At 40.2% G+C, this 72089-nt stretch overlaps 2 protein-coding genes across 5 annotated transcripts; both read left to right on the top strand.

Moving 5' to 3' along the window:
* Nucleotides 1-19878: 19878 nt before the first annotated feature.
* fam219ab (family with sequence similarity 219 member Ab) lies at nt 19879-41138 on the top strand. 4 transcript variants are annotated; one of them, XM_018760111.2, is made up of 6 exons: nt 19879-20185; nt 34489-34588; nt 38615-38717; nt 39142-39222; nt 39881-39935; nt 40807-41138. In XM_018760111.2, exons 1-6 carry the CDS (start codon nt 20126-20128, stop codon nt 40963-40965), a joined length of 558 nt encoding a protein of 185 aa, XP_018615627.1. In that variant the 5' UTR covers nt 19879-20125; the 3' UTR covers nt 40966-41138. The 4 variants fall into 4 exon arrangements, with proteins under 4 accessions (XP_018615627.1, XP_018615626.1, XP_018615623.1 ...); XM_018760110.2 differs by having other exon boundaries at nt 39881-39956; XM_018760107.2 differs by lacking the exon at nt 19879-20185 and adding an exon at nt 20460-20689 and having other exon boundaries at nt 39881-39956.
* Nucleotides 41139-46923: 5785 nt separating this feature from the next.
* LOC108938976 (myogenesis-regulating glycosidase-like) lies at nt 46924-54263 on the top strand. The gene is made up of 4 exons (XM_018760011.2): nt 46924-47163; nt 49509-49571; nt 50081-50457; nt 50962-54263. The coding sequence occupies exons 3-4, from the start codon at nt 50180-50182 to the stop codon at nt 52751-52753; spliced, it is 2070 nt and encodes a 689-aa protein (XP_018615527.1). The 5' UTR covers nt 46924-47163; nt 49509-49571; nt 50081-50179; the 3' UTR covers nt 52754-54263.
* The last annotated feature ends 17826 nt before the right edge of the window (nt 54264-72089 follow it).

Below are 72089 nucleotides of genomic sequence, written 5' to 3'. Positions count from 1 at the left end.
AAACTTGACCAGTTACAGTATTTTTGAAGATTAAGCATTGCGGAAAATTGAGACTGTATACGTTGAACTGATCTGAGCACTTAGTCTTTTTACTGTCACTTTTACAGTTATTTTGCCTCTCTTTTTAGTAAAGACATTTTAGTAAAGGTGCTAATGAAGAACCGACGGTTAAAGGATAAAGGAATGCATTTCATTTCCAAAATATGGTTTGCGTTAATGCAGATACTATTTTCTGTGTCCTTTCTTTTTCCAGGGACACAGAAAAATCACTTTCCAGTAGAAGAACAAGGGAGACAAGCTTCACAACATCCAGTTTGCATAGACTTACCAGGCAGTCTGCCATTTGGCCAAAGCAGAGATTATTTCATGGCCTTTGCAAGTACTGGATTTTTTAAGAAGAAGAAAACAAATAAATAATAATGGAGCGGACTTGAAAATTAAAAATCAGCATCCTGCAGACTGGTGATGTAAATTCTGAACTACCTCTGCAACACATCATATAATTGCCAATAATGAAGAAACAGGAGGCAGTACGTCGCTGTGTTGTGAGGATATTTAAAATCACATAACGCATTTCAGAGAAGAGAAGAATATTGTGCACATCTGCTGTCTCGTCTCTGCGCATCTGTCAGCCCTGAAACTCACTGCATTTCATAATCACGCTCCAGATCAATCCATTATTGTTCCTTCTAGTTGGAAGGGTTGAGACGCCAAACCTGTCTCTGCTGGCAGTTGGAAACAAAGGCCCTGTCAACATCATGGAATCTGGGGAAAATGCAGGTCTGTCTCCGGCTGCTATCGTGGCCATTGTGTGCAACTCTGTGGTGGGGGTCCTCATTTTTATCCTGTTTGTGATCCTGTACAAGGCCTGCCAGGTGCCCTCTCGCCAGGAGAAAACAACCCCGGTGGCCAAAGAGCCAGAGCAGCAGGCAACTGAACACAAATACCTGCTGACTAAACTCTAATGGGACACCTCCCCGGCTGCCATATGTCGACCGAGAGATATTATCTGAGAGGATTCCAGCGTGCGGGACCTGGTCGTAGAGTCATTTGGTTCGTTTGTTTTCCTTATCAAGTCATCCCGATTTTACTTTCGCTGGATATGCAAGCTGAGGCCTCCTTTTCAATAAGACTGCTTGGTGGTAGAATATATGCACATCACAGACATGCCAAACACAGTAATCAAATCAGTTTAATTCAGTACTAATTGAGCTCTCTTTAGTTCATGCCAAAACTTTGTCCGTTTTGGATTAAAAAAAGATTTGGCTTGGATTCCAACAAAATGAATATTAAGTGAAGAAGAAGAAAACCAGCAAGTTGTTTGATCCTCAGAAATGATTTTTTTACATTTATCTGACACTTCTCCTAAGCAACTTACAATATTAAGCTACTTACATTTATTTACCCATTTATACAGCTGGGTAATGTTTATTGGCGCAAATTTAGGGTAAGTACCTTGTTCAAGGGTACTACAGCTGGAGGTGGAATTCAAACCTGCAACCTTTGGGTCCAAAGGCAGCAGCTCTACACTGCTACATACAATGACAGTGAGTATGTTTCTCTGGTCTGTTACTTTCAAATCAAGCAATTTTACGAGTTTAGCTATGTGAAATATCGGTTTTGGCAGGAATCTACGTATGTTAGTATGCGAACCAGGTGTGCAGTCCCAGTGTTTATTTTTTTTTTGTATGTGATCAACCCAATAGTCCACATCACACTTTGATCGAGAAACACAATGCAATAACCATAGAGACATTTTAACACAAAATATGAATGTATATGTAATAATTAGACAAAATATCTGATGTGAACATTACATGGATCATTCCATCTGACGTCATTCATTGTCAGGCTTACAGAGGATTTTCGCCATTACAGTCCAGCACTGAATAAGGTGAATGTTATGTAATAGAAAAAGCTGCTTAACTCTCATTGCTTTGCCTGAAGATAGCCCATCTGCTCGTCTGTTTAGCGCTCTCAGTGAGCGATAATCTCTTCAGCGCAGCAGAACATGTGATACACATTGTTGAGTTCATACGCAACTGCAAAAAGTCATCTACAATAAAATGTCCAAAGTGTTTACATAGGATGTAGTGGAGGGGAAAAAAAAGGAAAAAAAAACATTTCTCTGAGCAATATTAGGGCTGTTCAGCTCATTAGGTCCGATATCATGATTTATAGCAGCTATTGTAAAACAGCTGGCGACAAACTGACATTTTAGGGTGAATATGCAATAATGTTACTTACAGATGGGCTTAGACATTATTAAAATAAACCACAATGGTACCTTACTGTTTTACGGCGCTATTAGCAGGCACTGTAACAACCCTCTAAGGCTTAACTCCAGATAAGTTTCTTAACATAATTTTGTAGCTGTAAAAAATAGTAATTGAACAGTGATTTATGATATGACTGATGTATGGAGACATTAGGGGAGTTTTCTCCCACACTTTCCCGAAGATTGATTCAATCTCTGATTTATTTTGTTGTTTTGATTGCTGCTGTGTGTTTCCCCCTTCATTGCCAAGAGCATAACTGTTTTTATTTGTGCTGATTGTAGCAATATTTTTACAATAAACCTTTTAATTGTCCTAGACCTTGTTTAAAAACAGTCTAGATAAAGTGCCAAAACATCTACAACAATAATGTAGTTTACATGAACATTATATTATATTTGTTTAGCTTTGTGTTGAATGCAACAGAACTTGGCTGCGTTGTAAATTGTCAATGTGAATTAAAAAAGCTTTAATTTAATTTTTATTTTGCATGTGCTTATTTTTTCCAATATTTTCTACCTAATTGAATCCATGTAAACTGTATTATAGCACTTTTTGTGGATTTACAGTTTTGTTTTGATAGTATTATTGCAGTCCACAAGACAGAACTTACACTTTCTGCACGGGACTCTCTCCCTGGACTCGCTTGTTTCGGTTTAAAATGTGTTTCAGTGTAAATGTAAGGAAGCTTTTCATTAAAAATGCTTTTCAGGTCACACCTGCCCCAGTGTGCATGAACAGAACCTCACTAGGAAAAACGTTCAGCAAACAGTCTCTTAGAAATTTACCTCTTGCCTGATGCTAAAAGTGAATGTATAAATTTATTTTGCAAACATTATTTCCCTCTATTTTAGGTTTAGGTTGTTCAAAGCCCCAAATAGTCTCAGAGAAAAGCAAATTGGAGCTTTATTGTAAGAAAACTAGTAAAACTATCCATCCGTTTTCACTAACCACTTATTCTGAGGAGGGTCGTTGTGGTCTGGAGCCTATCCCGGAATCACTGAGCACAAGGCTGAGAGGGGTTACACCCTGGATGTGCTGCCAGTCCATTGCAAGGTAGTCACGCACACTGTGGCAATTTAGCATCACAAATGCACCTGAAGTGCAAGAGGAAAGCAAAGTACCCAGGAGGTTCTCTGAGACAACATCACAACTTGCTGCACCACAATGCCACCCACACTAGTAGAACGTGTGCAAAAGTATTAGAATCAAAGTGCCTTTCTGTGACTTTTAAGTCCCAAGAGATGCCCTACTGTGATGCCACTAGGCTACGTATATAACCTGAATTGCTACTCAAAAATATCCAGCTCTACAATTGGTTAAAATGTCAATTTGGTTAAAAGCATTGCCTTTTATAAATATAAAGGTAAATAAAATTGTCCAATTTTAGCTCTTAAAAGTAAATGTAACAATAAGACAGGTTTTAGTTGAAGGCTTATTACTGTTTATTCACGTCTTATTAGCCTCTCCAAAGTTAATACCTGAGAACGGTGTGTAACTCTTTAAGACGACCTGTATAAAAAGTGCAAGAACAGCAATACCTTTAGTCAGTCTGATTCTGATGAGACCTTTCATACTAAAACCTAGAGAGCATTAAATAAATTTGCAGTATGAGATCCATTGAGAATGATCTGAATGTTCTCCTAAAAAAACAAGTGAAATGATCCTTGGTCATTTTTTTTTTTTATTTAACTTGTACGTATCCAGAGATTTCCTGCACTGAATAAATTATTAGTGCAGAGAAGTTGGTCAATTAAATAATCCGCCGCTCCATCTGTAGCCCTGTAGGAGTTTTCTAATGCTAATCCTGTTTGGATTTTTAAACCGCATCACCGAAAATCTGTTTTGTTGTTAAAGATACCAAGAAATCTGTGATCTCCTGTATTGTAGCAATGTTCCAGTTTCATCATAATGCATATAGTTTAATATAGTACAATAATCTCTGTAGAATTTGTGAGATCCTATGAATTGGAACCGAGAATGTCTGTACAGTATTACTTTTTTGCTTGTGACGTAGGACTGTCAAAGGTGCCGCTGTTTTCTATTAAGAAGGTGATCATAAATGGCTGAAATTGTCAATACCTGTGAAGAGAACTTGCAACTGGAACAAATGTGGCAATAATGAGTCTCCCCTAAACAAATGATGACAAGTTTGAGTGATTGTTGGAATAACACCCCTCAAAATAATGTTGATTTTTCATTCATTCATTCATTCATTCATTCATTCATTCATTCATTTTTTCTATAGAGCGCTCTTCTCACGCAGTGACACAGCGCTTTAATACAGGCATAAAGCAAGAAAAATTGATACAAACAAAGAAGACAGTAAGCTAATGGCTACTAGCATAATGAAGAACTTATTATAGAGCTATAAGTATACCTACTGGCCACCGGGGAAAGGAACAAAAACTCCCAACTGATGGTTGAGGGAGAAAAAAACCTCTGGGGATCCAAGGGCCAGTGGTTGCCCACCCCTCCTGGGCATTCTAGAAAATAACAATTTGTAAGCCAGTGTTTAACAAGTAATTATAATGTTGGTGAATGGCATCTTGGATCCCCGACTCGGCATGGAACATCTCGATTGTCACGACAGATGGACATCATCCTCTGTCAGCATGGGATTCGTCTGTCACCACTGGCCAGCCTCCTCAGGTCTTATGTAGAGAGGCAGTGCTCAACGAAAAGATAGGACAGAGTTAGTAATTTGTTACTTAAGTAAATTTAAAATGCATTTTTGTAAAGGTGATAAAATAAATAACCAAGGCAGGTCGAATTACATTACGAGGTGGAATGCCTGAGTGAACATATAAGTCTTAAGTCGGGATTTGAAAACAGAAATAGATGGGGCATTTCTGACAGTAACTGGTAGACTATTCCACAGTTTAGGTGCTCTATAACTAAAGGCGCGACCTCCTACTGAAGTCTTATCGATCACAGGTACTTTAAGGTAACCTGCATCTAATGAACGGAGAAATCGTCCTGGGATATAAAAATTAATGATCTCACAAAGGTAAGCTGGAGCAATGCCTGTATTGCCTTACAGGTCAGAAGTAGGATTTTATAATCAACTCTATAAGAGAGACCAGGAGCCAATGCAAGGATTTAAGTACCGGTGTTATATGGTTGTACTTCCTAGTTCTAGTAATTCATTCATTCATTCATTCATTTTCTCTAATTAGTTATGCTAATGCAGAGTTGTAGTGATCCAGAGCCTGTCCTGGAAGCACAGGGCAAGAGGCAGGGTGCACTATGGATGAAGCAGCTTTCCATCCTAGTAATGTAGATTTTATTCCTTCATAATTAATGTAAATGGATGTGGACCATTGTAGATGTATATACAGGTTGATTTTAATATAGGAAAATCAGATTTGATACACACACACACATTGACTAAAACCGCTTGTCCCAAGCAGGGTGGCGGCGAACCAGAGTCTAACCCAGCAACACAGGGCACAAGACTGGAGGGGGAGGGGACACACCCAGGACAGGACGCCAGTCCATCACAAAGCACCCCAAGTGGGAGTCGAACCCCAGACCTGTCAGAGGTCGGACCCTGCCAAATCCACCGCACCCCCACACCCCCTAATATAGGAAATTTAATGTAGAATTTAATACATAGGATTTAATGTAGGAAAATGATTTTAATATAGAAAAATAATAAGGGGTGGCACAGTGGCACAGCAAGTAGAGCTGCTGTCTCACGGCACCTGGGTGGTGTGAGAGGATGTGGGTTCGATCCCTGCTCAGTCTGTGTGGAGTTTGCATGTTCTCCCTGTGCCTGAGTGGGTTTTCCTCCTGGTGCTCTGGTTTCCTCCCACAGTCTGCAGACATGCTGTTCAGGTTCCCCCATAGTGTGTGAGTGACAGAGAGAGTGTGTTCCACTGATATATGGGTGAGTGACCCATTGTAAGTAGTGTATCTAGCAGTGTAAGTTACCTTGGTGAATAAGGTGTGTGGGCTGATAACACTACATAGAGTTCATAAGAAGTTGATCTGGAGAAAAGTGTTGGATAAATAAATAAATGTAAATGTAGGAGTAAAGTCATACAACCAGTAGATGATCAGAAAAGTTCCCGCTCTCCCCAAATGACTCGGAAGTCGCAACAAAACTAAGCTAAGAGTCCCCGGAGTATGAATGACTGGCCCCTGTACATCTCTACTGTCCCATTGATATTCTTGCCTGAAATGTTTCCCATACACCGTAACATGGTGCTCAGCCAAAGTCAAAGTCATGACGAACATGCAAGAATGCTTTTCCTTGATGTCTTTGTTGCAAATAAATTTTAAGTAGTTTTCCATAAGCACTTTGAGAAGTGAGAACAAATAGTCACATTACACAAGTTCAGGTTTAGGATTATTTGCTAATGAAATGAACTGTTCATCCATTGTGAAGTTCACTTTGTCAAACAATAAACAATGAAGTGGTGTTCAATCAAAACGAATAAGAAGTTTCAACTTTTTGGGGCAGGGGTGCGGTGGGTTGGACCGCAGTCCTGCTCTGTGGTGGGTTTGGGGTTCGAGTCCCGCTTGGGGTGCCTTGCGGCGGACTGGCGTCCCGTCCTGGGTGTGTCCCCTCCCCCTCCAGCCTTATGCCCTGTGTTGCCGGGTTGGCTCCGTGACCCCGTATGGGACGAGCGGTTCTGAAAACTTTTCGGGTCAAGTGTTTCCATCACTGAGACAGAAGTGATTTCGGGGATTAGGAGGAGAATGATGATGATGTCCTCATACTGCTTCTCCACATCATCGCTCTCCTCCACTGACTCTAAAAGGCGGTAATTGCCCTGCATTGTCAAGTTCCTGCTCTCTGCAAAGTGGTGAAGCAGAATCCAAAAAGACTTCCCACTCATCAGCAAGCAGTACATTGGTGTCCTTGCCGTCTATATGAGCAAAAGCAAACTCAGAAGAGATCTTAGGTCATTTTCTTGTCTACCAGTAAAACAGTGAACATGTCTATGCAAACCCTGAATTTCATTAGTGCTTCAGCCAAAACTGAATGAATAAAGCAAATTTTATTTTTACCGATACAGGGAATACTGTAGCTGCTCACAGCGGCAGATGCGAAAGCGGAAACTGGATCCACACAAACGCAAAGATAAATGTAATATCATATTGGGAAACACGCAGTGCAGCAGGTAGGGCTGGTGTCTCACAGCTCCTAGGCTGTTGGTTCAGACCTGAGTTCAAATTCCGCTCAGTCGGTGTGGAGTTTGCATGCTCTCCTGATGTTTGTGTGGGTTTCCAGGTGCTCTGGTTTCCTCCCACAGTCCATAGAGAGGCTTCAGGTGAACTGGTGACTCTAAACTGCCCCTAGTGTGAGTGAGTGGATGAGTGTGTGATTGCTGCGCCATAGACTTGAGTCCCATGTAGAGTGTACCCTGCTTTACTTCTTATCTTTCAGACCACCACAACCTTGGGCTGGACAGGCGTTTGTTGATGACGATGGATGGATGGATGGATGGATGGATGGATGGATGGACAACAGGGTAGACTTTGATTAACAAAGACAATCAGAAAAACTAATATTTAATAGCTATAATAAATATAAATAATAATAATAATTATGAACAATAATACAAATTTAAATTATTTTTTTCCATGGGGGATGTGGTGGTGCAATGGGTTTGACTGGGTTCTGCTCTCCGGTGGGTCTGGGGTTCGAGTCCTGCTTGGGGTGCCTTGTGATGGACTGACGTCCCACCCTGGGTGTGTCCCCTTTCCCTCCAGCCTTATGCCCTGTGTTGCTGGGTTAGGCTCCAGCTCCCCGCAACCCCGCATGGGACAAGTGGTTTCAGACTGTGTGTGTGTGTGTGTGTGTGTGTGTGTATTTTTTCCATAATTTCCTTTCCCTGATATTTTGTTTTTGAGCAAACTCAATTTTCAGCCATGAATACTGATTAGCAGGAGGTGATATTCATACCACCAGAGACATGGGCTTTTCTTAAAATACAATTTCCTTAGAGTGATCATTAGATTTTAATTTAGCGCAATACCACAGCTACAAAATCTTTGCTTCCCAGCAAGCCAGAGTATAATCCTTGCAATAAATTCTGCTGAGAAATGCCATTTGGATGTTATTAGCAACAAAATGGGGTAGATAAACAAATCCTTGGGAAATAAACAATGAAAAAAGTCTGCAACACCAGAAACGGAGTTATACTGCAGACATATTGGGCAATAAAATTCCTAAATCAGTAAGGCCATAACGGTGTCTCCTCTTCGTCTGAGAGACAATTATTCTTCAGTGGCCTTTTTATATGCTGAGCACTCCAACTTTCTTGTCTGATCAAAATACCTTATGTTACATTTAGGGCAGCATCAAAACATCTATACTTGTCAGTAAGAAAACTCCTCAGTGCCTTTACTAAGGGAATTAATATATCTCTTCAACAGCTGAATGACATTCATTCACTTTAGCAGTTCATCTTGCATTTAAGGTGACCTCAGATTGAGTTGCAGCATCCATGAAAGTGTTGTGTTCCATACAGCTCTTCATCTATGTTTACATCCACACACTGCTTGTCTCAAGGCGAACTGGAGCCTAACCCAGCAACACAGGGTGCAAGGCTGGAGGGGGAGGGGACACACCCAGGACGGGACGCCAGTCCATCACAAGGCACCCTTGGCAGGACTCGAACCCTAGACCCACCACCGAGCAGGACCCAGTCAAGCCCACTGCACCACCGCACCCCTATTTACATTTATATTTACATTTTTTCATTTAACAGATGCTTTTTTTAAAGTGACGTACATCTCATAGAAAATACAATGTGTTCATTACATTAACAGAAAGAGACACTTAGATGCAGACGTGTGATTCTTAAATAAAGTTTGTTTCTTTCTTTCCACCATATCAACCAATGTTCATCACGAGTAGCTGCATAAAACTTTATCCGAATCGACGAGTCCTGATCACCTTCTTAGTTATTTTTTTAAAGATACACACACACACACACACTTTCAGAACCGCTTGTCCCATACGGGGTCACGGGGAACCATTACACTCTAATATTTTCCAAACTGGACTGGATATTGGAAATTTAATCTCATGGTGCTAAGTATACTGTTTATTATAGTAAGGCCTCTTAAAATACATACATACATACAGTTTCAGAACCGCTTGTCCCATACGGGGTCGCGGGGAACCGGAGCCTACCCGGTAACACAGGGCGTAAGGCCAGAGGGGAAGGGGACACACCCAGGACGGGACGCCAGTCCGTCGCAAGGCACCCCAAGCGGGACTCAAACCCCAGACCCACTGGAGAGCAGGACTGGGGTCCAACCCACTGCGCCACCACACCCCCCAAGATACATATAAACATTAACATTACGTTACAGGAGTAGCTGTGTAAAGGTTTATTCAGGCATCATCTTAAAGTTATAGTGCATGAACATTTACACACTACATGAACTTAAGAGATCATGGGTGAAGTGAGTCTGGAAGAAGTGAGTTTTAAGACCTTTTTTAAATGTGGACAGAGATTCAGCAGTTCTGAGTGAGAGGGGGAGGTCGTTCCACCACAACGGAGTCAGAACCGAGAACCTTCATGTTTTACCTTCCGTACGTGGGACCACCAAGCAGATGCGGAAGAGCGTAGCAGTCTGGTTGGGGTGTAGCGGATGATCAAGTCTTGTAGATATTTAGGAGAAGTTCTATTGATGCTTTTGTAGGCCATAACCAGGGTCATACATTTGATCTGGGCAGCTATAGGAAGCCAGTGCAGAGAAACCAGTAAAGGAGATACATGGGATTGTCTAACCCTAACCCTAATATGCACATATCCTATAAGGAAACGTCACATATCGGTTACCCAGTTTCTTTTAAGGATTGATTTGGAAACAAATCACTCTGTTTGAATCTGAAATATTTTCTATGTTTGTTAAATGTTAGGGGGAGATGATGGTGCGGTGGTGCAGCGGGTTTGGCCAGCGCCTCTTCTCTGGTGGCCCTGGGGTTCAAGTCCTGCTTGGGTTGCCTTGTGATGGAGTGGTGTCACGTCCTGGGTGTTTCCCCTCCCCCTCCAGCCTTGCGCCCGGTGTTGCTGTATTAGGATCTGGGACAAGAGGCTTCTGTGTGTGTTAAATGTTACTGATTAGCCTTCATACATCGTTCATTTACAGTATTCATTAAACACTGTACAGAGAAATAGTACCACACAGTTCACATGCTTCAGCTGCTGTAAATGTTTGTTGATAATTCTTTAATAATAATAACTGATAGTCCTCTGTGACTAACAACTTTGAAATGTGGCAAATTTGAATCTCGGCCATAATTTTCAGTTTCGCTTCGGTGAAGTACTGCATGTGTCTAAGGGAGAACGCTGGAGTGGTGGTTCATACAGTAATATAGTGTATTTTAGATGGCAAAGGTGTGTATAGAGTATTTCATGAAGTCAGTCAAGGACAGCAGTGTTAAAGACTCTACTGTTTACTCTGTCGGCGTAAATAAGATTTCAGTCCCTCCCTGAAGGGTGATCTGTTTCTAAGGAGCTTGTCTAAGGATGATTTATTTACTGTCCTTCCGTCTAAGTGAGGACTGAATGGAGATGACACACTCCGCTAACACAGTAAGGCACAATGTTTGGTACCATTTCTAACTTCCAACAATTGCTGCCACATGTTTACCGCCCTCTACAATGAAAAAAAAACTGCAGTGTAAAAGCAATAAGCTTATAATTACTGGTTAGCGTGTGGGCTTTATGATTTGATTTTATTTTAAAATCATTATACCTATGACCAATTTTTCGTTTATGCTTTTTAATTTTAGTATTTCAGTTTCTTGTCATATTCGCAAAATATGCTGTGAAGGTAAGGAAGTATCTGTGCTCCAGATCAAGGATGCCTCACTTTAATATGTGATGCCAGCTTCTCAGTGAGGGAGCGATGAAGACACACACACACACACACACACACACACACACACACACACACACAGCCTCTGGCTCCCATCCTGCGCCTCTGATGACTACAGCAGTGCTCAGTGCTCTCGACCTACATCAACAGATCAGATCATCATGCATTATTGCTGGGCGCTCCTAAATATGCACAGAAGAAAACACAGAACAAAAAAGAGACAACTGGTGCTGAGATTAATGTGTTTGAAAACAGGTTATATTTTTGTTCTGATTTTTTTTTCCACTTGAAATTTTGAGTTGTTGATTGTACATGAATGCAGTCAAACTGAAGCGTTTACTCATAAGTTATGAAACCCTGGTTGTTTTTTCACCATAAACCTTTGTTTAAACTGCGTGGCCAAAGTGAGTCAGTTGTTTAGGAAAGTCAGGTAGTTTTCGGGAAATTTGTAACATCTGAATGTCATTGAATTAGTTCCCTGGCTAATCGCTGTCAGCAGCTGACAGACTGGCAATAAAAGACATGTGACTGTGTGCGGTAAACGTTCCTGTTTACTCTTTGCTTTTCAGCATGATTCCTATATAAACTGATTCACTGTCTTACCATAGTAAGTCTGTGAAATAAGTTACATATTTAGCCGATGCTTTCCTCCAAAGTAACTTACAGTGTTAAGATTACAGTTGTTATAAGCTTACAATTACTTACCCATTTACACAGCTGGGTGATTTTACTGGAGCAATTTACGGTAATTACTTTGCTCAAGGGTAGTACAGCTGGAGGTGGGGATCAAACCTGCGACCTTTGGATTCCAACCACTATGTTACCAGATACCCCTGTTATTAGTGGATAATATTTTTAATATAAGCATATACTGTATAAATATATTAAATATAAAATATTAAAATATATTATTATTCTTATTATTATTGTTGTTATTGCTGTTAGACATTTTAAACATTTTTCCTCAATGCTCAACATTTTTCTTTAAATCGCTGGCTAGCTGCATGTAGTCAGTTTTTTTGTGACAAATATAGTTGTGCCACTTTTCTGAAAGGTATTTATATGTGGGGAAAATAACAGTGTAGCAGCAATTGGATGTCTTTGATTCACAGGGTGAAGCTGGAACCTCAACACTTTCTCATTCCGTTTATGTGGACATTTGCGCCACCTGGTGGCCAGTGGCGATATAACATAATAACATGAATAACTGGACAAGATGCTGTATTTCACTGAGCTGTTTTTATATAAGCATATACTGTATAAATATATTAAATATAAAATATTAAAATATATTATTATTCTTATTATTATTGTTGTTATTGCTGTTAGACATTTTAAACATTTTTCCTCAATGCTCAACATAACACTAAAATTGCCAGCTGTGTCCAATAATCCCAGTCTAATTTAATACTTTAGATTATTGGACACAGCTGGCAATTTTAGTGTTATGCACAGTACTATAGGAAATCCGAGTTCCCACTTGAATTGGGTATTTTTTTTTGTGCTAATCACTGTGAAGCAGTTCAATACATTCAACCTGTTATCAATGTATGGTATATTCTCATTTTGCCATCTCAGTCTTTTACCCTGCACAAGAAGTACAAAGCTATATTGTTAAGGCCAACAATAGCATTAAATGCAGTTTTTTTTTTTTTTTAATGATCCTGCTAGGTCTTCACTGCTAATGTCTTGTGTCTTATTTGTTGCATCTGATTTCTAAAGTTTAATTTCAGAAATAAATGTTGTATAAATGTTGCTTAAAACAATGTAAGCTATCCGCCTCTTTACAGAGATAATGCCTTCTGAGAAAAACATTCATGCAGTGAATTTTCCTAACGTGAAGATGTATTTGCGATTAGTTTCAATAGTAAACATTTTTATGGATTCCCAAGTCACAAATCTGACACCTATTTATGCTACATCACTAAATTCTGTTGAAATGGTCACAATTACCTCACTAATAAACACTAGTTATCACAACACAGCAGTTTCCTTTCATTTTTTCTATTTACTTAGCTGATGCTTTTCTCCCAAGTGCCTTTCAATGTTAAGGTCACAATTATAAGCTTACAGTTATTCACACAGCTGAGTAATTTTACTGGAGCAATTTTTCAGGATACATACATTGCTCAATTGTACTACAGTTGAAGGTGAGCTTGAACCTCTGAGCTCTACAGCCAAAGGCAGCAGGTCTAACCACTCCACCACCAGATAGCTTTATGAATTTAACTAATTTCTCTAATATGTGCACATACCAGAATTTCCTTTGGTTCCACAGATTTATATTTCAGGTGAATTGGTGACTCTCATTTGCGTGTGTGTGTGTGTGTGTAATGATACCCAGCTCTTCCTCTCCTTTCCACCTGCTGCGTCAGACATTTCCGCACGCATTGCTGCCTGCCTGTCGGACATCTCTTCATGGATGTATGATCACCACCACCAACTCAACCTCTCCAAAACAGAGATTCTTTACCTCCCAGCTGGCCTGTCCTCCTGTCACGATCTGTGGATCAAACTGGACAACTCACTTATTTCGCCTACCTCCTTGGCTAAGAGTCTGGGAGTAACGATTGATGAGAGTCTGTCATTCTCTCAACATATCGAAGCCACAACCCGGTCCTGCAGATACATCCTGCATAATATTCGTAGAATCCGTCCCGATCTCACTACTGACTCTGCTCAGCTACTTGTCCAGGCCACGGTGACTTCCCGTCTGGACTACTGCAACTCTGTCCTGTGTGGCCTTTCTGCTACTGCCATCAAACCTCTGCAGCTTCTACAGAATGCTGCTGCATGAGTTGTTTGATTTGCCAAAGCGTTCCCATGTATCTCTTCTACTCATTTCTCTCCACTGGCTTCCTATAGCTGCCAGAATCAAATTCAGCACCCTGGTTACTGTCTACAAATGCATCAGTAGAACTGCTCCCAGCTATTTACAAGAATTAATCAACCGCTACACCCCAGCCAGACCCCTTCGTTCGTCTGCTTCAACTCGCTTGGCGGTCCCTTGCGCGAAAAGTAAAGCTCGGAGGTTTTCGGTTCTGGCTCCGTTGTGGTGAAATGACCTTCCCCTGTCACTCAGAACTACAGAAACTGTCTATATCAAGAAGGGGTCTGAAAACTCACCTTTTCCGGATCCACTTCGCCCAAGATCTCTCCAGCTCATTTATGGTGTAATTGTTCACGCATCGTAACTTCATGAGCATCCCCTGATACAACTTTTTTTCAGCCACTACGCCGGCATTGTACTTGCTTATTTGTGTATCTTAGAATATTTAAAAAAAAAAAAACAAAGGAATTGGTGGGAGGTTATCAGGATTTCTATATCCTGTGTTTTATGCATATACTCGAACGATGAACCTCGGTGCAGCAAGTGGTAGGTAACAGACTAGGTTTACTTGAGACTTTCATATCTGCAGCTATGTCTCTTTCTCTTAATGTAATGCTTAAATTGTACTTTTGCTGAGATGTACATCGCTTTGGACAAAGCGTCTGCTAAATGAATAAATGTAAATGTAAATGTGTGTGTGTGTGTGTGTGTGTGTGTGTGTTACATTGTTCCACTGAAACCAGACATAAAGCCAAAAACAGTGCCTAACCTTACAGGGTATTCTACACTAAACTTGTGCTTTACACATTTACATTTACATTTATTCATTTAGCTGATGCTTTTCTCCAAAGCGACTTACAATGTTAAGGTTACAATTATTTACCCATTGAAACAGCTGGGTAATTTTTACTGGAGCAATTCAAGGTAAGTACCTTGCTCAAGGGTACTACAGCCAGAGGTGAGGCTCGAACCTGCGACACAAAAATGTTACAATGTTAAAAATATATAATTATAAATATGTTCATAAGAAGATACTGTAATTTGCTTAGATCAAATATGCCTAAAAATGCCACAAATAAATCCCCAGATCTCCCTGTGTTTGTGTGGGCTTCCTCTAAGAGTCTGAAATCATATGCTTTGGGTTAATTGGTCGCTATTAATGCCTGGTACTCTGTGTGTGTGTGTGTGTGTGTGTGTGTGTGTGTGTGTGTGTGTGTGTGTGAGTGACATTGCTCTGCTGTACACACTGAATGATAGTGGGTACTGAAGGGTGTGTAACAGTATAAGTCACCTTGGATAAGGGTGTCAGCTAAGTACTAGTTAATAATTACTGTAATTTACTCTAGCAAATGAATAAATGTAAATGTGTCATACTGCCATGTTGTCAAAAGGCACAAGAAATCTAAATTCATGCCTCATACATGTGAAGAAGTGTCATGTAAGCAGCACAGTGGTACATTGAGTACCGCTGCTGTCTCACAGTGCCTTGGTGGTGTAAGAGGATGTGGGTTTGATCCCCACTCAGTCTGTGTGGAGTCTGCATGTTCTCCCCATGTCTGTGTGGGTTTCCTCCGGGTGCTCTGGTTTCCTCCCACAGTCCAAAGACATGTTGTTCAGGTTCCCCCATAGTGTGTGAGTGACAGAGAGAGTGTGTGTGTGTTCCACTGATGTATGGATGAGTGGCTCATTGTAAGTAGTGTATCTAGCAGTGTAAGTCACCACGGTGACTAAGGTGTGTGGGCTGGTAACACTACATAGAGTTCATTGGAAGTCGCTTTGGAAAAAAGCATCTGCTAAATAAATGTAAATGTAGGCTGAAGTAGCAGTACTAAATGAAACTCCTCTTAAAGCTGAAATATCGTAAATAGAATGGGCGTCTCTCAGCTGATCAGTGACAGTCTTGCCGTGGTATTAAAGTCATGAAAAATGACAACGGTGTTAAATGACATAAAATCACAGCGCAGTGGAATAATTGTACTGAAAAATGCTGAATACAGCAACTTCCTTTAATGAATGTCAGATGAGCTTTGTCTGCATTCAAACTTTATTTTTAACAGGACAGCTGGTTTTGATGATTTAACGTGAAGAAATAACATAGAGAAGATAGGAATGTTCTTAAAATATATTCAATACTTTGAGTTTAGCGAGGCTGTTTTCTCAGCTAGTACTAGCTGACATTTTTACACATTCATACAAACAGACAATGAACAATATTTTATTGGAGCAGTTCAAGGAAAACTCTCAGGTGTGGGTTACAACATCAAGTCCAAGTCCAGTGAAACACTAAAACACCTACTACCAATGATCATTAATTATAAACAATATTCACATTAAGTAAAGGACCCCCAAAGTCGTTTCTTAAAAAAGTAGAACAACGTACCCCATAAAAACCCTAATAACAAATACTGATCATAGTTCAAAATGAGATCTTCCAGGAAGGGAAACAAATGCAGTTTGGTTTTCTTGCTTACGTGGATAACGTCACAGGAATATAAGGATTTACACCAGACAGAGAGAAGCAGATGACAAAAAAATCTTAAAAGCGCTTCCTAATATTAAAGTTCAAGGCTCTTGGTTCCTAAAAAAAAAAAAACAAATACAACGGAGACTTTCATCATTATTTTACATTTAATTACTAAGACATAATCTCAGCAAAAAAAAAAAAAAGAAATCTCAGCACCCTAAAGAAATTTTGTGACTATTTTATGATGTCAAGCTGATTTTGTAAGAAGAAAAAATGGTATTTACTTATATATACTGTAACTTGTTTAAATATCCTGATGCCATTTAGCTGAAGCATCTTTGAAAGCATTTACGCTGTCAAGGAGTTTATATGTAAGACTACGAGCTCTGCACATTTTGGTGATGCAAAGATATTTCAAAGAATGTTACAGTTTTGCTCACTTTTCTTGGAAGATTTGCTGAAAGTCTTTCAGCGTTCTGGGAGATCACTTTTGGACAGCTTTAGATATCAATGGCATAATAAGGTTTTTAAAAGTTGCAGGGGATATTTATTGCCTTGGGGAGTGCGGTGGTCTACAAAGTGGTGGGAGAAAAATCTCATTAAAATGATGGAGACATTTTTCTACTAGTGATTCAGGAAACTGGGGCCATGTTACTTTCAGGATGCTACTGTCAGATTGACTGGATTTTGAAACCAGCCTTCTCCTTCTTAAGCTAAATAACAGCATTTTCATCTTGCACAGCAGTTACAGCTGCTGTCTCACAGCGCCTGGGTGGTGTGAGAGGACGTGGGTTCGATCCCCGCTCAGTCTGCATGGAGTTTGCATGTTCTGTATATGTGGGTTTCCTCTGGGTGCTCTGGTTTCCTCCCACAGTCCAAAGAGATGTTGTTCAGGTTCCCCCATAGTGTGTGAGTGACAGAGAGAGTGTGTTCCACTGATGCATGGATGAGTGACCCTTGGTGAATAAGGTGTGTGGGCTGATAACACTACATAGAGTTGGTTGGAAGTTGCTTTGGAGAAAATTCTCTGCTAAATAAATGTAAAGAGGCATTGAATTTTTTTGCAGCGATTACTATAACTGAGTCAGAGAAGACTGTAGTCAGAAAGCGCAGTGTGAAAGTTGAACCTCTCACCCTGAAATGGTCATGGAAAAGAACTAACAATAACTCTCAGCTGCTCTTTCAGACAGTCAACCTGCAGCACTTTGTTACACTCGATGTAAAGACTTTAATGTAAATTTTAGGTGATGTACAACAACGAGTGTCCAAAAGTGTATTTGAAAGCAGACAAAGTGGTTCAAATACAGACATTCAGTTATTACACTTATTTATTAATTGATTAACGAGACTTCTAATCAACTCTACATAGTGTTATGAGGCCACATGCCTTATTCACCACGGTGACTTACACTGCTAGATACTCTACTTACACTGGGTCACTCATCCATACATCAGTGGAACACACACACTCTCTCTCTCTGTCACTCACACACTATGGGGAACCTGAACAGTATGTCTTTGGACTGTGAGAGGAAACCATAGCACCCAGAGTAAACCCACACAGACGCAAGGCAAACATGCAAACTCCACACAGACTAAGCGGGGATCAAACCCATATCCTCTTACACCACCCAGGCACTGTGAGACAGCGGCACTACTTGCTGTGCCACCATGCCTCTCACAATTATTAAAGTGTATCTTCCATCCACCCTTCCACTGAGTAACCATTTCTCCAATAAGGGTCATGGTGGTCTGTCGTGGAAGCATAGGACGCCAGGCAGGATGCAACCGACACCGAACCCAAGTCCATCCCAGAACAATTGCACACACTCATTCACTCACACGTATACACACTAACGGCAGTTCAGAATAACCAATACACCCGAAACACACCGCACTATTACAGGAAGCCCAAAAGAATACAGGAAGAAAATGCTCCACATGGACTGAGCGGGATTTCAACCCACATCTGAATCCTCAGCCCACGAGCACCAGTGTTACCCACTGCGCAACTGTACAGTACGTTTTGTCTAAGAAAACCACCATTTTGCTGATACACATTCCTCAAGCAGCTTCCTTTTCAACTCAGAATTGCATAGCAAATATATACAGTAGATTATCACTCCGAATGTTGCTGGGCAAATTTATGTAGCTGTCAGGAGAGAAACAGGTCCGAAAGTGATAGAAAGAACTCCCTCTGTCCCTCAGAACTGCTGAATGCTGATAACCATTCAGCAGTTCTGAAGGATAGAAGTTCTTTCCACTACATGGGTGCCAAAACCGAACACGTACGAACCTTCGGTTTTGAACCCCAGCCAGAGGTGGAGAAGCGAAGTGATCTTGCTGAGACGTCGTAGGGATTAAACATGTCTTGTAGGTATCTGGGTGGTGGAGTTGATGCGGGCAGATTCATAAAGCCGGTGGACGGAGACCAGTGTAGGGACACATGAGAATATTCAGGGAGGTCAAACACAATTCACACAGTGGCATTTTTGATTGGTTAAAAGAAACTTGATGGCAGAGGTCAGATGACCAGAGTGGACCGGACCAGGAGCTGGGAAGAGAGCAATGTGAGTTATAGGTGGACGCTACAAATATATTATAGGCAACCTGAAACTTTGCGATGTATATTCTTTACGTGCGGCTATTGTTATATTGTTATTCTTTTTGAAGATGCCATTGTCAAAGGCTAACTAACAAACTAGCAATGTCACCATCAGACATACTGTCTTATAACTGAACTTGATGGCACATTTAAATGTGTGAACACAGTGAATTTGACAGAAATGCATGTAAAGACAATTAATATTAAAAATGAGAAAAAAATCTGACTATCATTTGTCTTGTTTCTCTGCATCAACTATTAAAACCTGGTACTATTTAATATTTAGTATTTAATATTGAATCACATTGTGAAGGCAAATTGAACAATATGCTTATAACAAAACTTATAATAACTGGACATTGAAAAGTTCAAATACGGGAAAAAAATAGTTGAGAACAATGTATTCAGTTGAGTGACACAATAATATTTTGTTGTGGTTATTGTATTTTTTGTGCAAAATAAGGAGCGGTGGTACCTTAAATCTGTTAAATTATGATTTATTTTTAAATTACGAATCATTATTAGTAACTGTTTGGTTTTCTATGCAGCTGCATTCAGTCGTACTATAATTACTTATATTATTACTTATGGTTGCGTGTTTCCATTTGATTTGACGGATGCTGTAGGAGAATTACACGTGCAAGGCAACAAACTGAAATATTACAAGTAAGAGTAATGGGTGAAAATGATAGGTGGTATTATAAACTGAAATGTGAATTGCTGTTAGTAACAGCACGGTTTTGGTTGCGATGTTTCCGCGAATAATAACAGTAGCGGCGTCGCGCGGGCCGGATGTTCAGATGGGAACTGCGATTCGCGACAGTAGTGTCTTTGTGCGGTGGAAGGAGCGGCTCGCGCGGGCTGCGCTCGAGATCCCGGACCCGGAAGTGGGACATTGACTCACTGCTGGCGAGCCGCTGCCTCCCGCGGTAGAATGAAGCAGAAAACAGTCGGGAATTAGACACACAACAGCTGCACCTATATGTAACTCCCGTATGTGGTGACCGGGTGAGTGTGTGAACACAGCTGCTGAGCGAAAAGCGCAGTCCTCAAGTAACTCGTGGAAGACGAAGGAAGACGCGAAGGAAGGAGCCGCCAGAATGATGGAGGAAATGGACAGGTTCCAGGTGCCGACGGTCCACCCGGAGATGCAGCCCTTGGTGAGTGTGGGACACCGGCGCTCCACCATGATGATGCGCGCCGCGATGAAAGATACACACACACGGCATCGCGTTTTTCCACAGCGTAGATTATCATAATGCTTGTTCGTCTGTACGCGACGTGCGTTTGTTTGTAGACGCGACACACAGGAGGAGAAGTGCCCCCCTCAGGAAAATCATGTCACTCACTGGCTGTTTTCATACAGCGACAAATAAAAAACAATAGCTGCGACGAGACGTTGTTGTAATGACAGAATTCGTTGTCGTTGCTCATGAACAGCCGTGTCGTCGTGTGCTCGTCGATGTGCACGCACGGTAAAATGCCGAATGTAATAGTGGAAAGAGCATCGAAATCCCCCCCCCGGTGATGTAAGATAACTGCGCGCGGACGTGAACTTCATGTCTCCCGGATTAGTGCGCAGCCCGGTGCCGCCGCCGCCGACTGCAGCATTTCACACAGAGCATTTCAGCGGAGAACGGCCCGTCTGCCTTTCCACACCTCCCGTACGTGTTTTCGTGTCATTTTATTTGCGACAGCTAAGCTGCGGGGCCGCGTGTGTCAGTGTGTTGCACTGGGCGGCGGCGAACCCGCTCGCTGCGTTCGCTGTCCGTACTGACGCGGTTGCTCGTTGGCGTCCGCGCGCCGCTTCTCGAAAGGACGGCGGGGCCGCGGCCTGCTGGAGCGCGTGCTGGAGCGCGAGCGCACTCAGCTCTGATCGGCGCAGCGGGGAGGGGCGGGGGGCTTCGCCGGCCTCGCGATCTCGCCTCTGCCGCTGGATATTCATATTGTACTTCATTCATGGTGCGGAGGGAAGCGCTCCAGTCTTCCTTCCTCTTCACGTTCTGTTTTTCCTCGGGCGCACAGCGTCGGTCCGAGCCGAACGCACCCGATTTCATCATCTCCAGTGAAATTCGCTGTGTCGCGTGTTGCTGTGTGTGAATCAATGTGGTGGCCGCCTGGTCCTGTGGATCATGTGCTGAGTGAGTGTTGGTGGCTGTGGGTTCGACCCGTTTTAGGCCTGGATTCCTGCCCGTTATCGTCATACAGCTGGAAGAAGGAGGCCTCCGCCACCCTTTTTATTCGCTGTCATCGAAATCGGGGCCGCTGCTCGTCGTGTAGCCTTGTGGTCAGTGTAATCTGAAGGTTGTGGCTTCGAATCCCGCTTCTGCTTTAGTGCCATCGACCACCCTGTTTACCCTGCTTTGCCACGGTAAGGATACCCCGATATAAAGAGGTCAATCATTCTGGATTGTCAATTGTAAGTCGCCGTGGACGAAGCTAAATTGCAGTAACTCGTTGCTCCATGTCATGCAGCCATTCATGCTTATTTTGCTGTTACTTGGTCATGTTGATCCACATAGATATATTTATTTAAAACATTAAAATAGGCCCTTCCATTGATGAGTGTGGTTGGTACTGAGGAACAATTACAATAAGCACTTGCTTTTAAAATAAGATTCTTTCAAAAATAGAGGTGATCTAAGAAAAATGAGTATTACCACATACAGTACACATATAAAAACAACTCTTTCTCTTGACTAAGTACTTGTGAAGGGTAACTACAACAAATCTCAGATGGACACATTGTATGCTTTTATGAAGGTCACTTTCCGTTTATTCATTTAGCTGACACCTCCATAGCGATTTAGGATTTTAAGCCTTTAAATCTTAAATTTGAAGCTTTTTAAAGCTTTCCTACAATCGTGTATCTGTTTGTACAGCTGGGCACTTTTACTGCAGTAGTTTAGGGTAAGTACCTTGCTCAAGGTTACTAGAGCTGGAGGTGAGATTTAAACCTGTGGGTTCAAAGGCAGCAGCTACCACTAGCTGCCCCTTTGGTGTTTATTATGTGAATTAGGTTGTGTGTGTGTGTGTGTGTGTGTGTGTGTGTGTGTTTCTGTCAATTTTTTTTTGTGCACTTTTTTAATTTTCCACCCTGCATGTGGTTAACTTGTAAGGGAGGTTATTTGATTCATTGTAATCTCCTGCTTGAATCTCATTAGTCTTTACAGGGAGGTGCCAAAAGTCTGGTCGTGCGCTATAGGCAATAACGGTTCAATTCCACATGAAACATCATTCCAAAAGGCACTAAATTTTGGGCTGATTTGATTTGCATTTTGCATGTATGATTACCTCTAATTTTTCACAATCTACTGTACCTGAGCAGTTTGCCTGAAGTTCTTTTGTACCTTCTTATGAATACACTGATTAAGCATTATTGTCTTATTTATACTCACCCTATTAATAATAAATGAGCTTTCCAGTATCTTTGAGTTGATAGATTCCCTTCTAGTATTGGAAGCGGAATATATCTGAAATCTAAAAACTGAATCTGAGCACCTGTCTCACCCAACTAATATTTACTGAATGTGCTGTTATGCATGAAACTTGGTTTTTTTTTTTTTTTTTTAAAAAAATCTCCCTTTTGGTGTATGTATATCCTGGTGCAGAGCTTTTCACATGGTGTGTAATATGTTCAAATGTACATGGTTTTAATATTACGGTAGGCTTCACCCTGTATATTAAATCTTGACGAGAAATTTCCTTTGCTTGTAAAGCTTCCTATGTGGACATCCTATAATTGTAATATTTTGTTCCTTTCATTTATGCATGAATGGAGTGCAAAGAATGTATAGTTACATAATTAACAACAAATTATGGGTGTGGTTTTTTTTTTAAATATTTAAGGCTTACACTCAATACTGCTAATGAATATAACATTCTGTACCTCAGAGCAGGATTTCTTTACTATAAATGCTGTGAGAGTTGACCCAGACACTTGTCTTGCCATACTGGACTCTCTTGCTGCAAGAAATCCTTTCTATAACACTGGTACATTTCTTGACATTATTACCATAGAAAACAATGCAGTTGTGTTAACTAATTTAATGCCGTTTCATTCTTCACCAGAAGATACCGAATAAAAGTTATATAAATTCTGGTTAGAAGATGAAATGTAATGAGTGCCCAGAGACTTATTTTGTCTTCTATTAATATATTTTTCTGCACGTACTTTGAAATTTTTCAACAAGCACAACGTATACTATTAATAAAACTTGGCAAATAACAATAGCAAACCTGCTCTAAATAGATAAAGCCTAAAAACATGTCAACAGTGTCCAGAGGTTTTTTTAATGTGTTCAACAAAACCAGTGTTTATAAAGCATTCCACATGTTTGAGATTAGCTGTGTTACTTCTAGTACATACATGTAGATGAAGCTGTATCAAATAAAAATTCTCACTGAGACTTCTATGGATCTGTCTGTTAAAAACTGCTTGTGCAATTGTAGGGTTTCCAGCGGTTTGGAATCTATCCTGGAAGTTTAATGTGTGAGACATGGTACACCCTAACTAGTACATGGCACATTTTTTTTTTAAATTAACTTCAAAGTAACATTTAAAATTAAGACTATTTTAAAATGACAGAAAATAACAAATACAGTATCTCCACTAGTTTCTATTAAATTCTGATTGTTTTAATGATTCATCACATAGACTTGACTGAAGTTCATCAGCTTCTAGCCACTTTTATTGGGGGCACATTTTATGTTATGAGGAATCAGTGTACAGTTGTTTGCTAATTTACGAACTTAACTGTGACCAAGAGCTGGTTCCTTATTCAAAGTTCTTAAGTCACATGTGACACGGAGTGCCCCACTCCTGTAATGTTTTTTATATTTTTGAGCGAATAAATAAATTAATAGATGTGATATAAATCAAGAATCCTGACAACTGTGTGGGGTGGGCAGCAACAGCAGGGTTTTTTTTTTTTTGGATGGGAACAAGGTGGATCCATCCATCCATCCATTCTCTCACCTACCCCCACTCCTCTTTCTGGTCAGCTGGACACTGTGTTCACACATCTAGGTGTTCTGAGTCCCCTCGCAAAACCCAAGTGCTGTGTTCCAGAGTTAAAATATAATGATGGCGCTTGTTTCCTCTTTTTTTTTTTTTTTAAAGAAATAAAAAAGCCATCACATGAAAGTCACTAATATTAGTTACAAACATAAGACATAATGGCATACTTTTACATTTTTAAAAATGTTAAGTTGTATGTTATTTGCCTATGAGAGCAGACCACGACTGCGCATCAATACCAAGCCGGCAGTATTACGTGGAGGTGGGGGGTCGTTGAGAGGTGGCACGTCGCTGATGTCTCAAAACTGGTAGATGTCGAAGCACAGAATCATCTACAACTTGTTCACGTTCTCTTGACTACTTCACCTTTTCCACTTTTTGTTAGTAAGTGCTCCACTCTTTGAATAGCAAGCAGTTCCTAAAATTTCTGAAAAACTTAGTATTCACAGTTACTGTCTGCAGGGGCATTGAGCGATGCTTTGGCACATGATTTGAATTGGGTGTGTCTGCACTTTCTTTTGAGGAAAAATAAATACTAAATACATTGTGAAAACCTTTCTATTGGCAAAGTTTATTACTCAAAAAGTTGTATCTTAATATCAACTGTATGTCCATGGAAACTGAAAACAGCTTTTATGAAATGCTATTTAGTATTTCCAATTTTTTTTTTTCCCTGTCAGTTTTTGGTCTTATGGCATGCTATCATTCAATATTTTTCTTATTAAAATAGTAGGTGGCATGTTTATTGGTCAGCTAAAATGATTTCACAGTATTTCATTGTTTTTCACACAGGAGATTCCAAAAAACGTATTTTTAAATTCACTGTCATGTTGATTTTGTAATTATGTTTTGATGTAGTTTTAAGGTTAGTCAGATATTAGTCATATTGCCAGCACACATTTTAGTCTTAATCAGAAATTGTATTGGTCACGTTTTAGTCATGTTTATTTTGTCTTCACTCTGTATTTTTAGATGTGAATGCAACATGTGTACATATCTCTGAGCCTTGTGACATTTGAGAAATGTTTATACACAGACAAAAATGAACAGACTGAAGTCACAATACAGTTTATTTTTATAGAGTGCTCTTCTCACGCAGTGACACAGAGCACTTGAACACGGGCATAAGGCAAAGAAAAAAAGAAGACGGTGGACTACAGAACTAGCATAATAGTTTCATTGCTTTTATAAAGCTATAGGTATACCTACTGGCCATGGAGGAAAGGAGCAAAAAACTCCCTACTGAAATTTGAAGGAGCAAAAAAACCTCTGGGGGTCCAAGTGCCAGTGGCTGCCCACTCCTACTGGGCATTTTAGATTAAATAAGAATTCTAATTCAGTTTACAGGTAATAATGGCAATGTTGCTGTATGGTAGCTTGATTTCTCAGTTCAGCAAGAAATAAATTACATTTAAGAATGCAAACCAAATAAAATCATTATATAAGTAACTTTCTGAAAGAGTTATTCCTAAACATGCTGAAAAAGACTTTATATACCATAACTAACAAATGGCACCTTGGGTTTATGAACAAACTTTAACAGCTATCCCTACTTCAGCATACTTATTCTACTAATAAACATATCTGAAGAGTAGAAACTTATGTTAATCACATTAAAGCATTTCCACTAAGAACACTTAGTTTTTCAGTCATTTTGACACGTTTCTCCAAATGAATGTAATTGCTCTCAAAACAATTAAAACAGCCAACTAAACACACTTACCTTGACCAAACAGTTCACTTCCACTGCATAAAGAAGTACTGCCTTTTCTTCTACTAATTCATTTACTAAAATTAAATACTAACATCAAACGTACAATTGTGTGTATTGATTGTATAACGTAGTCTGACGTACAAATACATGAATGCAATACACGTTTATCATGAAGTCCTCTACTGAAGAGTTCTGTTGTATAACAGAAGCTACTGCCTCAACATCTCCACAGGCCTCTTCCATTGCTTGAAGAAGACTGTAAGGTTTGATCATACACTTTCCATCTCCAACAGGAGAACAACTCCTCAGTTGAATTCAGGAAAAGAGAATATGGTGGAAGGAACACCATCCTGAAATGGGGGTGATGCTCAAACCACTCCCGCACCAGTGCCGAATGGTATAATGGCACATTGTCCCAAACAACTACAAAATCTTGATCCATTTGCTTCTGGTCAACCTGCGGGAAGAGGATTTCATTGAGGGAGTTCAAAAAATTTGTATCCTTTTGGTGCTGTATGGCCCCAAGACAGCATTCTGTGCCACAACACCATTAGTTGAAATTGCGGCAGACATGGTGATGTTGCCTCCCCGCTGTCCAAGGACATTGACTGTGGCACGATGGCTAATCACATTCCTCCCTCTTCTCCTTTTTTTGTTAAGATTGAAGCCAGCTTCATCAATATACTGCTACTCAAAATGAGTAGCACTGCTATCCAACTCCAAAATCCTCTAGAGTAAGAACACAGGGTACGATAAGTTAGTGTTTTTTTTTTTAAAGTAATGCCATTGATTGCAAAGTTTATACTGTAACTGTTGCAGAACAGTCTGGGTTCCCCCTTTGACACAGCACTTTGCCCAGAGATGTCCGAATTTTTCTACTTACAGTGGAATAGTATATAGACAATATCTTTGTATTTACGGTAAAAGTGCAGTAATTGTGTGGCTTACACGTACTTGAACAAACTGGAATTGAAACTCCTTTATTCTGATAGAGTTCCTCTCAAAGGGCACTTTGTATACCTGCTTCATCCGGATGGCATTTCTTCTTACAACACGATCAACTGTGGCAAGACTACATTGCTGAATATTCTGGAATACTTGGTTGTCCTGTATTATTCTTTGCTTTGAGGTGGATGGTGTTGTTCTGGACCACCATGTCAACAATGGCATGCTCTTGTTCAATTGAAAAGAGTCTTGTTCGTCCCCCTGAATGTTGTCAAACTTCCATTCTGACAAATGTTTGGATGAGTACGAACATTTATTGTAGAGAACTAGAGTACTAGAGTCTAACCATAGCAGTACAACGGTATGGTTACTTACCACTTTTCACTCTGAAATGTGAGGATAATTGAAGCCACTGTGGATCTGTTTATGTTGGGCTGAACTCTCTGCCCAGCTTCGCTGAAGGAGAGACCACGATTTATGACATGGTCAATTAGGGTGGCCCTCATTTCATTTGAAACCCGTCTGTACCCTATCTTTCTGTATCTCCTCCCTCCTCTTCCATCCTGCTGTCTCCTTCCTCTCTGCTCATGTCTTGTTACATTTTCTTCTCTTGCTCTTTCCACTACACCATTGCACTCCATCTCTTCTCCCTCTACTCTTCTTCCTACATCCTCGCCTCATCTCCCTCTACCTCTTCCACTCTTCATCTTCCTCTACCTTCTCCACCACCTCTCACTCTTACATGTCTACCTTTTCCCCTTCTCATTCTTGTTCTTTGTCTTTTTTCTTTTCTCCTTTTATAGTTGTAGGAATTGTGATAACTGTGTAATCAATTAGGAAATTTACATTTCCTGTGTTGTGTGTATTACTAAATCAGCAGATATCAATTTGGGGCTCATTGAGAACATTCCATGTGTAACTGAGCATTGAACAAATGACAGATTTTTGCTTGTTGTGTTTAGCAAAATGGTACATAAATGTTTGTGATTTGTGTTAAACCAATGAAAGACATGCAATTGCTTTTTTCCCTGATATATTACAGTTCTGGTTGGCTGTATGAACTGTTGTGCAAACATTGCAGAATTTTGTGCACAGTGTTTGGGAAAAGTATGAATGTCAATTGAAAGTAGTATGAGATGGACAACAACTTATAATCTATTTAGGACAATGAATGAAGTGTTCAGATGGCTGGGTTAATTGTTTTGAGAGCGGTGACTGGAGTTTGGAGTAATGTGTCAAATCGATCGAGGAAAAATTGTAACATATCAGCAGCTTAGAGAAGATGGCATAGTTGTTATAGACATGAGCTTAAAACCTTAAGTCCTCTGGTTCAAGTCACCTTCCTCAGTACTGCTGTTTTAACCTCTATTAAAGCACAGTACTTATCGTGCATTGTTTCAGTAACAAAAGGGAACAAAGCTGAGGGGGTAGACCCTGAACGGGACACCAGTCTGTTACCAAGCAGCCACACACACACACACACACACACACACACACACACACACACACACACACACACACACACACACACACACACACCACACCCACCCACCTATACAAACTCCACGCAGACTGAGCCAGATTTGAACCTATGTCCAAACAGCCTAGGTTTTGTTAGGGTGCAGCACTACCCATTGCAACATTATGCCACCAAGTAAAAATGTTACTGATGCTCAGATTTATTTGTATTTATATGTATTGTTTCTGCCACACTGGTAATGTTATTGGGTGGAAACTTGTGAATGATTACAGTCATGTATAGACTTCAATATCGGAATTTTTTATTGCACATTTTTAAATTCTGGCTCTGTTTATCAATGTATGTTCAAAATGTCCCCACCAGAGTTTTTAAAAAAAAAAAGAGAAAGAAAAGTGCGCATAATTGTGTAACTTTCAAAGTTCTTTATACAATTTGTTAGTTTTGTGTAGATCACTCTTCCCTAACCCACTGCCATCCCAGTCACAGCTGGTGTATTGCAGATGGGAGTTCCAAAGCTTTATCATGCAAATTGATTCATTCTGTGAAATTAAGTACATTTATCTATCTGACACCTGCTGTTGAAAAGCACTTTAAATAATTCTTCCAAAATACTAAAAGGATCTTTTGAATTTGGAGTAAGAACTGAATGCAGAGCTGTTAGGCAAAGGATCCTTATAAAACATAGCTTGCAGTAGTGGGCCAGATACTTTTTGATTGTACTTTTTACCCTAACTCTGTGACTTTATTAAAACATGAGTTTGGAATAAGAATATTATTCTGGATTTGGAAGCAGACTCAGCCTGGATTGTGTTTAAAACATTAATTTATTAAATTTATTTTAAACACACACGACAGGCGTAGAAAGGCATCACTTTTGTGTGACTAGTGTCCTGTTTAGGTTTGCTTCACCAACTGTACTGCTGACATTGCCTGGTGTTTAGGCAAAAGGGTCCATTAAAATGAAGACGTGTTTCTGCTGCTTCAGCAGTGACTCAGCATGCAGAGGCTGTAAGTACGTTTCTTAAGACAGTGTCATTTCAGAAGGTAGTGGTAATACTCTTAGAAAAAGTGTCATTACATCTCAAAGTGCTTTTGGATTGAGCTATTGCAGTCTGACTAAATTAGGAGTCTGTGCCTTTGCTTAGATGGTTATGGTCTCAACTTTAATCCTAATTGTAGTATGGGAAGTTTTAAATGAGGGCGCACTCATGTGTGCATGTTATTTAACTTGACTTGAAACACCAATCTTACAAGTTAAGCAGGGCCTTTGCTGTCTAACTTCTTCCAATTTTCACTGTGAATTCTGTAACTCTCCAGCTTCCATATTGCATGCTCAAGCATCAAAGTGACTAAGGATGTAGACTGCTTAAATAAAAGTGTGCTTTAAGTATCTCTGTGTTTCCCTTTGAAGCTATTCTTTACATGCTGGGATAAATAGTGAACTCCGTCAACATACTTGCTTCATTTCCCATTTCCTTGCATGGGGATTTCTGCTTTTCCAAAAAACATTTTCCAACCATTGACTTACTGATGACTTTGAGAGTGAGCATGACTGTCAAATTCTACATATGGTGGTTCTGCAGAGCTGCAATGACTATAGGGGGGATATTCTGCTGAGGAAGAAATTATTTTAAAAGGCAATATGTATGATACTGGTTCAGTAGTGTCTGTATCATCTAATAACATTAACACAGATTAAGGCCTTTCTTTTAAACCCTGAAACCCCATTTAAATATAGTGTGTATACTGTATGCCCTCCAGCTATGTCTTACTGTAATAGTTGTTTAGAAGTAGATAGCCTTCAAGGTCAGTGTTTCCCTTGAGGAAGAAAGCAGAAGGACATGAATATAATAGCTGTCTCTCACAAGAGGTTATCACCAAAAGAACAACCTCAGCTTATTTTTTCTTTTTCTTTTTTTTGACGAGCACAACTGTTGGGTCAGTATTATTAAGACAAATGACCCTTGTGGATACTTTGACAGTTTCTGAATGATTCTGAGCAGTTTAGTTGTGTGTTTGGGATGGTTGGAGACAAAGGAGGGATTCGTTCCAAATGCTACGGGTGGAGGAGCTGGATCATTAGTCTCTTGCGTGCTGCAGGTATCCCAGGGTTGTCTAGTCATGGTGAGGCAACTGGCAGCCTGGCATCAAGCAACACAGTCTCTCTGGGCTTATGGATGTTGGCTCCGTGGTCCAGCAGCCACAGGCCCGTGATCCCCGGGGAGCTGTGGGAAAGCCATGGTTTATGCAGCCATCAGAAGTCTCATCCTGTGAATATAATACCCTCAGCTGCTACCCACTTTCTGTGTGTTTTATGCATTTTTTTTAGTGCTAGTTATGGTTTCTAGTGGGAAGAAACTAGCTCTGCCTTATGAGTGATTTTCTGTTAATTTGCTGCCAGTGTAATATTACCATTGCACCAGCTGTATTAACTGTAGTATTAACCAGGCAGGGAAAAGCTATGACCAATTGCAGCTGTGTGTGGTTTTTTTTTTTTTTTTTTTTTAAAGCATAGCTTTATTAAGCATAGTAACAACAGCATTTGTGCAAATATTGCACTATAACTTTTTTGCACCATAACTTTAAGATCATGCCTGGACAAACCTTTACGCAGCTACTCCTGTAATGTAACGCAAATGTTTTTATGTATCTCCAAAAAAAAATTGCTGGGAAGGTGATTATCAGAATATCCACAATTCTTAGTTTTATGCAGCTACTCGTGTGATGTACATTGGTTCATATGGTAGAAGAAACTAACTGCACCTTAGAGTCACGCATTTGCATATGTGTCTCTTTCTGCTAATGTAATGAACACATTGTAACACATAATGTAAATGTAAATATACTACATAGAGAGAATGTATAGAAAAGTAGAAATAGTGTTATGAGGTGCTTGGGGTTTTTTGCTTATGCAAGGAAAATGAAACATTAAAATATTGAATAAGTTGTATTGCATCTACTTGGTTTGAATTTCAAATGCCTGAGTCATGTTTTTCATGTGAAGTCATAGGTCCCATAGGTCCTTTTACTATCAGTTTGTGACCTAAAATGGATCTTTACATTTAATGTTGTTCTGCCATCAAAGAAATATATATATTCTGTTTGCAACAACACATTTGTAATATGAGTAAATGAAGTATTTTCTGATGTTATTGCAAAATATATTTTCAATAGTTTTAATCTACTTGTGATCTTAATGATGAATTCTTCCATTAGTCCCAGGACTTTGACCATTTTAGCTACAAATTGAAGTTCTGGAAGAGAAGTCTACACAAAAAGAACTTCCTTGCCTTATAGATGGGTAATTTGAATCAGTAAGCTACAAAATTGTGTAAACCTGTGCAATGTGATTTCAGTAATAGTATGCTGATATTTTTCTCCTATGTACTAATATTGTTGTATGTGTTTGCACACAAACTCTTTAGAGAACCACCTGTGGTGTGAGATTTTTGGTGGGAACTGGGTCACTGGGGTAGGCGAAAACGAGAACAAGATTTTGTAGAATTGCAGGGTGAGAGAGATTAAACGAGGCTGGAACTGAACATAAAATCAGCTACAGCTGTGCTGCATTATTTTATATAGCCAGTGAACCATGTTCTAATGTACTCTGTCAGGAAGTGGAATTTAAACAGTACACCAGTTCCTCATGTAATGGGATTAATTAATTCAGTAAAATCAGTCCGGTAGGTGAATTCTCGTTGTGTTTCAGTTACCGTTATTTCACTTGGTACAAAGTTTCCTGGGATAAAAGAGATGTCACCTAAAATTAATCAATATACCGACAATAAAATGTATTTTTATGTGTGACGATAACACCAATTTATTTTATAATATTTGTAACAAAAACTGTTACTAGATAGTTTTTTTTTAATGTTATATACTCATTCCTTATCAATAACCACTTATTCAGTGTGCATTGCAGAGGTCTGGAGACTATCCAAGAAACATTGGGCATGAGGAGGGTTACAACCTGGATGGATACATTTTGGTAATTTGGATCATGGATGTTTGATAGAAAATTTCCAAGATTACCATCTATGTCTTTCAATCTGCAAAGTGCACTGTGGATATGCTGTTAGAGTTGCTGTGTAGCATTACTAACATATTTTATCCTTATTCTATTTGTAATACCCTTGAGCAAGGTACTTAGTCTGAATTGCTACAGGGAAAATTACCCAGATGGATAAATAGATAAATCATTGTAAATAGTTTGTCATTCTAAGCTGCTTTGGAAAAATTCATCAGCTTAATGAATCTGCATGTGCTGTTTCACTTGTGATTAACATGTGCTCCAATCAGGTTCATTGTCTGCTGCTGCTGAAGGAGTAAACAACTTTGGCTTGTAATTACTGCAGTGCTGCATGGTGACCAGTCTTAGAATTTATTCACTATACTACGTGTTTACCCTGATTAGTGGTTGTGATTGGCTGAGGTTGTCAGTGTGACAGGAAGTAGGAAGTATTGTACTTGGTATTGTTATGGAGGAAATGATGATGAACTGAAGGAAAATAGCCAAGATGACACTGCTCAAAGACATCTCATAGCTTTTTACAGAATAAAACACATGGTGTTTAAGTTAAATTACTGCATAACGGGCAAAAATGCTATTGTACCGAATAATAGGGCTGTTGCATGACAAAAGGATGTATATTTTCATAAACTGTTGTGGTGGTGGTGTTGCACGACCCTGTTAAATGAGAACTGAATAAATATGTACTATTTAGTCAGTCAATTCCTCATCGACGTTCTGTTAGTTGTAGCAGAGCAAAGGAAAATTGGTTTCAAATTGATGCTGAAGGCAACTACTTAAAATATGTCAGAATAATGCAGGACACAGTCGAAATATATTTGGTCACAGAAAAAACTTAAAATGGATTTAAAAGCATTCTCAGTGTAAAAGTACAGCGTCACAGTGAGTGAATAGACTCATTTTGCTGTTGCTCCATCACAGTTTCCTATTAGTATATTGATGAGTAGCCAGGGAAGGGTACTGAATTGTTGCTTTGTTCTCTTCTAGTACGGTTCACCATTGTCTTGGGAGGATGACGTAGCCCCTTAGCTCAGTTTTTGGAAGCACCGGAGCCGAAGGGTGTTGGCTGAGATCCCAGCAGGGGAACTTGGGAACTGGGCTGACTCGGGCAAGAAGAATTATCACTGTTCTATGCCAAGCTGTAGGGAATCACCGTAGACAAAGGAACGTGGAGGAACAGTTTCAAAGCAGCGGAATGCATAGATCTTCAGAGAGGAATACGAAAACAACAGTACTGAGATTAAACACTTTCTCTGTTGTACCATGCTTTAATCCACTCATCTCTATACTGCAGAGGAGTTACGTGAACCAGAAAAACAACTGTGTTTCTGAAACGGAATTTTCTCCACCCTCTCGCCTTGTATGTATGAAAAGCAAATCTAAGTAGACTCTGTCTATCCATGTGATCTGTTACTGCGCCACTGAATTCATGTCCAACAAATTACCATGCAGAGGTGATTTTGATGAGTAGTTTTTGTGTAATGCTTAGTTGCTCATCAGGCTGAGTAGGATGTAAATGATAAAAGCTGTGACACAGGCCCTCACTACCTGTTTACTTTGCATTAGAGGGAGACAGTTATCACTGTGTGAGGTGGAGGGGGTGTGGGAAGGAGTCAACTGTGAGGAACATCTGTGAGTGGAACTTTCAATCTGCTCCCATGCAAAAGCTTCAGCATTCAAATGGTTTAATATATGAGACCTGATGTGTATAACAGTGGTATTGTCCCAAATTATGAGAGTTGGACTGCTGTTTAGAGATCAACAGGCAAATTTTATTTATTTATTTATTTATTTATTTATTTATGATAGCTGAACATAAAACACAATAAAACATCATGCTGTTTCTTGCAGTGGCTGGATAGAAATAAACTAAGTCATAATGGTATGACTTGTGCTTCCGGTTTAGTTGTACGTAACATTATATTTTTAAACATTTTACATAGATTTTCTTCATTTCAGAATGGAATTAGTTAAAATACAAATGTGTTCAAAGGGAGTAATTGCTGTACTTATACATCTGGTCTTGGGTTATTCTCATGGGTATGCATAGACATAACTGCAGTAATTAGTGGTTCTACAAAGATTTTTTTTCAATATTTTATTGAGATTTTATACAGGAATACGATTAAATGGAATTGAACAGAAATATTTGTTGTACGTAAGTACAGTTACGTTCCTTCTCTGTTTTTCTACCGCCATGTTCTTGTCTTTTTTGTATGTAGCCTGTAGGCCTCTTGGAACCATTTGTTGTTTGCTTTCTGTGTATGAATCCAGGACCCAGCCACGTCCTCCACCTCAGAAGGTGACTCAGACACCAGGGAGGGGGAGTCTGTGGCCATCAACTATAAACCATCCCCACTCCAGATGAAGATTGGTGAGTTCTTCCAGAGCACTGTCGTCTTCAATTTTCATCTGTTCCCATCTTTTAATGGATTGTGAAATGTTTTCCTGCTGTGCTGGATCTGAGTTATCACTAACTTTATTTTTTTTCTGTTGTATCTGCCAAATTCAAAATATCCTAATTCTATATGAAATTGGCTGATTCTTTTCTCTTTGCATTTCATTTTACCTTAAATGTTTACCCCTGGGACATATTTATACCCTGTGACTACTGGGTGGGACCCTGGACTGAGATGGTTAAACTGTCAAGAGATAAAGTCACTAAATTTTTTTTCCCAGTAAGAGTCCATACCATACATACATACATACATACATACATTTTCGTGCATGGTTTAAATAAGCAGATGAGTGTGAGTATTTTATAACCAGTAAACAGGCCTTGAAACTAATTTTACTGTACACACACACACACACACACACACACATCATCATCTGAACCACTTGTCCCATACGGGGTCGCGGGGAACTGGAGCCTAACCCGGCAACTCAGGGCGTAAGGCTGGAGGGGGAGGGGACGCACCCAAGACAAGACGCCAGTCCATCGCAAGGCACCCCAAGCGGGACTCGAACCCCAGACCCACCGGAGAGCAGGACCCAGTCCAACCCACTGCGCCACCACGCCCCCTAATTTTACTGTATCTTCACAATAATTAAAATTGTACTTTATCTCTTTAATTGTACTTTGTCTTAACACATTAAAAAAGCAAAACTACAGATACTCGTAGATACGCGCTGCTCCCAGGTGCTGTGACAGGCCATGGGTTCAAGCCCCGCTCAGTCTGTGTTGTTTGCATGTTTTCCCAGTGTCATATCATGGGTTTCATCCCACAGTTCTAAGACATGCTGTTCAGGTGGATTGGTGACTCCAAAATCACCTGTAGTGTGTGAGAGTGACAGAGAGGAAGCGTGTTTCACTAATAGATGGATGAATAACTCATCGTAAGCAGTATCTCTAGCAACATAAGTCACCTTGGGTGATTAAGGTATGAGTTGACACTACTACATAGTGTTAATTGGAGAAAAGCATCTGCTAAATGAATGAAGATAATGCAGTTTTTTTTTGTGCAATATTCTGAATGTCTTGTAAATTCCATTGACAAACTTAATTGTTAATGTCTTACTTTGATTTTTTTTTTTTTTTTTGTGTTTTGTGGAATGAATGTCTTAAACACTTTGTAAGAACTTTTGTTTTATTTCAGCACCATGGACAGAGAATGTAGCTACAATGTTAGATGAATAGCACACCTTATGACATACTGTATTTAAACTTGTACCTCAACTTAAGATCACAGCTGGGACGGTCAGTCTATAACTGGAATCTTTTGTAAGTGCACACTATGAGAAAATCACTAAAGGCTTAATAATACAGTGTGATCCTTAATTCACGTGTGAGGTTTAAAAAAAAAAAAAAAAAACTTTGGGCAATAGTATATAATATAATTAATAGAAACTTTACTGTAAAACTTTGCAATCACATTTTTCCTGTTAAACTGCATTATACAGACATACCTTTATTTGATTTTGTTTTTTGCAGATGATAGATAAATGAATAAATTAAACTATAATAAATAGATTTCATTTCATGTATTTATTACTGTCTGGAAACCCCCAGCAGACACTGTGAACCACATACTGCCCTTCTCATTTCCTCCTCTCACTCTCTTGAGCCTCTTTTACTGCTCACTAGTGGCAAAATATAGAAATGCAGGCCACATTAATTCTGCAATAGAGAAACTTTAAAAGATAATTGCATTAATAAACTGCAATTAAAAATAATCTGAAGTGGTTGTTTCTTTGAAAGTTTGTAAGTCTGATTTTGTAACACACAGTACAAATGTACTGTATGTCATCAAGGCCTTTTCTCCATTGTATTCTGATTCATTATGCTAGCCTGTTTAGTAGACATTGGCACTGATTAAATATTAGCGCATGATAAAATACTTCCCTGTATTATAGTTATATTTTATGTATTTGGTCACATCCACCAGCATGATTACACAGCAGCAGCTTAATTGTTTAGCCGTTTCCTGCAGTTGTGCAGAGCAGAATAATAACATGCAGACGCTTCCTCACGTTAAATTTCTTCTTGGCGTCCCTTTGAAATAGTAGCCATTCTACAGGGTTAAGCTTTGCTTGGCTTAGGCAGGGGATCATATAGTGCCTGTTAGTCAGTCTAATTTCAGCCTTTTTTGCTCAGAAATATTTTCCCCCATTTTTCTCTGCATATTCATAGTAGTGGGGGGCGTGGTGGCGCAGTGGGTTGGACCGGGTCCTGCTCTCCGGTGGGTCTGGGGTTCGAGTCCCGCTTGGGGTGCCTTGCGGCGGACTGGCATCCCGTCCTGGGTGTGTCCCCTCCCCCCTCTGGCCTTACGCCCTGTGTTGCCGGGTAGGCTCCGGTTCCCCGCGACCCTGTATGGGACAAGCGGTTCAGAAAGTGTGTGTGTGTGTGTATTCATAGTAGTGAGGTATGTAGCTTAATTTTATTTAGGGTTGTAGCAATCGAACATTTTAATAATTGAGTGCTGTACTGATTATCCTGGTTATTAATCGAGTATTTGGATAATAAAATTACATTTATTAGACACCAGTTGAAAAGTAAATTGGGGGAAAATTGTGATAACTCTCATAAAATGGACAATTTCTTAACATTTCATTTTATAAGAATTAACATTTCATTGTTTAATTGGTGTATGTAAATATAATAAAAGCATAACTGTAAAGTGCAAACTAAACCAATTACCTGCCATATTATTTACAATGAGTTTCAAACAAAACATATTTACTGAAATCCTATAAATAACCAAAAATGTATTTCAATTTACCTTTCAAGGTACAACCAAAAGCAAAGGCATAATAAACTAAAATAAACAATTGCTTTACCTGTTTTATAATTCCAACGTATACTTTGAGTAGAAAGTAGCTCAGCTTAAATTATAACTGGTAGTTCTGAAATTTAAGTATATCTTAGGAGTAATGTAAGCCTTACATAAGTATGTTCTTGCAGAGTATGTTTTCTAGGACAGAATGCACAAGAAGGTTGCAACCACAACAGAAGCGAACACAACTGCGTACACACAAGTTGCAGTGGTGGTTGGCAGACTTATTGTTCAAGGCAGAAAATTTGGATAGAGGATTTTAATTAATGGTGTTACGTAATGAAGTGTTTCAGGCCTAGTTTTACTAATATGGTTTATATTGGACAAGAAATGGACTAACTTGTGTTCCTCGAGCAAAAGTTGTCTTGGAAGGTAAAGATTTTCCTTTTTTCACTTTCAGAAGGATGAGGCAAAGCTGTTGGCTTGTTCTGTTGGTTTATTTTCTTTTTGCTCAGGTTTGTTCAAGATGGTTTAACTCATTGTGGTGTTGCGGAGTAAGGCAGACAATTCTGCTGCTTTTGGAGACAAAAACCGTCCCTGTAACGACGAGATCAGCAATGTGTAGGTTCTTCAGAATAGGATATTGATGAGAGAATGTGGTGTCATATTTTACTGTAGTGTAAATAAAAAAAAATAACTGTATTGCCCAATCCATTGATGATCCTTTCATAACTGGAGAACAATGGAATCTGCTCACATTTTCCTACTTGTGTTCCAGTTGAAAATCCCCCCCCCCCCCTCAGAGAAGCAAGTCTTTTGAAAATGTTTCAAAGCCAGAGTCATTTAAAAATAACAAGATTTTCACATTTAATGGGTGTATATCTCTTTTGGAAATTAGAAGAGTGAATATGGATGAATGAAGTAAATATCATCTGCAAAAGTCCGTGGGTAATAACTCCATCTTCCTGTGTGCAAATGTAACATCTTTGTCACATTTTTTTCACTTAATTTTATTCAAGTAGAATATATTGAGCTTTGAAATTGCTTTGTACTCTGTGGCAGATAGAGGCATGCACCCATTAAAAGTGTAAATCCATGTTCTTTTCAGTATTAGGACAATGTTGCAGTGATAAGAGAAGACAGGGTGAATGTTGTCTAATATTAGCATTTCTTTTGGTTGGTAGAGAAACAAAGAGAGCTGGCCAGGAAGGGCTCACTGAAGAATGGAAATGTGGGTAGTCCAGTTAACCAGCAGCCCAAGAAGAACAATGTTATGGCTAGAACCCGGTGAGACCTATGTGGGGTGGGGGGTTGCAGTTTTCTTTCATATCACTACTGCTTTTACAGTAAACAAGTAGGGTCTGTCTAAATTTAAATGTTGTTAATGCATGTCAGGCTGTGTGAAATGCTACACGAGGATGTAAATGTATAGTGGAACAGTGTTACATATGTACTGATGAAGCTGGAGTATAACGCAAGAAGTTTTGCTTAATTTCCATATTTTTTGCATATTAGCTAAATAAAAACACTGATTTAACATTCCATACATTTATGTGTGGAGAATAGTTTAAAAAAAAACTTTTTGAAGTAGAATTATTCCAGCCTTTATCTTTTGAGCTCTTATGATGCTTTTTTTCATCAGATTCATTCCCTCAACAATGTCCCTTTTCTCACTTATCTCTGTTGTGTTCTTATTGCTTGCTTCACACAGGCTGGTGGTTCCCAATAAAGGCTATTCTTCTTTAGACCAGAGCCCGGATGAGAAGCCTTTGGTGGCCCTGGATACAGACAGGTGTGATAGCGTTATATCTCTGTACACATACATTCATCATTGAGCTTGGAGCCAATATCTATAATCCAGGTCTGAGTAGCTGCTCTGTGTTGTCATCATCCTCAAAGGGTTAGGATCTAGGATTGAGTATCTCCCTAGAGATTCCTATGGCAGTAATATAGGTGCAAGTGTGTGTGTCTCCTCCCATTGACACTGTTAATCTTTACTGTATGCTACAGTACTATCCCATTATTATCAGAAGTAGTGCCATAGCACGCAACTATTTTTGGCATTCTGAGTCAGTCAAGGTCCTTCTGCACAATGTGAAAACTGTGCATTCAGGCATGGGTTTGAATCCAGCTCAGTCTGTGTGGAGCTTGTATATTCTCCCCATGTTCGCATGGGTTTCTTCCAGATGCTCTGGTTTCCTGCCACAGTGCAAAAACATGTTTCAGGTGCATTGGTGACACTACATTGCCCACAGTGTGTGTTTGTGTAAGTGTACTTTGCCATGTCATTGGGTGAATGATTTTACTGAGTTTAGGTGTCAACTAAATACTAGTCAATATTGTAAATGTAAGTCCTAAGTTTGAATCCCCTACATGTTGTGCTTCAGCAGCTCTTAGTCATGGACAAAGAACAAGATTATGCTTCACTGCTATATTTTTCTTTTTTCCAGTGATGACGACTTTGACATGTCCCGATATTCCTCCTCAGGATACTCCTCAGCCGAGGTGAGATGTCTGAGGGACCAGGTACCTATACATTCTGGCTAAACATTGATAATGCACATGAAGTTACCATATTCCACTGCTTAAACCATAAACATCATTCACTCAGACTCAAAATAATTATGTTATTTAGATCCTTTATAAATAAGGACAATGCTGACTGGTACTATAGCAGCAACGGTTCATATTTTGCAGGACAACTACTTTTTATTACTCACAAATAACATAGTAGTTAAGGAATTCTAGTCACAACAGATACCTTTTTAACATGACCTTTAAAATGCTTTAAAAAATTGTAGTTGTAGTCAATTTAAAAGATCATTATTTTTGCTTGTTGGTTTGGGGAAGAGAAACATGTAATAAATTAATATAATGGAAATTCTCCTTTATATTGAACTAAATTCCTGGTGCTGCTGTTTACACGTGGCAGTTTTTTCCTTTGACCCTGTCCTTACTTACAAGCTTATATTCATTGAGCTCTTACAAAACTAATTCTTTGTTACCATTGTGCTATTAGCCAGGCAAATATTGAAAAATTACCGCAGACTTACAGGGTTGATACCCCTCATATACACATTAGATACATATGTGTATAACTGCACAGCTTGTTTAGCTTGTGTCTTTGTAATAAGGATTCATAAGAAGAAGAAAAAAAAAAACTTCAACTGTGGTCTCTTGTCTCAGCATCCCATAATATTTTATATATATATATATATATATATGTGTGTGTGTGTGTGTGTGTGTGTGTGTGTGTAGTTAATTGCTGAATCCATTTCTGCTTTGGTCAAATCTAAAAAGTGAACTTTACTTTTAAATTGTATCTTGTTGGTAAAGAATTCATGATATAAACATATACTTTTCTTTATTCTTGTAGCAGATCAACCAGGACTTGAATATCCAGTTACTGAAAGATGGTTACCGGCTAGACGAAATACCGGATGACGAGGACCTGGATCTCATTCCACCCAAGTCCGTGAACCCCACCTGCATGTGTTGCCAGGCCACCTCCTCTTCTGCCTGTCAGATCCAATAGCTCGTCTTGCTCTTCATGTCTGCAGTGAGTTTACTTTGCCACTAGAGCAGCAGCAGTGAGCAATGGGGCTTGAAGGGCTGGTGAAGGAAGTAAGAGCATTATTATGAATAACAGGAAAAACTTTCAATGTATAACTAAAAAGACAACAAATATTTAAAAAAAAAAAAAAAAAACACGTAGAAAGGGGAAACTAAGACTAACAGTCATTGCTTCCTCCTATGGTAGGACACCCACCTCCGGTGTTGGGAATGTTTGCAAGGAAGGATCAAAGTGAGTGCTGTGAGGCACCTTTTTCTTGCCAACCCTGTAGTAATACATACAGAGACAAACCATCAAAAACAGACATTGTGTCAAATGCTAGAATGCTAGGGAAAACTGCCCACAGTATTTTCTTGTTTTCACTTGATTTGTGTTGTTTTCCTTTTATCGAGGTTCTATTTTCGTTCATGTGTCTAGTTAAAAATAGGCCAGAATAAGGGAATTATTCTGTGTGCATTCTCAAGAAAGCATGGCAAGGGTTTCAAATTCAAAACGTCATCTGTAAGTTTGGCCAGATAATTCCATAGAGATTCTGGGTAGGATTGTCAATTAAATTCTTATCAAGCACTAAACTTTTTCTGTATGAAAAATTAAAAAAATATATATATATATATATTTCTTTCATACTTAAGTCGTTTTGAGAATAAAATAAATGTATTCTTTAGACATATTCTCGGGCATGGAAGAGAACTACCCCCCACCATACGGTTACAGTTGAAATATTACTTCAGATTTAATTTGTGCAGTATGAAATTTGCCTTTGATGAACATAAAAAGAAGCTTATGTTCTAAAAACAAATTTTTACCAAAGCAGCTTTGATTATGGATTATGGAAATAAGTTTTTTCCAGTACAAAACAACTACTCAAAATTATTATACACTAGTTTCTCAAATGATGAACACAGCTGGGTATGGAAGTCTGTTCATAACTCATTTTCTTTGTGAGGCTGTTGTCTCTTTTACTATTATGTCTTATTCCATACAAGCTTGACAGTACAGGCATCCCTCAATTTATTCTCATATTACAGTCTGTAAAAATCTTGGCTATATCTATAAAAAAAATGAAATATTCTTTTGTAAAACTTACTTTTGTCTTTGAGCTGCTTTACTGAAAAGATTCTCAGTTCTATTCAGTCGCGATTGTTCACCAATTCATGTGCTACGCTCTTCATCTTTTTACGAAGTTTGTATTTATTATCAACCCTTTGTTTCCATGGTAACAAGACACCTTTTCTTACTTGTGGTATTACAATCACCAGTACTCCAGACATGAGGTGTAAAAACTGGAAGCAGGTTGAACTAATGTTAATTACACACTCCTGTTCTGTTTGGGTGCGTTTTCTGATATTTGTCAGCTAGACATGTAAAACACAGGCCTCCTTTCCCCCACTACAAAAAAAAAAAAAAAAAAAGAAATTCTGTAAATTAGAAACTGAAAGTTTTTTTTTTTTTTTTTAAATCTCGATAAAAATGTTGGCATTTTTTAAAATTTGTGACTCAAGTCTGTAATATGAGGAGAAAGTGTGTTTTACATTTCCTTTCAATGGAATGTTCGGTCTTTTACTTTATCTGTAATATAACTTCATTAACCCTTAGTTGTTTAGACTCTCAAATGATCAGGAATCCATTGGAGTTTGTGAATGTAAGAAGCATAATATGAAATGGCCTACCTCACGTAGGTATTCTTAAAAATGTGTGTAATGTCCCTAATGAAGAACTTTTAGATAAGAGGAATGAGTGCAAAAAAACTCTTTAAAAATTCCCATTTGGAGTTCTGCATGCATTTCTGGCTGTGTTGTTTCTGTAAATTTGCCTGCCTTTTGCAAATAAGAAATGAATTGGAGTTGGGCAATAATGTAATGCACATCACAGAGATGTTGTTTCTGCACACACAGCCAGAATAAACTTTGACACAGGCTTGTTGTCCTTAGCTGTAGCTTGTACAGTCAAGGATAACACTAGTAAGATAATAAATGATGGAATAACAAAAAAAAAAAAGCCACATATTAGACGTCTGTTTTTAATGTACATAAAACCACACCGGACACTCTTGAGTTTCCAGATTTCAAGGCTTATCAGACTTTGTCCTATGAATGCCAAATGCTTCTTCTTTAGTGTAAGTTCTCATAACTGGGTAGTTTATCATGCTTCAGTATCATACAGAAAAGGAATAGATAAGGTAGTCTCTCCATCTTCTCCAATTTACTAGAAAACTTATTGGAAAATTATTTGCAAATGTGCTCTGCTTATGGTTTACCGGTGCTTCTTTGCTACAACTTCGCTGCCATGTTTTTGCCACAAAGCCAGTTGGTCACCACTTTATCTGGAAGTAATTTTGTGCAGAACAGTTAATGTTTTGTCATGGATAATGTTAGCAAGGGCATTCAATTATTTCATAAATTTCCTGTAAAATTGTTTCCTTGCATTTCTGTTGTGGAATACTCTATCGTCGGTCTGCACAGGAAAATTCAGGAAGGGAAGTTCTCAAAACCATGTAAGTTGTCATCTATAATTTCAATAGTTAGAAGTATTAAGACCATGATTGTAGCTTTAGGGGAATGCTTATGGGTGGAGGTGGTGGAGGGCGGCATGAGCAGGATACATAGCACCAGATTTTTGTGGATTTAAATACTTTGTGATGGACAGGGTGTTGCTGTCACTTTCTTCTGAAAGTTTAGGAACATTTATGTGGACTGGAAACAAGATAATGATTGTGATATTACCTGGAATGTATGTTAAGTGATGGAAAACTTTAGTTGAAGACAGTTCTGCAAACCTGCAGATTTGTTATTAGCCAGTTACTACTGCTGATACTTGTGGCACAACTGAAGTGTTATTAATTTTGTTTGTGAGTACTACTTTTGAAATACCTTTCATTTTTTTCTTAGTATGTTTATAATTGTACGTTTGCTGGTCTCTATAAGACCAGTGCTAAGGAATAGGAAGAGATTTGTTTTCATCCTGAAAAAGATCTTAAAATGTATTATTTGGTAAAATATTTTTTGGCAGACCATAACCTTCCTTGTGAAACGTTCTAGAGTAACTGTGAAATTAATTCATATGGTTATAAATTTGTTTATGCTGACACTTTTAATTTTTGTTTTGTTTTAAATCTGTTTACATGTGTTTCTTTTGTTGAATTTATTTCATTTAGTCGCATTTTCAAGCAACAGTGGCATTTCTGTACAGCCTGAACAAAGCACCCTCACCTTGGATGAGGGCACCGTGGCTATGGTATTGCACAGGTACTGGTTCACATCATCCATTACAATAGCTAGTGACTGCATTTGTTACTGTATACAGAGTGTTACAAAATGAACACTGAACAAATTCCCTGAAGAGCATGACACTGTCTGTCTGTGCCCCCTGTCTGTGAATTAGTGTACCTGTCACAGGCTGGAGTACACTTTGTACTGTACACATCTACACAGTCACAATCCCCTGCCATCTGGCAAACATGTGAAGAGATGAGAAGTGCTGATGTACAAAGCAAAGTGTAAAATTTGTGATTTTTAAATATATATTTATTGTATATTTAATGAGATTGTTTCCCATTTCTTTCTATTCATTTGATTTTGTTCAATGATGGCTTTTAACATGTAGCAGCTTATGATTTTGTTCATGAAGGAACGTGTGGTAGGTTGTGTATGTTTCACCGTTGTTACACACAATTATATAACACATGCAGGACGAGAAAAGATGTGTTGCTAAATGTACTTTTGTGCTTCCTTATTGCAATGCAAAATTATTTTATCAAAACTGAATTATTTATGTACAGTCATTACTATTAATGTATATATTTTTTGTTTTAATGATCTCAAATATTGAGGGGAAAAAAAAACTCAAAAAGGCTGATGCTATACCTAAAAGAAAGGGAAAGAAAGACATTGCTGACTTTTTTTTTGCCAATAAGAAAACCCAGCCTCTGAACAAAACAAGCACCAAACTCAACCTCCCTGCCCCAAAGGCATACATATAAACATGCAATTGACAGTATACACATCATCCACCTTTTTTCAATATTCATTCCTGTGTAGTTATATATTGTCAAACTTTCATGTAATATGTTAAACTCATTTTTGTGTCTGAATTATGTTTTCAAATGGATTATGCCTTAATTGATTGGTTTTTGGAACATATATATTAATGCCAGTCATGTTTTTATTTATTTGAAATAAAGGATATGAAAAGTGTGTAGGGTTTTAACATAGAAACACACCCATTTTTATTCCTCTGATAATGAATATGTAAACATTTCCATCCCCGTATATAACAATGTTATTGGTCTGTGTAGTGTAACATATCAATAAATACAAAGCAAGTGGAATTGTCAGATTGTCTCTGTCTGAGTTTTTTTTTTTTGTATGTATTTCACGGACATTCAGTCGTCACTAATTGCATCACTATAATGCATTATGACAGGCTTATAAATCTTTCTTCAGGTTATACTCTGCCCTTACCAGCTGGTTTAAGATAGATTTATCCTCTCTAAATCCTGTGCCTTCTTTTCATGTATATTTTATGAACTAGTTTGTTGATATTCTTGAATATGTTCTATATTAGTAAATTCTTAATATTCATATAAAATTTTCTGTGCTAACAAGTTAGTTTTTTCTAGTGAATCCTTCTGGACAGTAACCTCACTGTGCATTATCCATCGCTGCTTAGGTTGTGGCTAGCTTTACCTTTGACTGACAAGAATTTGCTCTCTGGTGGGTCTGGGGTTCGAGTCCTGCTTGGGGTGCCTTGTGATGGACTGGCGTCCCGTCCTGGGTGCGTCCCCCTCCCCCTCCAGCCTTACGCCTTGCGTTGTGGGGTTGGATTCCGGTTCACCACGACGTCACTGTTTGAAGACTACACATGACTATTATCAGGGTTTTTTTTTTCTCCCACTTATCAAAAGTTACCAAATGTGTGGTTGTAGAACTGAAATGTTGTAGCAAGGCATGCAGTGGAACTATGAATGAACCCTTGGGCAGTGTTCTGGCCAAAGCTGATCCTTTTACTACTTTTATCTGTCCTAAATATGGTTTCTTTCATCTGACTGCCATAAAGCTTCATGACAATCCTCCACACTAGGCATCTGGCACATAGAATGAATTATCACCAGTTTCAATGAATTTCATGTGTTTTATTTGCACTTTGTACATATGTGGTATGTGCGATCAGACTCTGAAATGACTGTGGAGACTAATAAAGACCAGAAAGTGTCAAATGCCAGATTCAGCAATTCACACTTAAAAAGAGTGTGATCATTTGACGTAAGTGACTGCGACTGATAGAAGTTGGCTAAAAACTGTGAAACAAGATTATGTGATAATGATTTCTAATTGTTTTATGAACAATTATAATGGACGGTCAATTTTGGTCAGGATGGCCACCCTTTGCCCTTCACCCAAAAGCAAACAGGTCAGCCCTTATGGTAGCTCCTGAGGCCCATATTCATGTGTGGACATGATTCGTTGTTCATTTTACATTGCTTTTGCATTCTACCAGCTACGTGAAGTTTCAAGCCGAACTGATATTGTATTGAAAACAAGACACTCCATATTTTAACTACTTTAAAACTTTTGTTATGTTCAGTGTTTACCGACTGAGCTGACAGGATTTTTGGCGGGAACGGTCTAGAAAAAGCGATCGGATAAGAACGTTTTACTGTTATGAAGAGTACTTTTCTAAAAACCGGAACAAAGCCTCCATCCAGAGGCGATGGCTGTTTATGCGTCCAGGCACAAATATATTCAAAAAGGTTAGAAAAAAAAAAACACAATGAAAACATCGTGCTCAGTACTCTCGCTTTCAGAGCTATTGCAGTGTCATTGAATCTTACGACACACGGTATCGCGCGCACTCCGCGCGTCATGCAGACCAGGCACGTGACGTGAGTTAACGCTTTCGTGGGAAGATTCTGCTCGGAGAACGAGCGCCGAGCTGCACAGTCACTGAACGTCCCGCACTCGGCGGAAACGGACTTCCTTTCAGTTTTGTTTTGTCGAAGAGTGCTTCGCGCTACTCCGTTTTGGGAGTAGATGTGAACCCGCGCCGACCTCCCGCGTTTCGCACGTGAGGGAATAAACTCCGTGCGCGCGCTGTGTGTCTGCGTGATTTCGTCACGTGCATGTTGTGGAGCGACAGGCAGCTCCTCCGGGATCGGGAGCAGTAAGTACCGAGCTGGAGTTGAGGTGCAAAACAGCATTGTTTTATGGAACTTTTAGATGCATTGTTGTTTTTATTTATATATACATATATATATAAAGCAGCGGGCGACGCGTTTCCACCCGATTGCGTCCCAGGCGACTAGGACACGTCTACGCTTCCACTCACTGTTCACCTGAACTTAGTCCTGGAGGTCTCTGGTCGGAATGTCTTCTGTACAGAGGCTAATAAACGATTGTTTGTGGACTCTCTTGCAATGACTTGTATCCATTTGTTTGCGCCATAGTAATAGCTGTGTGTGTGAGCTTCTGTTCTGAGAAGTCAGCCGCGGCGGCGCGACTCGTGCAAAAGTAAAGTGGAAACTTCTTAATTCGTGAAATAGACGAGGAAGTTACATGTAATTATAGTCCAGAATTGCTATATATGTGCGTATGAGTTTTATAACGGGAATTTAGAAATACGTCGTTACAAGCGTCCTCACTTAAGTGAAATTGCTTCTTTGCGTTGCTGCGGTTCGTACATTTGCGACGGAAAGTGACTTTTGCAGTGTATCGCGTGCGTGAGCGCCCTCTACCGCGCGCGCGCAATTTTGAAAACTACGCAATAGAAGATCCTAGTCAAAAATGTTCTCAGCTCTCACTAGCGTAGCAAGTGTTTAGTCTATATGATTTCACTAGTTTTTTTTAATGTGTTTTATCACTGCTATTTTTCTATATAAATGCAAGCTCAGTATTTCCAAAATGTTAAACTGTTAATGGCCCTTTGCAACACCAATTCTTATCATAAGTGGGGGAGGGGGAGCAAGTGAGAGTGTCCCTGTAAGCAGGTGACCTAGTGGAAAATTTCACAGACAGCTGTAAATAATGGAGACATATAAAATTCAAATCGAAGGACAGCTGGGGGCGTAGTGATTAGAGCTACTGCCTTTGAACCCAAAGGTCCAGGTTTGAGTCTCACCTCCAGCTGTAGTTAGTACTCTTGAGCAAGGTACTTACCCTAAATTGCATCAGTAAAATTATCCAGCTGTATAAATGGGCAAATAGTTGTAAATACCTTAATTGTAAGTCGCTTTGGAGAAAAGCGTCAGCTAAATGAATAAACGTAACATAAAAGCTGGAGGATGCATCCCATCGCTCACCTCAGCCACAAGATGTGGAAAGGAATGTAGAAGGTAGAGGGCATGGGGGGAACATAAAGCGAAATAAAATGATGAGGTGCCCTTTGCGTCCTACTGAGGGATACGGGCACAAATTGGTTCTTCATTAATTCTCAAAACTGTACCAGCGATACTGCTGAGAACATGTGGCATGCTTCAGTCAGAGGTGACGTTGCAGAAACTAGAAAAAAGAACATTACAAACTTGATGGCGATTATTACATTGCAGTTTCCATAACGTTTGTCATTTTTTGAATTCTGCACAATAGTTTTCCACTTCTGCATCAGAGAAGAGTCCTGAGCAGAACGATGGTGCACATCGGCTGAAATGTCCGTTCATCTTGAAACACATTACGTTCACGTTTATGCATTTAGCAAAGGCTTTTCCCTTAAGCTTCATACATCTCACAAACAATTAAAAAGCAGCTCTGACTTCTACTAATAATGCTTTCCAATTTGCAACTGCTTGAATTAAAATTTCAAGACTAAGCGCTAATTCAGTTTTCTTACCCAGATGGGAGTTAAATATTAACTTTACACTTGATAACGTTTTTAAAATGGGCATGTCAGTTGTTTTGAACGTGTTTTCTCATAGCAGTCTGTAATTATTGCCTTATTTGTTGCCATTATGATACAGATATATTTCTGTATCCAGCAGGTTAACGCTGATCACATTTCACTGTTACACAGAAGCCCCAATGATGCAATTCTTTGGTGTTTCTGCTTTTTAATTTGTGTGTATTGAATTACTTTAATGTTATGTTTTTATTTTTTGTCATTTATTTTATAAGGCTTAACTTCTGAGTCCTCTTTGTGACTCCTTAATACTCCGCAGGCCTTATTTTCCACCCTTGATTATTGGTTTGGCCTCCGAAGCCAATAACAGGGGGATGACATTGTGTTGTTCATTTACTAGTTGCTCACGTCTTATTGACTTTAACCTGAAATGAGTAATGAAGTCAATAGAATTGTGGCTTTACTTTTTTAAAGTAAAGGTATTGTCTGTATTATGTTTTTGTCCTTTTTCCACTTTGTGTGTAGCCTTTTGTGTCCATCCAAAAAGTCATAAGTACTCTTAGCTTTCTCTTTAAGTGGTTTGATGCAGTGAAGTTCTGACATGCTGACTTCAGTCTTTGTGCAGACAGCAGCTTTTGAGACCTGCTGATGTGGTGTTTTTTCTTGCGCCTTTCCAGTTTTTCTGGACCATCGCATAATGGCGTAAGAAAACAGAGCAAGAACACCCTGCCGCTGTCCCTGTGAGTTGGCTGGCGACTTTGCTGTGTTTGTATGCATCCAAATGAAGGTTTTCCGTGAAGGTTCCTGCCCTGTTGTGTATTGCTCCTGAACAGGGCTTCACTGTATCCCTAGAATAATTTAATATTTTGTAGCTTCATAACTAGTTTCTCTAGCTTAAATTTTGTCATTTCTAAAGCTTGGGTTTCAAGATTGTTGTTAAAATAATTTAATTTTTTGGTCCCCTTATAGGATATGGCAAAGGCTAGAATTATTTTGCTCTCTTACTGTTGTGGTTATTACCATTATTATTAATTCACTTAGCTGATACTTTTCTCCAGAGTGACTCACAATGTTTGGCCAAATGTACAAACCACTTTTTTACTTTTTTTTTTAACCTGTTTATATAGCCAGTTCAGGAAGTAGTATGCGCAAGGGTTAGGGTTAGGGTACATCAGCAGGAACAAGTTTTCAACCTCTTTAATTGCAAGATGAGGGTTTTAACCACTATGCCACCTGCTTATATTTTCAGGTCACAAGAGCCCGTCAGTGCTCACATGACTCCAGACAGGTGTATGTACGCCCAGTCCCCAGAGTTTTAAGGAAGATCCTGTGAAAGCTGGTCATCAACATGTACCAGGTGGTAGTGGCTGGGGCAGAAAGCCCTAACGTGGGTCCTGTAGGCGGTGTGCCATCCAAACAGAAGAAGCTGGGAAGAGAAGGTCGTCATCTGATGGGAGCCGGTGTTCTTGGGCTGCTCCTGGTGATTGCAGCTGTGGCAGCCTGGTGCTACTACACAGCTTCTCTGCGTAAGGCTGACCAGCTGAAGACAGAGCTGCTGGACCTCAGAAGAGATGGTTTCACCATTCGCAACCAGACGGGAGCTGTAGTGTTTCGCATGGCCTTCAGGTTCGTTTCCTTCTGGTTAAGTACTGCGTCAGTCACCTTGTCTGCTTTTCCATTTGTGTATTCTTTCTGTTTTCCTGTAAGCCATTGAGTTTTATATATATTTGTGTGTGCATGCATCCAGTAGAAAATTTACAGATGTAAATCTTTATTTTCCTGCCCATTTCTGTTTGAATAAATGTATGAAAATCTAAATTCAGGGTCAAATTTAATTCTCACTTTTTACATAAATATTTCTGGACTGCATGTTGAGAGCAAACATTCTGAGGTTAGGCCTACTGTGTTAAAAATTCTTAATTATTGTTTTAACAGAAATAATATAGCATACATACAGTATACTAATAGTAAAAACTGTCTTGTTTCTGTTTTACAGTTGAGATTGCAATCATATTTGATAAATACGTTTGTATTTCCTGCACATTTTCGATAACTATTGTAAAACTTGACTGAAATGACCGTTTTTAAATTTATTTCATTTATTTTAGTTTGTTTGTTTGTTATATGTAGGTCAGGAGCGCTTGACCTGGATTCATGCACAAACACCAGAGTGATGCTTAACTGTGAACGGTCGAATGTGGGGCCACTCAACTTCTTCATTCAGGTGGTGAGGCCCAGGGACACAGTGATGTGCTACCGGGTGCGCTGGGAGGAACTGGTAGCTGGTCAGCCAGTGGAGCATGCCATGTCCTACAACGGTTCACATTGGTATGGCGGGGCTGAAAGTGCCTCTCAACATTGGCCTATCCTTTTAGCAGGACAACAGGAGCCTGAGCCCTTTGTCACCAGTGACATCAACTCGAACCGGCAACAATTTGGTGGCATCCTGGAACGTTACTGGCTCTCCTCCAATGCTGTAGCTATCAAGATCAATGACTCCGTGCCATTCCACTTAGGATGGGACGATATAGCGCAAACCATGCGTTTCCAGGCCAGGTATCAGGACACCCTGTATAAACCACTTCCAGGGCAGGAGCCACTGGCAGAGCTGAGCTACCGAGTGTGTGTGGGCTCCGATGTCACCTCCATCCATAAGTATATGGTCAGGCGCTACTTCAACAAGCCCAACAAAGTTCCTTGTGAGGATGTGTTCCGTCACCCCATCTGGTCCACGTGGGCTCTGCACAAGACCAGCGTTGACCAGGAGAAGGTGCTGACATATGCAGCCAACATCCAAAAGTATAACTTCAACTGGAGCCACCTGGAGCTGGATGACCGCTATACAAGCAAATATGGGGAGTTTGAGTTTGATCCAGTAAAGTTTCCCAATGCCACCGCCATGTTCCAGAAACTGAAGGCCAGTGGTTTCCGGGTGTCCCTGTGGACACATCCCTTTGTTAACTATGACTCGGCCAACTTCGGTGTAGGTGTGAAAAGGGGGTTTTTTGTGCGGGAGCCCACCGGTAAACTGCCAGCGTTGGTGAGCTGGTGGAATGGTATTGGTGGCATCCTTGATTTCACCAACCCAGAGACCCGCGACTGGTATGCCTCACAACTGCGGGCTCTTAAATCAAAATATGATGTGGCCTCCTTTAAGTTTGATGCTGGGGAGACTAGCTACCTGCCCTGGAAGTTCAGTTCCCTGGTCCCTCTGCATGACCCTAGCACCTTCACCCGTCGTTACACTGAAATGGCTATCCCCTTCAATGACCGCGCCGAGCTTCGGGTGGGCTACCAGTCCCAGAACATCTCTTGCTTCTTCCGTCTCATTGATCGTGACTCCGTCTGGGGCTATGAGCTAGGGCTTAAATCCCTCATCCCCACAGTGCTGACCATCAGCATACTGGGCTACCAGTTCATCCTGCCGGACATGATTGGCGGCAGCGTGCACCCTAATCACACTTACAGTAACGGACAGCTCCCAGACCGGGAACTATACATTCGTTGGCTGGAACTTTCAGCTTTCATGCCAGCCATGCAGTTCTCCATCCCACCCTGGGAGTATGATGACAAAGTTGTCCAGATTGCCCAGAAGTTCACTGCTCTGCATGAGACCCTTGTAGCCCCCCGTGTACTGGAGCTGGCTGGAGAAGTGGTGGACACGGGGGACCCAATCATACGGCCCTTGTGGTGGATTGCCACTCACGATGCGACTGCTTACAAAATTGACTCGCAGTTCTTGATAGGAAATGACCTCATGGTGGCCCCAGTGCTTGAGCCTGGCAAACAAGAGAGAGACATCTACCTCCCAGCTGGAAGGTGGCAGAGTTACAAAGGGGAGTATTTTGACAAGGGTCCTATGTACCTTACGGACTACCCTGTAGACCTGGATGAGATTGCTTATTTTGTGTGGACACAGTAAGGTAGAAATTGAGCTACCAAGGATGTAAATTCCCCCCATTTTGTCTAACGTTGACATTGTGAAATCTGTTTTAGAGGGCACAATAGGTCTACTCGGTTTATTTTCCTCCTCAATTTAAAAATTGATTGAGAATGTTTTTAACTGCTATAATTTGTTGGATCTGTGCAATATCTGAACATCCTTATCTAAGACTATCTCAGGCAGTTTTCATGTTGGTCTAATTTATTTGCAGTTGTTTGAAATACAGATGCATTTAATGACTTCCATTAACATCCAGTATACCTCTGAATTGAATACTGGAGAACTTTATTAAAGATACTTTGCATGTTGTGAAGATTCTACTTTTAAGAATGTGTTTTACTCCTGAACAATAATGTTACTACTCATCACAAGAGACAATACTGTCCTTGAATTTACTGCAGTGCCTCTCCATGTACCTTTTTATGTTCTTGTAAAGTGGGGTTCAAGTAACAGAAGATTGTGCTTTGCACGCTTTCTTTCCAAGCACTTGATGGTTTTTATGTTTTCACGCAATGTTATCATTGGCGTAACCACCATAATCTCCCACCTCTGCCACTGCTGTACAGATCACTTTACAGGCCTGAACAGTTCCAGTACCACACAGAACTTGTAGGACCACTCTGAGGCCCTGGTGATCTCGATTAGCGTCAGCTGTATGTTAGTTTACTATTATGTTGCTATAAGCGTTATTGAAGTTTATGTAACATTCTGTCAGCTGCAACACTGTCCGTGACCCCTTATTTTGATTCCCCTCCCCCCAGTTACGTAAATTGGTTTTCTGGAAATTCAAGGGAGATGCTCTCAGGGAAGTTAGATTGTGGAAACGCGTTGCTTCAGAAGCTAGTGTTAATGTTTTTCTGGAGCAGTATATTAAAGCTATTTCCATGATCATGTAAACAGGTCATGCAGAGTCAGTAACACAGAAGACCATTATCTGAACAGCCTTAAAAAAAGAAAGTTTGTCATTTGTTGATTGCAACCACCATATAACATTTTTTGTGCACAACTAAAAATCCTGTTACGTTTTATCATCCATTAAGTTAAAGCACACCAAGGCTATAATAAGGGATAACAAAATGCTGCACATTGTGCAAGCTGTTCTTTAAATGAGGTAATTTTTTGTAAGGTTTTATCAGTAACTTCAAAGTTCATCCAAAGTGTATGTGTCTGTGGGTTACTACTCATAGATGGGAGTTGCCTGTAAATCCATCCGGCTTCCAACCACATGTTGAATCATCAGTAACAGTGCAGTTAGTATTTGGTGTAATGGCCCATGATTTTACTCCTTGAATTGCAAGAAGGGTGACATTCCCAGGAACACTGGACAAGGAACTGCACATATTGTTTACTTCTGCTTTGCTCCATGCACCATATGTGCACTTTTTTTTTTTATTACTGACTGCTCCTAAGGGACCTTCCGAAGTACAATAGTACAAAAATAAATGTGTACTGTAATTGTAAGTACTATAGAAGCTTCCTGATTTGTCTGTTACGGGGTGTTAATCTGTAAACAGTTGAAACAAGAGTTTGTGTTGATGTATGGTCTTTTTACAAACACAGTTGCCTTTTTTCTTTTTTCTTTTTTTAATTCTGTATCATTTCAAATTGTCTGTATGGCAATTCAGTCTTAACCCTGTTTAGAAACTTGAGTTCCTTGTATGTCCTAGAAAATCGTGCGTTATATTTTGCTTTGGAGGACCATCGCTGCAGTTCATCGTGTTTTGGTTTACTTAAGAATCGCACGTCTGCAACTATGTGTCTTATTCTCCTAATGTAATGCACAAATTGTATTTTCTATGAGATGTATGTCACTTTGGAGGAAAGCGTCTGCTAAATGATAAATGTAAATTGTCATTTGAAAGTCATTCTTTTTAAGGCATATCCATTCTCCTTTTCACATAATCTGAAACCAAATAAAATCAATAATGGTTTTTCTTTTCAAGAGCAGCATGGTAATATCAGCAATGTAAATCAGTGGGGGCAAATTGTGTAATTTGAGTATTGTTATGGGGGGCACAGTGGGTTGGACCAGGTCCTGCTCTCCGGTGGGTCTGGGGTTCGAGTCCCGCTTGGGGTGCCTTGCGACAGACTGGCGTCCTGTCCTGGGTGTGTCCCCTCCCCCTCCGGCCTTACGCCCTTTGTTGCCAGGTTAGGCTGTGGCCCCCCGTGACCTCAAATGGGACAAGCGGTTCAGAAAATTGTGTGTGTGTGTGTGGGGAGTATTGTTATTAGAGTAATATTTGTCCCATTGTTGCAGGAATTAGTGGGAGGAAGACTATCTTTATTCTAATTATGAAATTTTTACGTTAATGTGTAAACTTGAATGATGACTTGATTGTACCACTTCCAAGCTGATCCAGTAATATTTCACTGGAACATTTTATTTAATGTGTAAGTTGCAACATTCAGTGGAATAAATGGCCATTTTGTTACTTCTTGCAGTGTTATGCACATTTTTCATTAACATAACATTTTGATCATTGTAATGTTCACTGGATCTTGTATTACAGCAGTGGGCCTTGTCAGCTGTTGGTTCAATCTCTACTCCCTGTTGGCTGACACACTTTTATTGGGCATAAATTATTACATGGAGTAGTCTGTTTCAGATGTGGGTATAGTGAAACTGCAATTAAACTGCCCTTTAAATACTGGGTTCTATATGAGGTTCTACTTTCACAGGCTGATGTAATAAAAGTTGTATTTCAGCTACCCTAATAATTGGGGAAGGGATTTACTCTGCTTTTTTTTTTTTTTTTTTTTTTTTTTTTTTTTTGGTGACTCGTAACAGAGGCGGGTCTTTTGATGTTTTATGGATAAAGCTTCTTTGTCTACCAAAAGATTTTTCCCCTCCTGCTGTGGTACTGTTTTCTTTGCCAGTGTTTTCAGATTTCAGCTGATGGCTCATATAGCCTCAAGAACCTGTCTGCTTTATCCATTTCAGTACCTGCAGACATGTTAAGGAATTTGATATCGATGGCAGGCAACCTACAGACAGTTTCATGTTTTGCTGTCAGGATAAAAACCAGTGGACGTAGTTGGAAATTATATCGTGACAATGACAACAATGAGACGACAGTTTACTTTATCATTTCGTTACAGCGAAAAGTAGACTTTGACCACATGGTTGCTAGTCAGATGTACCTTGGAAACAGAGCATCCAAGTCATTTCAAGAAATTCAGTTATTTTAGTACAGTGCCCTTCTCTACAGGTTGTGTCAGAGCACTTACCAGAATAATTCAGAGAAAAGGGACCTGCAGTAGTGGACAACAGTTGAAAACAAAAGGGGGAAATGCAAAGGCATAATGGAGCTGAACTACAGAGAAACTATTGAGGTGGGAAGAGCTGCTATATTTCTGCATATAGCATAGACCTGACCTGTGGACACAATGTGTTGTTTAGTTTTCTGATGGAAAATATTAATCCAGCTGCAAGTTTATTTTTATACCTTAGTCTCGTCAACTGTTCTCTTCCTGTCTGGGAGCCACCTGTTTGTCCCAAAGTAATTACTGGATTATTGATTGGCTAAAGGTTTGCTTTTAATTCAGCTCTAAGTTTTATGCATATTTTAATTTGTAGCGGGTTATTAGGGAGTCGCTTTTTAATGCCCTTTGTAATTTTTTTCATCAAGAAATTTATGTGAGGATAGGGACAAAACTTCTTTTCCCTTAAAAAGAAAAGGGGAACCAGTAGAGAATATAGTAGGTCCTTTATACAGTAGTATTGCTTGTTTAGAAATTGCCCAGCTGTATAAAGGGGTGAAAAATGTCAGTAGAGTAGCATACAAACTTCATATTGTAAGTTGCTTTATAGAAAAGTTTCAGCTAAATTAATAAGTGATCACAGATTGAGACAGTGACAGCACGCTGATGGGGGAGAATGTCATATCTTAAACATTTTAATTACTCACCAGTATAAATTACATATTTCCCTTTTTACATGAAAAAATGCCAAATAGATTAGCTGGTCATGGTTCTCGGTCTCGGAAACAAAGTGTAAAGAGGGACAAGCGGTACGACTATTACTGTGGCCTAATGAACTGTATCATGTTTTGTTTTTCTACAGTTCTGTACTTCTGAGTGATTCCTCGTAAATTGCAGACTCTAAATTGTTCTTGATTTGTGTGTCTGTGACTGAATGAGTGAGATTTCCCACCTCATGGATGGAAAGTTATATGTGTTACAGTATTATACTTGCTGTTCTGTGAAAGCACTACCTTATGTTATCCCACAAAGTTCATATGGAGAGACAACACACACACAGTGGCTGAAGCCACTTGTCCCCATGTGGGGGTCGCGGCGAGCCGGAGCCTAAGCCGGCAACACAGGGCGTAAGGCTGGAGGGGGAGGGGACACACCCAGGACGGCATGCCAGTCCATCACAAGGCACGTCAAGTGGGACTTGAGCCTCAGACCCACCAGAGAGCAGGACCCAGTCAAACCCACTGCGCCACCACACCCCCATGAAGAGACGGTTATTCCCCAATTTTGTTTATACCAGCTGTATCAGTTGCCCAGTCAATGGAAGCTCAGGCAGAGCTTTGACTCTCTTACTTCGGACACATCGTGTGGAGAGAACAGTCAACGGAAAAGGACATCATGCTGGAGAAGGCAGAAGGTACGAGATGTACCATGCTGAGCTGGGGACTCAAGGTACAGCAACAATACCATTATTATTTGTAAACTGAAGTAGACTTAATCTAGAATGCCCAGGAGGGGCGGGAAACCACTGGCCCTTGGACCCCCAGAGGTTTTTTCTCCCCCGACTTTCAGTTGGGAGTTTTTATTCCTTTCCTCCGTGGCCAGTAGGCTTACATATAGCTCTATAAAAGTACTATATTACGGTAACCAGCAGTCAACTGTCTTCTTTGTTTCTTACCTGATGTATTTGGTTTTCTTGCAGAATGCCTGTGTTAAAGCGCTCTATAAAAATGAATTGAATTGAAAAGGTCAACATAGAAGAGGAAGGCCAGTGGATCGACGCAATCACCACAGCCACAGGTGCCCCTCTTTGAAGTCTTAGCTGGTTGGCAGAAGACCAGATGCTTTTGAGGACAACTAATCCATAGAGTTGCCATGAGTCGACAAGGACGGCATCTAAGTCGTGCTTTGACTAAGTCGTGCTTTCTTCAATTAAGAAGCATAGCTAAAATGCGGCGATTCCTTTGTAGACGGGATTCTGAGAAACTGGTTCATGCTTTTGTTTCCAGCAGGCTGGATTACTGTAATGCTTTATTGTCGGGTTGTCCGTACCAGATTGTATCCAGGCTACAGTTGGTACAAAATGCTGCTATGAGAATTGTTACTAGAACTAGGAAGTACGACCATATAACACCGGTACTTAAATACTTGCATTGGCTCCCGGTCTCTTATAGAGTTTATTATAAAATCCTACTGTTGACCTATAAGGCAATACATGGCATTGCTCCGGCTTACCTTTGTGAGATCATTAATTTTTATATCCCAGGACGATTTCTCCGTTCATTAGATGCAGGTTACCTTAAAGTACCTGTGATCGATAAGACTTCAGTAGGAGGTCGCGCCTTTAGTTATAGAGCACCTAAACTGTGGAATAGTCTACCAGTTACTGTCAGAAATGCCCCATCTATTTCTGTTTTCAAATCCCGACTTAAGACTTATATGTTCACTCAGGCATTCCACCTCGTAATGTAATTCGACCTGCCTTGGTTATTTATTTTATCACCTTTACAAAAATGCATTTTAAATTTACTTAAGTAACAAATTACTAACTCTGTTCTATCTTCTCGTTGAGCACTACCTTGCTACATAAGACCTGAGGAGGCCGGCCTGTGGTGACAGACGAATCCCATGCTGACAGAGGGTGATGTCCATCCGCTGTGACGATCGAGATGTTCCACGTCGAGCCGGGGATCCAAGATGCCATTTACCAACATTATAATTACTTGTTACACACTGGCTTACAAATTGTTACTTTCTAGAATGCCCAGGAGGGGTGGGAAACCACTGGCCTGTGAACCCCTAGAGGTTTTTTTTCCTCCCTCAACCTTCAGTTGGTTGTTTTTGTTCCTTTCCCCAGTGGCCAGTAGGTATACTTATAGCTCTATAATAAGTTCTTCATTATAGTAGCCATTAGTTGACTGTCGTCTTTGTTTGTATCAATTTTTCTTGCTATATGCCTGTGTTAAAGCACTTTGTGTCACTGCGTGAGAAGAGCGCTCTATAAATAATAATAATAATAATAATAATAAATCTAACAAGAGTTGCCCAGTTCCAACATGATAATGTGCCACTGTTACCAAAAGCTAGAGGTCAAGCTCCTCGACTAAATACCACTACTAAAAACACTACATGGAGCTCATTGGAAGTCGCTTTGGAGAAAAGCGTCTGCTAAACGAATAAATGTAAATGTATGTAAATGTGCCACGGTGAATAGAGTGAGTAGATGCGAATCCCGCGCCAAACCTGCGCTTTTTGCAGTTCCGGTTCTCACCAATAGATGGCGACGTTCGCTCTGAAACGCGCGAGAAAGGATCGTCAGTGATGCAATTTTTACTCCTGAAGAGTAAAAATCTGGTCACTGTCTGGCCAGAAAAAAAACATCCGATTTAATGTTTGCTTATGGTTTTGATTAAAAAATAAGGTTATTTTTCACATTTTTTTATTCAAGCAGAATGCACTTGGGGAACCACAATATATGCATGCTTAAGGGGCCCGAAATATATTTTATGATGTGTAACATTTTCAACGAGTACAGTTACTTTTGATTCAACTCACCTTGCACCATTGATTTGTATGCTGATTGTGTAAGGAAGGCAGGGGTCCGAGAGAATTAGCTTACATTTACATTTACTTATCTGGCAGAAACTTTTCTCCAAAAAGGGCTCACAGTTCAGGGTTTACACTAGTGCGCTGAACACGACACAAATATTTACATGTGTTACAGATACAAACATGCACTACGTGTTCAATAGGTCGCATCCCCCTGTACGATCAAAATGTTGACTTAATACATACTGTATTACGTTCCGGTAATAGTAACTATGGTAGATAACTATGCAGCAATTATGAAAGTCAAGATGTTGTAACGTCACTGTGTGCCATCCAGTAAGGGACTTGAAGCTTTCATTAGTGCAATAGCTTGAAACGAACATGCAATCCGCTGAAATGTAGTTTTGGGTGTCTTTGTGTGGAACTGTGCAGGATGAAGGCCAACCGACCAGTCCTTTTTAACCATAAAACATAACAATAACGAAGTGTGCCTGTACAGAAGGAAAATACTGAAAACCATGCATGATTCCTTTCATACAAATTAATATATTCCATAGCTGTCCATTTTACACTGTTATACATACTTATAAAAGAAATATATAGCATATTTAATAAATGTAAACAATTTTCTTACCCAGACCTTAGTTTAATGTTTTTCCCTGCTGCAAATATTAGCAGTACTGTGATTTATTATAATTATGACCGACAATTTCCCCAATATATAATTTAATACAATAAGCAGTACATTTTGTAATCCAGCTCATGTTTTTTAGTAGTAGGTGTTTCTCCGTTTACTTGATTACTTCTTCTTTGATTTGTTTCCTTAATAAACAACGTACTGGTTATTAGTTATCTCCTCATCACTGCAATATATGCAACTTGGTGGAAATGCCACAGATAAAAAAGAAAACATCAGTGGATCGCTTATAATTGTGCTAATTATGAGATTGGAGGTTGTAATTAAGGAGAGATTAAACCAGAATTTTTCAAAATTTTGCTTTAAGTTCTTCAGCTCTACAGGTGTGTGCAGGTCTGTGCGTGTGTGGAGGGGAGGTGGTCTGTCCAGTTCAAAGCCTCATCCCAGCATCTGTCCGTTGCCCTTTACCAAGAACGCAACACCGAAACAGCCTGCTGTTCGCCTGTCCTTATGTGACCCTCCTGCTCTGAACCTTTCTGCGCACAGCTGTCCATCCTTGGATCTGAGCGCTGGCATCTGACTCTGTCCAGTCCTGCCATCTGACACTGTGGAGGTGGGTGGTCACTCAGACCGCCGTGTCCGTCCTCGGCTCACAGACACGGCAGTCCATCTCTCCGTCCTCGGTCCTGCGGCTTCACGGGGGCCCGTCCTCTCCCTCAATCCGTCCTGAGCCTCACTTCTGGATTTTTGTCCATCAGAGGAACAGCGATCCGTCACTTCACCTGCTCTTCAGAGGCTGCGCTCTGCATGAAGAAAGTGCCGGTCATTAGCAGTGCAGGCAGGATGAAAAATGAGTTCATTTACAGGCAAGCCCCGAGAGCGTGGCAACACCAGAGCCCCCCTTTTTATCTTTATTTGTCTGAACAGGAAAAGAGGAGGAGTGGGAGTGGTGAGGGGGTGCAGTTACTCAGCTAATTCTGAGGCGTGCAGCTTGGGGCGGAAACAGCTGCATCCCGGGACCATCCACGGAATGCGGGGGACAAGGAGGATGACAGGGGACGTGGTGTCATCCATCAGCCAGAAGTCTCGCGTGCTGAGCGGCTCCTGCCATCGCTCATGCCCAGGCCAGCTGTCAGCACCTCCCTCCCCATCATCGTCCTCACCCTGACTGTCATCGCTGGCAGAAGGATTCGTATTGTCGCCGCCATCATCGGTACAAGATGCAGCAGGAACATGTTTAAGCAAGCATGGCGGGGACAGCGAGACTGTCAGGCGTACCGCCGAGTTACAGTCGCTCTCATACCGCGGTGTCACTTCCTGTAAACAGCTCATATACACGTTTAGATCAGGCAGGTTCCTGTCCCTGCAGTACAGGTGAGCAGCCGCAAGGCATGTAGTTAACTGTTTAGGGAAGAATTTGCATATGTGGTTCAGTGCCACTATGCAGACAAAAGCTGAGCGCCACACAAGTGCCCCCTAGTGGGCAGTCCTAGCACTTCTCGAAGTGCGTTTGTCTCCAAGTGCGAATCAGAGAAGTTCACACCACCCCACTCCCGCTGCGCAAGACCTGCGCGGCTTTCCCCCCCAGCGGCACCGGAGCAGCTAAACTCTTTTAAATAAATTAATACGAGACCGTCTTTGAACTGCTAATGTGTGCGAAACAAAACTGCCCACAAGATTTGGGGACGGACTAGTCTGAAAGGTCACTCATTTAATGAATCCAATTACTGGCACCTCACAGGTTTTCTGTGGAGGGAAGAGGAGACCTGCAGTCTGCGTGTGGGCGCCATGCTGAGACAAAGAGCGCCATGACAGGAGCGGAAGGAAAGAGAAGGAGTCCCGGGGACGCTGGCTGCGCCCTGACGCTTTCTTCATTAGGCCAGAAAACCTGCTGACAGCTTTTTTTTTTTTCTTCTCCTTTCTTTTTGGCCACGAAACCTCGACGACTGATAGCACGGGAAAGAGAAGAGTCTGCAAGGAAAAGGGAGCATCGGGATAATAAAACGCCTCTTATCTCTTACAGCTTTATTGGAACAGGACAGGCTGGGGGGGCTGAAGAGGTTCCACTGAAACCGGAGAACAAAATTCATGGAAAACTGCAAGTGACACATGCAAATGCAGGAAAGGTGGGAGAACAAGAGTCAGGATAAAGTAACTAATACAGACTTTGCAGGGCAGTGGCAACCGGGGACAGCTGCTACGGTAGTGGTTTAGTGCTGCTGCCTTTGGACCTGCAGGTCATAGGTTTGAATCCCACTTTGAGCTGTAGTACTCTTGAGCACAGCACTAACCCTACATTGCTCCAGTAAAATCACCCACCTGTATAAATGTAAGCTCCTCTGGAGAAAAGCATTAACGGCACAAATAAATAATGTAAACTGACGTTCTACCTTTTTTCTTCGGCAAACTCTCTTGAAATGGTGAAAGAAATGGGTCATGTACACCATCCATACTGGAGCCCAAGAGAAGAGCTTCCAGATTGAACAACAAACCCAGTGGCTGTTATCGTTTTGTAGGCTTGTTATACAATCCAAAAAGGTGAACGGCGATTCCCTTGTTTGTTCACAGTCCTCTGAGTCTTGGTTGATGGTCGTATTCGGCCATTCATTCCTTTGCTTTTGTTCACCGCTTTTTCTAACGCAGAGTTGCCGTGGTTCAGGGCCTGATAATGTGGTGTCACAAAGCGTGATCTTATACAGCACGTGTCAAAAGATTGAGCACAGCTGATAAAAATTAGTTTCACGTGGCATTTGGGAAATGAATTTCAGGAGGAAAGGAGGAGCCGTGTCTTCGCAGCTCTTCTGCTGCAATTTGTAGGAACTTTGGGGGACATATTGTTTCCACACGTCCATCCAGTTCATCCCTTGCAAGTATTGTGCTCAAACTTTTGACCGACAGTGTATTAACTGCATCTGGATTTTTATTTTTTTTTTACTTTTGTACTTGGAATGGAATATTCCATACTTGTAATGACGAACGATACCTCTTGTCGAGTGGCAGCTTTGACCCCCCACGGAGATGACAAAGAGAGTAAAAGTCGTGGAAGGTAAAGAAAAGCTACACCAATTTAACACTTTTAGTTTAGAGGAGTGCAAAGGGGGAAACACCACTCCTGAAGGTTAAACCTATCTCCTGAAGCTATTTTGTAAATTAAAAAGATTTTTCTCCTTGAATTTATTTTTGTCCTCTGCCCAAATGTGATTACAATTCAAAATTAAATCTGAGAAGGACGACTTACAGTCTCAGATGCTCAAACGGCCCTGTCCTGCTCTACTCAGCCCGGTTATGTATATTGTGAAAAATACAGGAGTTACCTTTGGTTTGACATTAGAGCTGGCATGAGGATCTGAGTGAGAGCTGCAGATCTAGAGGAATGTCTTTTAAAGGAGCAGTGCCCTCATTGATGGCGTTTGGAGGTCTTTGAGTGACTGCAAAGAGAATGTAATCAACTTTCTTCAATCAGTGTTTTCCCCGGTAAATCACAGCACAGTATACTGTGATGCAGGATTAAGTTAACTGATCTGAAGTATGCAAATTTCAGACATAACAAGGTGTGAGTGGCAGAGAGTGTGTGTTCCACTGATGTATAGGTGAGTGACCCGGTGTAAGTAGTGTATCTAGCAGTGTAAGTCACTGCGGTGAATAAGGTGTGTGGGCTGATAACACTACATAGAGCTTATTGGAAGCTGCTTAGCTACTCCTGTAATGCAAATGTTTATATGTATCTCTAAAAAAATATTACAAGGAAGGTGATCAGAAATCATGGATATTCTGATAAAGTTTTATGCAGCTACTTGTGTGATGAACATTGGTTCATATGGTGGAAAGAAACTAACTGCACTTAAGAATCACACGTCTGCATCTAAGTCTCTTCCTGCTAATGTAATGAACACATTGTATTTTCTATGAGCTGTACGTCGCTTTGGAGAAAAGCGTCTGCTAAATTAATAAATGTAAATGTAATATCTCCTTCCACGAACATTCAGAACATGGTATCGTCAAAGGGACAAGCAGAGGACCATCACAGCAGGCTAGCTGGACTTAATCTTCATGATACCATTTAGGGAAATACAGCCAGAATTAACAGAATGAAGAATCATGCGGTCCAATATCTCAACAATGCAGCTTGGGTTAGGGTGCAGCGACCATAAAATGTACACTGTGTGCTACTTAATTGCTAAAAAGGACGTAAAATGAGCAAGTTGCATCGTAAGTGATATAAGAATAATACTACGTATAAATGAAAAGTGAGTTCTTGTGATTATATTTAACATCTGATCCGGATTGCCAGTAGAAGGAAGATTAGGTTTTTCTGCAGTTAATTTTGTCCACAGCAGCTCGGCGAAATGGAGTGGAGTAATATATAAACAGGGCTTTCTTAGCTTGTGAAATAACTTATGGAGATGTGGCTTAGCTTCAGGTAATGGCTTTGGGCTAAAAGTCTCTGGTCATGAATTTCTGAGACTGTTATATGGTTCAGCTGAAAGAACTACTGCACTGTTCTCCAATTTTATAGGCTGGCTATTAAAGTTCAGCAAATGAGACAAAACAAAGAGTAATTTAAATGGAACCGGTGTCCATCTGCAATATATACAGTGTAAAGGAGCAGTAGCGCAGTGGTTACGGAACTCGATTTCGGCTCAAATGACTGGAATTCTACGACTGTATCAAACGGAAGCAGGTCTACTAATCTTACGCGCTCAGTACAATAGCATTAAAGTAGCTCAATGGTCTTTCCTGCTAAACAAGAAGTGACTCTCAAATAAATAAGGACTTGGGTGTTGCATTAGATAAATCCCTAAATTATGCATGAAGCAAGAGTAAAGATGCAGTATTGAATATGACCTGAGGGAGGAGGTGGAGGAGGAGGAGGCGGGGCTAATTTCAAATCCAATTTGATGTCCCTCTGCCCACATCCTTTGAATGTCCCTTCCGCTCCTCCGTGCAGGTCTGGGCGGCAGAAACACGTCGCGTCACTCTTCCACATGTCGTAAATCCTGTTCGTATGAAATATGTATGTCTAAACGCACAAGCGCAGACACGCCGTGCCATCATTTATCATTCATCATCTTTCATCACTCTGGTTCATTTGTTCTCTTCTGCCTTGTGACCCAGGCACGCCAAAGTGTTCTTGTTTTGATTTATTTAGAAACGTCTGAGAATAAAGGCAAAGGTATCAAAAAATGCTGTATATACATTTACATTTAGGTGTATTCATTTAGCAGATGCTTTTCTCCAAAGCAACTTATATCTCACAGAAAATACAATATATACAATATACAATATATACAGTATATACTCTGCCCCTGTTTTGCGAAGGCAATACATTCCAGAAGAAAAAACACTCTAAGACGAATTCTCAAAGATGTAATTATCATTAGTTTTGGTAAACATTTTTATGTATTCCTGAGGTCCGAAATTGATACTCCTTTATGCCAAAATATCACTAAATCCAATTAAAATGGTCACAGTCACTTAAAACATTAGCATTACTTGTCCTAATAAACATAACGAGGCTGTTTCACTTCATTAATTACTCTACTATACTGTATCACTGTCCACCTGCGCTCACTTAGCAATCACAAAAAAAACAACACAAGGTTTATGTATTAAAAAACAAAACAGAACTACTGAAGACAGAACTAAAAGAACTAAACACTAAACAAAACTGAGAAAAAAAATCAATGCAAGTAAATTCTGACTCACCAAACATGCAGACACTCATCCATACCTCAGTGGAACACACACACTCTCTCTCTCCCTCACACACTGTGGCTGAACCTGAACAGCATGTCTTTGGAGTGTGGTAGGAAACCAGAGCACCCAGAGGAAACCCACACAGACACAAGGAGAACATGCAAACTCCACACAGACTGAGCTGGAATCAAACCCATGTCCTCTTACACCACCCAGGTGCTATGAGACAGCAGGACTACTCACTGCGCCACCAGAGAAATGTCTTGCACTGTTCACCTGTCCAGAGGTTTGCAACATCCAAATCCATAAATGCTACAAAATGTTTCATAAGCTGAAGAAGGGGCATTAAACAAAACTATTGAATCGCAATGTCAGATTCTCGTAATTGAAATGGATGTAAATCGAGGTATGACTGTATTTGACATCCCACCATCAGTGTTGGAACACACATTCCATCTAGTCCTTTCCACCAAAAATTTTCAGAGGTAATAACTCTTCCCGCTGAAGGAAAAGAGCATGTTATTTATTAATTGCTTGGCGTGGTGGCGCAATGGGTGGCGCTGCTGTTTCACGGCATCTGGGCTCTTTTGGGGGTAACTTCGTATTTGGCTTAGTCTGCGTTGTATGTATATGTTCTCCCTGTGTGTGTGTGTGGATTCCCTCCAGGTACTCCAGTCTCCTCCACAGTCCAAAGACATGTTTCAGATAAATGATGGGCTCTAAATGCCGACTCTGTTTATGTGTGTGTGTGTCGGGAGCTACTCTGCGATGGACTGGGTAGACCCCTAACTAGCCCTGGGCCTCTGCGATAGGCTTTGGATCTATGCAACTTAGTGGTTCATGGTCAACTGACTTAATTCTTATTAAGCTCCAGTGCACTGTAAAAAAATTGATGTGGATCGCGACGTCTTCACCATGTATTCGATAAATGTTCGCAATAACTGATCAGAATAAATTTCATAAAGACTTGATACTACAATCCGGAAGAAAAATGTCCCTTCTGTTTCCTTTGTAGGTTAATCTATTACCATTCACCCAGTCTGAGATACCGGTTACTTGTAGGTTGCTATTAATATCCATTCATACTCTTGCATTCTTCATAGTGAATTAGTGACGTTTCCAGTTTGCTGTGTTTACTGGGAACAATGTCTGAATTCACCATGATTCTCTGTTTTCACACAAACAAATGCCTTGTTTTTTGTGTATCCATGGACGTTGGTGTATCCGTGGTCATCCTCCTTTCATGTATTATCACAATTTTAAGCAGCAAAGAATTTCAGACATTACCCTTTTTATTATAATTAATAGTTAGCAATGATCACCCCAGGGTAAACACGAGAATGGCGAATTTAAAAATATTGTATTAGAAAACTGGCAATAATAATAGAAGAAATAACACGGCAGAGAGTGTTTTCTTGTTAAATGCGAAGTATCTGGCGCAATGTGTCTTTTGCAAACGATTAGGTTCATTTCTAAAACCGCCAGATTAAATCATCATTATCAGTCTCATCATTGTCAGTGTTGGCAACATCAGTCATCCGTCCTAGTTATATATTAGTTCTAGTAATTATATTACAAATCTGTCAATCCAAAGGATGAATTTTTCAAATTTGTTTGATTTCCTATGACACTGGATTCGAGAGAAAATGTAATGAAAGCAGAAAGCTTGTGCACACTAAAAAAATCACCGTGCGGATGTATAGCATAAAGGGAAAATAAACTAATAAGCTAATTTAATCATGTAAAATCTCCTCTTTGTGGATAAGGGTATCTGGGGTGTTTTGAGTGTTTTGATTTTATTTACAGTAGTGAGTGATTCCGAGAGAGTGGCGAATATACAGTGAAAATGCAGTGATGAGTGCAGTGAGCTCTGGGTCTGGTAGCATAGTGGTTAGAACAGCTGCCTTTAGACCCAAAGATTGCAGGTTTGAGCCTTACCTCTGGCTAGAGTACCCTTGAACAAGGTACTTAACCTAAATTGCTTGAGTAAAATTACCCAGCTATGTAAGTAGTTGTATGTTGCTATGGAGAAAAGCATTAGTTAAATTAATGAATGTAAGGCTCACAGTGGAGATTCCACAAGTGGTGGTTTGACATCATGATTCTTACAGACTTTTCTTGATTAACAAGATGTGGAATTGGTGTGTGAAGTTAGACCTGGTGCAGGGCTACACATACCCCTGGCAGGTGTGGAATTACAGCAAATCATCCTCCTCCCAGTCCTTTAAAATTCACTCTACTTTTCATCATTGTCCATTTTAGATGTTTCCATAACTGCATATTAGTGTACAACACAGTACTAAAAACAAGCAGGATGGCCACATGAATAATGTTACACTAAACTGATAAAAAGTTCTTTAGTTTTGCTTTTTTTTGCTTAACTGCTGAGTTTGTGCAGCAGGAGCAACAAGCAGAGTAGAAGTTACGGGTGCTGCCATGTCCTCAAAAAACGCCAGGTTCAAATCTCAGTTCCTGGTATCCGTCACTAAGGTATGTACCCTGAATTGCTCCAGTAAAAAAAAAAAAAAAAAAATTACCCAATTGTTGAGGAGAAGAGTGTAAGATGAATGAATAAATAAATAATGTCCAACTGGCGTGCTGCCAGGTTAGGATCTGGCTCCCCGCGACCCCAAATGGGACAAGCGGTTCAGAAAATGTGTGTGTGTGTGTGTGTGTGTTCAACTGGCAGTTGTCTCGTGTATCAGTCCATCTATCCTACCATTACTTTTATTCATTGCTCTGATATTTTTGTCCAAGGCCACTTACAGTGTCAGGCTTACATACTAAGATGCTTCCATTCATTCACCCTTTTTCACACATTTGAATTGAGGCCGGGTCCTTCTGTCTGCAAAACAGTGCCATTGACTGACACACTACCTGTTGTCTATGCTATTGCCCTCCTGAATATTAGTCGTTATGTTGGTCATAATTAATGTTAAAGTAGCTGAAAAATTTATTTCTAGGTTTACAATTTCTAAAAATGTATTTCTAGGTTTACAAATCAGTTCATCTGTTGTTGGGTGGTAGCTGGTACTGTAGTGATTGGAGGTGCTCCCTCTGCACCTAAAGGTCGAGGGTTTGAATCCCACCTCCAGCTGTGGAACCACTGAGCAAACTATTTACCCTGAATTGCTCCGGTAAAATTACCAATCTGTAAAAATGGTAAAATAATTGTAGGTAACAATGTTGTAAGTACTTTGGAGAAAATAACCAGCAAAATTAAACATGTAAACTTAAGAACTGGGTTCCCATAAGCATAGCTGCATAAAGTAGAGTTCTGTTTTACTATTTATTTCCAAAAAACACTACATTTGTTCTATAGTTTAAAAACCATTCCGTTCATAGATTGTTTTTAAAACAGTTGGAGAAACTTTGTTGATGAATATGCATGGATTCCTTCACTGACAAAAAGAAAAAAATAAGTTCCAAGTGGTAAAATATTGCCGCAACGTTTCGCAATCAGGGACAGCGACAGAAAGACATTATACATGCATGATGACATCCAAGCTTATCACTGTTGTGGATTATATAGGACTGTCGATATAATGTTGAACAACATGAGCAGCATATTATTTGTCTGTACCGTTCTTCTCTCACCGTCACTGTCATACGGAACAGTCAAGGCATCATAAAATGTCAAAAAATTGATGTTCTTCGCAGAAACATGGAAAGGCCTTGCCACCCAACCATCAACGTTAAAAGAAAACATTTGTAAAACAGGAGCTATTTTTATTCAAAGCATGCGCAATTTTTCTTTTTGCTTCTGTGATAAAATATGTATCACCTACACAACTTTCTGAGCTGTAACAGTGAGCAGTTCCTAAAACTTCCCCGCTGCAAGGCTGAGAGGACGCAAAGAGAAAATCGAGTTACTCTGCAAACAAGGTCGTTTGGAGAAGATGATTAGGGTGAAACAGTTCTTTGGGGATCAGAGATCAAGTGCCACGTTTGTGCCCCGGAACAGTGATATGAAGGACACATCCGACCTGGTCTTAGGAGGCAGAAGATTGAACAAAGCATAGAAAGAACCTTCTGCCTGTCTAACTTTCCAGATTCAATGACCTTATGAAATGAGCCCCCTGTAGCCATAGGGCGGTAAAAAAAAGTGGGGAGACAAGGAAGAAAGATGGTAAACAACTTGACTGCTATCTTTCTAACGGCAAACTATTCAACTTCAGTCCTGGAGGGCTGAGTCCAGCAGGTTCTCCAGCTCTCCTCAAACCACTAAGAGCTCAGAGAGGGAGTTAAGTAAGTTTAATCTTGACAGTTAATTGAATCAGGTGATTCACCACCCAGCTGGAACAGAAACCTGCTGCTCGCCCTCCTTCAGCATGGCAGGTGAAATGTCCTGCTCTAAAGGAAGGTCCTCCAGGGTCAACATAAATTAAATTCTTCTTTACACATAACTTACACACACAATGTCTACAACTGCTTATCCTGAGCAGGGTCACAGCAAACCAGAGCCTAATCTGGCAACACAGGGCACAAGGCTGGAGGGGGAGGGGACACACCCAGGACAGGACGCCAGTCCGCCGCAAGGCACCCCAAGCGGGACTCGAACCCCAGACCCACCGGAGAGCAGGATCTGGTCCAACCCACCGCACCACCACGCCCCCTGCTCTTAAAAAAACTACATTATGCTTAACTGGGGGGACAGCAGGTAGTGTAATAGTTAACAGTCCTCTTTCTAGCTCCGAAGGTCACGGGTTCAATCCCCACCTGCAGACAAAGTACCCACCCCAGATTGCTCCAGCAAAAACTACCCAGCTCTGTAAATGGGTAAGTAATTGTATCCTTTCTATTGTGAGTCACCTAGGAGAAAAGCATCCACTAACTGAATAAATGTAAGTAATCGAGAGAAGGACAAGATTTTTTTTTTTTTTAAAGAAAAAACTGGTGAAGACAGTTTTTGTTTGTAAATACATTTTGAAAACATTTATTTTATCATTATCAACAGTGAGCTTCAGCCACACTGGACGAGGTGTTTGAGATCACATGTACCAGTGTCCATCACACTATGCGTCTACAGGTGTCCCTTTACTAGTTCAGTACATTATAGCATGATAGCTGCATTACCAGTTATTTACCCCGCTTGCTGCAATCTGCTCACCCGTTGGGATATAGTAGGTTGAAGTTCTCCCTGCAAGAGAGAGTGTGCAAGTGTGCTTTGCCTGTTTGCTCTGGGCAAGCAGAGAGTGGGGCCATTTTCCAGAGCCTTCTATGAGGTCATTCAGTCATTCGCAGGGTTATCTGGAGGAGCACTGCCTGGGACTTCTCCACGGCTGAGATCCCGCGCTGCGTTGCCTCCCTGTTCAAGCGAGTCCAGAACCTGGCCCACCTTCAGAGCCCAGTGACAAGCTGATCCTCCAGGACAATCGGTCATCGATGCCGAGGTGGCGTAGGGCTGCAGAGCTGAAATAAGATGAATATTTTGTTGCTGAAAAGTTGAATGAGCAGTGTAATGCCGGCAGAAATATCTGGAACAGGGCTGAAGATGAAATGTCTGGATACACAAATTAGTTCCATCAAATCAGCTTCTGTGTGCTCGTTTCTGCTGGTATAGACAATGTCTCAGATACACATTTAATTTCACACTGTCAATCATTTGATTTTCTTTGAAGGATTTAGGCCTTGGAAACAAATTTTCCAGCTTACCGGTTGGCTCTTCTCTTCTTACGTTATGATAATCTACTTTTCAGACTTGAAGAAACCAAAGGGATTTGGAGAAGTAAACAAACATCTTTTTTTAGAAATCTGATATCAATACCCACTTGTGTGTGTTAGACCTGCTATTACTGGTTTATGTATATGAAACTTTGATTGCCATCGCTGTTCCCCTTCTCGGTGAACTGGCGAAGAGATTAAATTTCTTGTTTCCACCCTTACGTTTAATTTGTACGGCTTTATCGCTGCAGCAATATTTTGGACTCCTGCTTGTTGTCCTCCAAGTGCTGCGCAGAGATTCCGCAGAAAACAACAGTATCTTCCCTCAGTTCTCAGCTCTCCGCTGGGTAAAGGGAGTAAATAGGAAGATGGAAAGTGCTGTGCGGAAAGAGGAGGCATGAGCATCAAAAATGATCTTTGCCTGGAGATACTGAGTCACCGCAGTTACTTCTGGTTGTCGAAGCTGATCAATGGCTGAAAGAAACAATGCCCCCCCCCACCCCACCCCCACTCTGGTGAAATGGAGCAACGATGGTCAGTGTTCTCCTGAAATGCACAGAAAAGGAATAA

This window comes from Scleropages formosus, chromosome 17, assembly GCF_900964775.1.
Source record: "Scleropages formosus chromosome 17, fSclFor1.1, whole genome shotgun sequence".
Taxonomy (NCBI): Eukaryota; Metazoa; Chordata; class Actinopteri; order Osteoglossiformes; family Osteoglossidae; genus Scleropages; species Scleropages formosus.
Note: the sequence above shows the minus strand (reverse complement) of the source record. Positions and strands in the feature narration are given on the sequence as shown.

Excerpts from the sequence above, each read along its gene's own strand:
- fam219ab (XM_018760107.2), top strand. The coding sequence starts at position 20,585 with ATGTCTCCCGGATTAGTGCGCAGCCCGGTGCCGCCGCCGCCGACTGCA. Across the intron at positions 34,589-38,614 it reads CCCACTCCAGATGAAGATTG|AGAAACAAAGAGAGCTGGCC; the intron begins GTGAGTTCTTCC and ends TTTGGTTGGTAG. Across the intron at positions 38,718-39,141 it reads AATGTTATGGCTAGAACCCG|GCTGGTGGTTCCCAATAAAG; the intron begins GTGAGACCTATG and ends TGCTTCACACAG.
- LOC108938976 (XM_018760011.2), top strand. The coding sequence starts at position 50,180 with ATGTACCAGGTGGTAGTGGCTGGGGCAGAAAGCCCTAACGTGGGTCCT. Across the intron at positions 50,458-50,961 it reads GTGTTTCGCATGGCCTTCAG|GTCAGGAGCGCTTGACCTGG; the intron begins GTTCGTTTCCTT and ends TGTTATATGTAG.